Below are 62,790 nucleotides of genomic sequence, written 5' to 3'. Positions count from 1 at the left end.
GATAAAATTACATTAAAACGGCAAATGCAAGGTAGGTGTTGTTTTATTTTTGATTATATAGTAGTAATCGAACATTTTTGTTGATATATCAATTCAAAATGGCGGGTCTCTCCTTAGTTACGCCTGGTCAACTGTAGATTTGACGGCAACTGGTAGCCAATGAAAAAAATTGTTACATCCAAATTGCATTAGAATAAGGTGTATATAGAGGGGTGATTCTGAGTCTGAGACACTCAAGATCTTGTACCATATCATATAATATATATATATATAGAATGATTCCAATAGAACAGATTCATCTTAGAATATTTGCATTTGTATATATATGCAATCTATTTCTACTACTCGAAATATCCACAGGGAAACAAATTACTAGGAGGCAGATGTACTTATAATCTGCGCAAAGTAGTTACTCTTGGTTCAAAATCGTCGAAAACATATTCTGGAAGTAGGCCTAGAACCTACTATACCAAAGACTTTATATGATCACGAATTGAAATAAATAATAAAACATCAGACTGGATAGAGGCATATTTTTCTCATAGATCTCACTGACACTGAGTCACACGTACACCAAATAGCTGTTTCGTACTGTCAGGCTGCGGTCCTCAAGACTGTTTTCGGCCCATGTTTGTTCTTACTATACATAAATGAAATATCAGACCACCTCAAAAGTAATCGTCGCCTTTTTGTAGATGACACCATTATTTTAACAATATCATCACTTGAAATTCACATATACTAGAATATATAATATCACAAATAAAGCAAAATAACTGCAATATAATCAAAATATAGACCTCAAATTTCGTTATACTACACCCCCCCTTTTAGAATGCATGTGCCTTCTTTTATTTTTCGACGTATACATATATATCGGGAAAATCGTCGAAATGCATTCTATGTGGAGAAGGCGACGAACTTATGAAATATTTTGTTCCCAAATGTATTATTAGAACCAACAAGACAAGCAACAACCCATGATATAGAAACAGAACTATTTAAAATATGCAAATTGAAACTAGCTCAGATGTCAGATGAAGAAAAATTCAAATTTAATTGGACTGCTCAGTTCTACTAACACACAAACTTATGAGAAATACACAGCTTTAAGCTCTTAGTGAACAAACTAGCAATGCTGGTATTTCACTGTAGAAGACATTTGTTTAACACTTATCAAAGGTACCAGCTAGGCTTATAATTTGATACGCAAGACGCGCACACGGCCTTCATAATGCTCGATGTAAGATGTTGGCATTACTATATATATACATAAGGTCGAGAAAGTGACGGGTACTCCAACACATTTATTAAATCCAACATATTTTCCCACTAATTTTCGACTTAATTACTGTCACTTGACTGTGGGTGTTGCAGACTGTTTACCTTTACATATTGTTCAACCAGATTGTAAAATTGACAATACAATTGGGACATTTAAATTGACCAGTTGGTATTGTTAGAGTTGGGTCTTCCGTGATGCTGCGGTACCTGTATTAAAAGTTGTTATTCACGACACCTAACCAAGACTCTCAACATGTTTTTTTCCTGAAGTTTTTTTTTCACCTAGGATTATTCTATAAAAAATTTGAAAGGAAGAAAAGATTTTTGATTACTCATGCGTTTATATTTAGAGTCTACCTCGATGCTGTCCTACCACTTAACCTGTTTAATTGTTACTGTTGTAGTATGAAATGATATATAGGTTATCGAAAATTATAAATATGACATCAAGGCTTCAATATTTATCTTTGTTGAATAACATAATATGCATTCAGTTTAGATTATTGTATATGTTATGCATAATGCTAGAATATGACCACTTATATATATTTTAACTAGACGCACAGTTATTTGATGTTCTTATATTTGCTAAAAAAAAATGCTGATTTAATAAAAAAAAAAAAAAAAAAAAATATTAGAGAATCATAAACAAGTAAAGGAAATAGGTCCAATCCTGAAACAAAGTTGGAACCAAAGACTGAGTTGGACAAATAAAGGTATACTTGAGTATACAACCGGTTCAATTTCTTGCAAATGCAACTTTAAATGTGTCTGACGTTCCAATGAATGATATGAGTGTGAGAGAGATGGTGCCTAAGATATCATTAAGTGGAGGGCAAAGGTTTGTGCATTGTCAGTGTAAGAAAGGCAGTTGTAAGTCTGGTAGGTGTAAATGTAGAAGAATGGCAGATTAATGCAACCCAAATGTGTCACATGTCTCTACATGTCTCGCAGCAAAAAAGAAATAAAAAAAATCTTGTTTCTATAAAATGTATGAAAATGAAGTATTTGATGCATGCTGAAAATAATGCACCTTCTTTTGCATTTGATTATTGATCTTTATTATTTGATAAATTTCAATCGCGAATTTATATTCTGATTTATATTATTTTCAAATAATTTTGTACAGGTTAAAACAATTTTTAAGCAATATTTTGTACTACATGATATATTTTGGCATTGTACAAATCATAACATATACAATATTTTTGTAAATTTTATAACATTTACAAAATCTCAACTTGTACACGACAAATACATAATATGTATAAAGTAAAATCACATAAATACTGAACTCCGAGGAAAATTCAATCGGAAAGTCCTTAATCACATGTCAAAATCAAATGACAAATAAAATTGAGAATGGAAATGGGGAATGTGTCAAAGAGACAACAACCCGACCAAAATAAAAAAAAAAACACAACAGCAGAAGGTCACCAACAGGTCTTCAATGTAGCGAGAAATTCCCGCACCCGGAGGCGTCCTTCAGCTGGCCCCTAAACAAATATATACTAGTTCAGTGATAATGAACGCCATACTAATTTCCAAATTGTACACAAGAAACTAAAATTTAAATAATACAAGACTAACAAAGGCCAGAGGCTCCTGACTTGGGACAGGCGCAAAAATGCGGCGGGGTTAAACATGTTTGTGAGATCTCAACCCTCCCCACATCAAACGAATGGACAACAACTGTCATATTCCTGGATTGGTGCCAGCGTTTTCAAATGTTGAAAATGGTGGTTTGAACCTGGTTGTATAGCGCTAAAAAGTATAGTACCTGATCGTTAATATTAGAGAGGACAGGACCTATACCAGAATCACGGACTTCAACTTGCCACGATGAACACTTTGTGTACTACTAGTATAATAAAGCAGGGTTGATTATTTGGAAAACACACAAGTTTACCAATGACAGGTGATGATGGTGATTATGTTGTAGTCACAATCTTGCAAACTACAGTGTCTCTTTATCTGAATAGTTTCGTTATAAACACCAGCAGGGTATAGTTATAAAAGATACCAGGATTATAAATTAATACGCCAGACGCGCGTTTCGTCTACATAAGACTCATCAGTGACGCTCATATCAAAATATTTATAAAGCCAAACTAGTACAAAGTTGAAGAGCATTGAGGATCCAAAATTCCAAACAGCCAAATACGACTAATGTCATCTATGCCTGAAAATGCATCATACAAGGGCATAAACTCATATGAAGAGTTAATAATTATTTTGGCAATATTGACTGTTTATAACACTGTTGATCATATTTCATATCTATAATTTCATTCTGTGTAGTTCCTTAAAAAAGCAAGAAGAACTAAAAGAACTTAAAAGAGAAATTACTCCCTAGAGGCTGACTAAAACATTTCGTCATTTTAATTTTTTTACAAATATGTTTATATATCCTTGCCTGCTGATCACACTTTCTGTCTATGAAATATAATTTTCATGATGAAAAAACTTAATATAATGGGTTGGAATCATCCTTCAAGGGCAATAATTCCCATAATGAACCAAAAGTTTTTTTCACCCTGGTGCTAAATATTATTCGGCAGAAGGTAAAATAACAAAAATACACCAATCCGAAAAAAAATAAAAAAGGAAAGTCTATAATCAAATGGAAAATCAGAGGCTCAAACACATTAACAAGAACGGATAACAACTGTTAATACCAATATCTTTATTTGCATAACCATTGCAGATACATAGATACAGAGAGAGTGAAAAATATGTACATAAATGTGCACACAGTTACAAAACATATATGAAATACAGTGGTTTCAAATTAATATACATTTTAGCCAGGAGGACCCACATGTTTATTTATGCAATTCATAGCTTATATAATCTATTTAACTCTGACTTTTTGTTTAGTTTGCTCATCAGTTTTCCAAATTTTGATGTATTTACACGAGTCATATGACTTGGTACAGACTTTTCTATTGTAGGTCGCATTTGCGGAAAAGAGGTCGAGATTGCGGTTCCAATTGGAACTTATTCGTCGTCATCTGTGAAACATAATGTGAAACAGTCTACCAACCCATGATGGCCGGTGTCATTTATATTTTCAAAGGGATGACTTCAATCCATCACAACTTGACAGACTTATTCGTGCATTAACTTCGTTGTAAGCAGAAATAAAACTAGGGAATGGGAGATTTGGAATATCATTTTTGAACGAAACAAATATGTTGTCATTCACGAAATCTTGTTATCGTAGTAGAACATGTAAATATAAATATTTGCGTCTTTAAAGACCGATGTAGTATTCATTAATCCTTTCCCTTTCACAATTCTAATTTGTATCAACAACATGAGAGCCTTAAGGTAGCACAATACAAAGATTTTTTTACTTCCAATCACTAACCTTTGAAATGCTGTAACTTTCTTATAAAAGATGTATATGTAGATAGATAAAAGATTAATCTTTTAAATGGATGCAATATTTTTATTATGCAATCATAATGAAATCAATTATTATGTAATTAGTGGCAAAATCTGGGATAGTTCACTTGAATGAATTTAGCTCTATCATCTCTTTAACTATACAGAAAATTTTAACGAAATCTTAATCAACACATCATGGGCTTCAAAAGGGTGTCTCAGATTGTCTCTACAGGATTCCATTCTCTCATAAATCTCTAATTAGTGTAAACATCCGAACCACATAAAAGAAGATAATGTTTAATTAGGTGTAAAATTTGTTCTATACATTCTATCTGAAATCTGAGACACCCTTTTGTAGATAATGGCCATAGGAACAACATGTAATAAAATCAGCCCTCTAGGAATACCTATGCAGAAGCTAATTTCATTTGAAAGTGGAAAATTGGTGAAAAATATTTTAGACACAGTTAACATTATAATTGGTTACATTATTGTTGCATAATACTAACATTACATTTATTTGAAAGAATAATCTGTTAGCTATCCAAAACTACCACTTTTGTAAATTTTCAAGCATTATTAAGAAAGTTACATCATTTTAAAACTTGGAAGTTGAAGTTATAAAATCTTTGTATTGTGCAACCTTAAATCATTAAGAAGGAGTATCTATGTCTTATTTTTTCGTATTTATTCCATTACCTGGTAAAAACATCCATAGAGTCGAACATTAATTTGAAATTGTTTCCAATTGATGAGTTTAGGTTTAACATACCGGTATTCAGAGCCTCTGTAATTCAAATTTTGTAGAGAAATATGTCGATCAATATTTTATTATTATATGAGTAAGGAACTAGCAATTGATCGAATAAACTTGAAATCTTGACTATGGAAATCCTGAAATAGGAGTTTCTAATTAAAAAATACAAGTTGCAATTGGTTTGGTAGAGGCAAAAAGAGATAATTGGTAATGTGTTATGAAAGGATTCAGGACACTTTTAGAAATATTTGAAATTGGTATGAAATAGAGCTTATTAAAACAAAATTTATATGTTTCTAATTTATGAGGTCAGTTAAAAGAAATAAAGGAATATAAATGTCAAATAATTCATTGGCATTAGAAAATATAATAAGAAGAAAATACAAAGAAAAGAGTTCATAAGAGTAAGAGTAACATACATTATATAAGATACAAGATCAAGCTATAAGTACAAGTCAAGAATTTTAATTAATAGGTTATGTAGCACGTTTTGGAAGGTTGTTAGGTCGACGAACAGATGCGGGGCGAATTGCTACTGCATCCACGGTTATAACTATATTAACAGAATTTGTAGATAGTGCAGCATCATGAATATTCATGCAGTAAAACATTAAGGCACAAAAGAATGTTAAAATAACTAATCAAAAAGCTGGATTACGATGATTGACAATGACATACACAAAATTGAATTTAGAATTTAACAAATCTTAAATTACCTTTTATTATAAAGATCAGAATTTAGAGTTCAAACGAATATTACTTTATATAATTGAAGAAATATTAGTCCAGATGCTTTTCAAAAATAAATAAGTGTATTTTTCATATAATGAAATAACAAGTATTTTGGCACCAAATTACATTATTTGCAGAGAGGCTCAGTTTTTAACGGGGGGAAATGATGTCAGGTATTCATCGGGACCTATAAAAGAAACATAATTAGGTTCGCGCTAACATCATTTTCCTACCAGCAAAACTGAGTTCTCGTTGTTTATTCTTATAATAAGGTAAGCTAGTTTTATTTATTTAAAATTTAGATATACGCATTTAAGATTAAAATGAAATAGGAAATAATGCATAAATAATAATAAAAGAAAATATTTTAATATAAATTCGAGAAATATGATATATCAATTTGATTCTTAATTTAACAGCATAAATTATATAAAATATTAACAATTTGATTGTATTCGGATATAACATTATAATACGTTTTTAATACCATGCGATTATTAACTCCACAAACAATAAATAGGATGATCATAAGTAAGTAAAAAAACAGAGGTTTCATACGTACTGCATAGATGCATATAAATAGCATAGTTAATTGACATAGAATTAACAAGTTAATTTCAGCAATTTATATTACGAAACAGAAATACTTGTACTTTGTTGAATGATCATATTATTTATTGTTATTGTGTATAATTAATGTATACATTTACTTTTCTACATTGGCTAGAGGTAAAGGGGGAGGGTTGAGATCTCTCACACATGTTTAACCCCGCCGCTTTTTTGCGCCTGTCCCAAGTCAGGAGCCTCTGGCCTTTGTTAGTCTTGTATTATTTTAATTTCAGTTTCTTGTGTACTATTTGGAATTTAGTATGGCGTTCATTATCACTGAACTAGTATATATTTGTTTAGGGGCCAGCTAAAGAACGCCTCAGGGTACGGGAATTTCTTGCTACATTGAAGACCTGTTGGTGACCTACTGCTGTTGTTTTTTCTACAGTCGGGTTGTTGTCTCTTTGACACATTCCCCATTTCCATTCTCAATTCTATTTTTATTGTAAATTATTTTGATCAAAAAGAAAAGAAAAGAAAGTATAATCAAAAACATCATTTTCCTACCAGTATTTCTGAGTTCTCGTTGTTTATTCTTTTAAAAAGGGTCGTTAAGCAAATTCCAACCTAGCACTACCGAGCTGTTCCCCAGAACAACAAAAGGTATGCTGCAGCATTAGTGGTATTTGTCAATTACAGTCTGAATGGGTGTTTGGACGAAGGGCATTAAGTTCCATCGTTGTTGGGATTGGTCAAATGGATAGGTTGGAGAGTTGTTGGGACTTAATGTACATAAGTTTTTTAGAATGAACACTATCCATTGAGTTATAAAAAACATATCGTTATTTTGTTGGATTTGAGGTTTCTTATGACTTTAATGAAGAAGGTTATTACCAAAGTTGATGGCATCAGTCGAGACCTTTAATTTGTCGGAAAAAAGGGTTTGAGGAAAGATCTAATATCTTCCTATCAGGAACTAAATAACACTTTGCTTTCCTGGTATTTTTTTTTTTAGCTATAAAAAAATTTTCTACATAAAAACAGTTGCCAATGAATTAATATTCCACCTCAGATGTGGTGACTTTAACATCTTAACTTTTCATGAAGACCCTGACAATAAAATTGACATTGAAATCAGGGAATGTGGTAAAACGACAACAAACAAATCAACGGAAAAAACAACCCAAGGTCACCAATGGATCAAAACACAGCAAAAAATCGAGCTCATGGAGGCGGGTTTTCAGCTGTTCCCTAAACAAAATGTGTACTAGTTAAAATAAAATGGATTTAACATTTAAATCGAGTTTTTTGCCACGATGATGTCAGGGATGTTCGACTTGTTAGTTTTGATTATTCCCTGGGTATTGTTTGTCTCATTTTTTCTAACGATGAATAGTTACAAAAATTAAAATCACAAAAGTACTAAAGTCAGAGGAAAATCAATTCGGAAAGTCCATAATCACATGGCAAAATCAAATAACAAAACGTATCAAAAACGAATGGAAAAGTACTGTCATATTCCTGACTTGGTACAGGCATTTTCAAATGGGGTAATTATTATGGTTAATGATCATCCAATATACATGTATAAGGATATCAACAACGGCAAATCGCTTTAACTTTTCTGTAAATGTAAAGGTTCTGTAAATGTTCAATATTAATGATTGAAAAAAAAAGTTTCAACTAAAGTTCACATAAAACTCCAACATGTCCTAGTTTGAATACAAATTGCTTTGTTAACGTCATTAGCTGTCGCACAAAATGGCCGCTGGTGGTAACATCAAAGACTTGTTTATACCGTTAATAATTGCATTCCAAAACATACGTTCACCGACACCTTCTGTAAATATGAGATGTGGAGTTGTGTTAAGAAGAGTTCTAAGTCCACTTGTCATGTGTTTTGAGTCAATTTGGCGATACATTATTAAAACGAGTGCATTCATGCCTTGGTGACGTCTTTTTTCTAGGGCTAAGTTCACTTCCCATTGACACCATTCACTTTTGGCGAAATCATTGGACATAACAACGATAATTTTCCAACTTTTGTTCATAAATTTCTCAATATTATTTATTATTGGTTCTCCAACTTCGAAATCTCGATGGTGAAAACAAATTTTCAATCCATTATCTTCCAATCTTTTTATCAAGTCACCATGAACCCATTGTCGATCGGAATCGCAATAAACGACAAAAGCGTCAAAATCGAAATCGTCGCTGGACGTTAGTTTTAAATAACCCTTTTTAATGCGGTGATGAACACGGACATAATAAAGTAAATTTTTCAAGTTGATGTGACATCTATACAATATTAGCGCTGAGAAAAATACAAATATCAAAACTGAGCAAACAGCAATTATAATAATGGATGTAAAATAACTAATTTCGCATTCTGCATCAGTTGGTCTATAACTCGAAAGTGATGAATGCCTTAAATTTTCCGGATATGCACAGGAGTAATATGTAGGCCAATTTGACATCTTTTTAGTAATGTTGGTTGATCGCAACCTATCTAAAAACCATCTTTGATCACATGTACACCAAAAAGGATTGTTGGAAATTTCAAATTTTTCGAGTTTATTTAACAACATGGTTGGAAATGACGTCCTGTTTATAATGTGAATTTGATTTCCATCCAAATGCAATATTCGTAAATTCGTCATATTTTTAAATGTTGATGGATCCCATCTTGCTATTTTATTGCCAATAAGAAATAACTTTTGCAAATAAGGCATACTTTGAAATAGTCCTTCAGGTATCGTTGCAATTCCCGTAGTTGCAATATTTAATGTTCTTACCTGTTTCAACGGATAAAACATCGCAAGAGTATGTTGCGGTTTATGAGGCAAGTAATTGTTACTCAAATCCAATTTTTCCAAATTGTATGTGTTAACAAAAAGGCCCTGGAAATAATTCAAATCGTTGACGTGATCAAAGCGAAAACCGTTATGGCTTAGTTCTAAACTGCGGAGGGAAGAACTGTTAAAAGTCTTTTGACGAATATTTTTCATTCGTGGAATATGAGTAATAGATAATCTAATCAGATCGGGCAAGAGAGAAAAACTATTTTTCTTCAGCTCTTTCATTCTATTTCCGTCGAGAATTAAACTTTGAAGACTAATTAAACATTTAAATGATGATGACAAAAGAAGTCTTATTGCATTGTCTACAAGTATTAGTTTTTTTAACTCCGGAGCTAAACTTTGGTTTCCTGAATCATCACAAAAATTTGGTATTTCGAAGATATTATTACCGGTCAAGTCAATTGATTCCACCTTGATCAACTCGTCTACCTTGAAATATGCTACAGAGCACTCTACGCAAAAAAACTTTTTCAATCCAATAATTGGTTTGAATATTGAAGCATTTAGTACCTCAAAATGATTTTGATTTAGGGATAATACTGACAACTTAGCTCCACTTAAATTATTGAGCAAATTACCCGGTAGTGAAGTCCAACTGTTACTCTCTAAAATCAGTTCGTTGAAGAATGATACGTTCACACTTCCCAATGATGATTTAAAATTCAAAACATCTAACTGACTTTCAAATGAAACTTCTAATGTCTGCAAGTATCTAAGATCTGAAAAGGCATCGTTTGATATCGCCTGAATAGAATTATTCATCTTAAATGCTAATCGAATGATTTTGTTCGATGAAATATTTCGAAACGTTTGTCTGTTGATATATGGTAAGTAACTTAATCTGATTTCCAAAGCCAATACAGATTCCTTTAAACTAGGAATATAATGTAATTTTCTGCATTTTGCGACACTATTTTGTTTATAGTACTGGCACACGTTGTCACCCTTTCGACAATTGTCATAGCTTTCTGTACGAAAGATAAATACATTACATATTACACACAAGAACATAACAGCAAATCTCCTCATATCCATTACTGACTTGTACAAACACAAAACTGTTGTGCAACGATCACTTTGAAATTCATATCACAGTTATAGTGCTTATATTTCCTTATTGAAATGCATGCTTTTAAGTATCTGTAATTGATTATAATTAACAATATATGTTTGATTCCGGTCACATTTATTGTTTAAATGTTCAATAAAATAAATGAGGTCAAAAGGATATCAAGAGCAATAACACCGATTGTTCGCCTTGTTTATTGTGTTTTCCACTTTATTTCAAAGGCATGTTTATTATCAATATACTATTATTATTCTTCTTCTCCATAGTATTGTCAAAAGATCAGTTTTGTCTAACCTGTTGCTGAATATTCTTTCTACCGGTTAATTGCGATCTGAATATCCTTTTACTAACCTAAACAACCTTTTCTTTTATTGATAGAAACACTCAGCTAGAATGCCGTGACATCAGTCAAACATGATGCTTTAAACGTTTAAAATAGTAACTGCATCATTATAAAATCATACAAATATCCATGAGAGGTTGTGCATTGTATTAGTATTCGTTTATTAATTCCTGTAAACATATTCGGCAACTATCATATTCCATTAATTCTAATGTTGAATTGGTATCGACACTACCACTCGACTTCAGCAATAAAAATATGTCCACCATAAAAGATACATGTTAGCGAAAGATAGGGACAATTAAAACTTATTATTCGAAAATAAACTCACAACCCCCTGACTAAAAAAGAAAAAGACTTACAGACAAACAACAGTAATCAAAACACAACATAGAAATCTAAAAACTGAGGAACACAATGCCACTCAAAAACTGGGCTGATAAAAAGGGGAAGCATATCCTGCTCTACATGTGGCACCCGTCGTATTGCTAATTTTAGTACAAACCGGGTGATCAGTCTAATTCAGACGGTCAAATTCGGAGGGAAAATGGGGACGGGATTGTTGTTACAATTGATTGTCATCTGTAAAACAGATATTCCATAATGGTCAATCAACTCATGATGGCGTCAGTAAAATTTACGAAGGAATGATTTCAGCTTCACCACTGCTTTGTATCAATCACTTGAGTTAAGTTTTTTCTACTTATGTTTTTGTCTGTTCATTTGTTGTACTGTTACACTGATGTCCAATTTTTGTGGAGGGTTGGCGTGTTCGAACATGATAAACCCTGCAACTTTCTTAAATAAAACCAGTGTCCTCATCTTAACATTTTCAATAAGTTCTAGACGAAACTAGTTAACTCGTATTGTCATCCACAATGCTTTTCAATATAAATATGATAGCTAACACTTTAAATTCATTACTTTAAGCAGAGACATATAATATTATATGTCTCTGCTTTAAGTATTTTGGTAATAGTGAACAAAATAATAAAACATGCATGATTCCCAGAAGAACAATTGATCAATATGCTACAGTTTCTCATTCACAGCAAATTTGTTGAATTTGGAGGTAGACTTTTCCAACAAATTGTAGGTATGGGAATGCCTTGTCGACCTTTTCTTGGAGTAACCGAGTTTGTTCAGAAACTTGTCAAAAAAATAAAAAAATAAAGAAGCTGATGATTTAGTTTCATATTACGATGATGATCAAATAAACAATTCAAAATTTTCTGATCGATTCGGATCCATTAATTTATCCTCCAGAACTAGAAATTAAAGATACAACAGGCACGGCATCAGCTGTGTCTTTTTTCGATTTATACCTCTAATTTGACATAAGCGGTCATCCAAAAACCAGAATCTATACAAGATGAGTTAGATTTTAAAATTATACATTTTCCCTACATTAGCAGCAAAAAATTAACTTCATCTGCTTATAGGATACACATTTCCCAACTCATTTAAAATTCAAGAGCTTGTAGCTGCTACTCAGACTTCATGAAACGTCATCAGTATCTGAGCAAAAAGTTGATGAGCCAAAGTTGTGCCAGAAAACGTCTGATCCTTTTTCTAAAAATGTTCATTGGAAGATACCAAGATCTTGTTGATAAATATTCCATATCAACTTCACAAATAAAACAAGCTGTTTTGAAGTTTAGATTCTACATCCTTCCATAGTGCTGCAGTCACTTTTGAATTATTGACTTTCTTTTTTGCTTATATTCTTCGTCTACATGCCATTTTGTGATTCTTAATTGAAACAGTTCTTTGTTGTATAAGCAATACAGATTATTTTACAATATTCACAGCTGTGCCTCAAATTTTTGACAATTTTACATTTTATATCTGTTTGTTTCGCTTACATATATGTTGTCAATATAATGGAATTCAATATCAATGCCACTGTCATACATAGCGAGAGATTTAGCTAGCTATAAAACCAGGTTTACTCCACCATTTTCGACACAAGGAAATGCCTGTACCAAGTCAGGAATATGACAGTTGTTTTCCATTTGGTAGATGTGTTTGAGCTCTTGATTTTGCCATTTTATAGAGGACTTTCTGTTTTGAATTTTTACTTTCAATTTCAGTATTTTTGTTATTTTACTTTTCATTTTGTGCATTTGAAGCTGGTATAAAAAGGGATATGGGAAAGGGTTTACACAATCTTAATAAAACATGTTTGAAGAGAACACTGATTGTCTAATTTATTATATGTTTTAGCTATGTTTTACAGTTTAGCATATACAATGATGAAAAAGAGGTCCCTATTGCTACTATTATTCTTAAACCAAATGTGCAACACAGTATGTGTGTTTGTCATTTTCAAATAAATAAATTATTTTAATCACCCATACATATAATATATCAAAATTACACTACTATATGTGTAATATAAATATATAAATAATTTAAGAGTTATTTTTACAAAACAGTTACAGTAACAGCTAGAAATTGATCTTCAAAATAAGAAATAATTTGGTGCATATCACATTATAAGAAGTCCAATCCGTTTACACTTGGATATAATAATAAATATTTAAGCAATGTTCTCCATCATAAAACTCTGAATATAATTGCACCCTGAGCATATCTATAGAGAATAATACATGGCAAAATCCGTATCATATGTCGTATCATCCCGAGACATCAATATCAGCCCGAGGGCCTTTAGGCCCGAGGGATGATATTGGTCGAGGGTGATACGGCATGTGATACGGATTTTGCCATGTATTATACGCTTTATCATATATTTCAACAGAAGAGTATTATAGTATATGAACTGTTTACTGATCCATAGCACTGGGTTGCCTTCAGTTCTGCTTTTGTCTTGTTTCAAAGCTTTAAAATAACTGCTCAATTATTTATACGAAGCACCTAGGTTACCTTGTACAATCTGTTGTTTTGAAAATATTTTGTTTATTATTGTATATATTTAAGTGTTTTGTAATTTTTATAGTTGCATTGAGTGTGCCAAAAAATATGTTGTAAAAACTTGATGTTCGTGACGTCACATACAATATGAAAACCTGATGTACGTACGTGACGTTACATACCAAACAATGACGTCATTCAAAAAAATTACCTATTTTTCGAAAAAAAATTCTTAAGCAAAAAAAAAACCTAAAAAACTGACTTTGGTTAAAAAAAAAAAAAAAAAAAAAAAGGTATGCGATACGGGTTTTACCATGCGATACGGGGTATGCGATACGGGTTTAGTCATGCGATACGGGGTATGCGATACAGGATAGGTGATACAGACTGGAAAAAAGAACCTTTATTAGATATACAAAATAGCTGTATTTTGTACTAAATATATGATAAAAATAAATATCACAACACCAGCATACTCTAACCTCATGACTAGGACTCAATATAGACAGAATATAATATGTTTCATACATATTCATATTCTATAATTTAATCACAAGCATCAGGCTATATCCTTCAATTTGTTGATATGAATATGTTATCTTCAATTAATATAATTATGATAAAGTAATATTTGTTTGCTGTTTTGTTGAATGAAGTTAAAAATGAAAGCAAACATATTTATCTATCCAATCAAATGAACCAGTGAGTTCTCAATTGTAGTACTGTGGATTCATTTATTTTTCGTGGTTACCAATTTTCGTGGTTTGAGGAAAACTTACATATTCGTGGATATTTAATTTCCTGGTTTTGGCAAAGTCTACACTCATTCCTTTTCAAAATTTGTATTTCGTTGAACATTTGAATTCGTGGTTCTCCTGTCCCCACAAAATCCACAAAATTGGTATCCAACGAATATTAATGAATCCACAGTATTGTGTTATAAAAAAAACAATTAATAGTAAATGTTGATAGATTATTTGAATATATATTTTCTCACATAAACTGTTCCCCAAACAAAAGTAATTTTAAAGTGAATAGTTTAATTGATTTATCAGAAAAGAGTCATTTATTAAGATTACTACAAAATCTTAAAAATTGTTGTCCTCTACATATTTCCTAGAAAAGCCCATTGTGAAAATGAGACAGTACAAATTCTACAGAGTTATCATTCATTAGAGTAAAAGAAGTCTACAACACTATACTACTGGAATATTGTTATCTAAATGTTAATGAATCATTAAGCTAGTGCTCCCATGGGATCCCAGGCTGGTAGAACAACTGGTGTTTGTTTGAGTACGTCTAGCATATCTGATGTTAGATATTTCTTATCTACCACAACTTCATAGACAAACTCAGAGAACCAGTTATCTGACATTGCTATGTAACCTGAAAAGATAAACAAGAATATTATAAACAAACAAAATTAAAAGTTTTGTAACTTTATATATAATAAAAAAAAAGACAGAAATGGTCAAAATAACACTCACTAGACATAAAAGGTAAAATAGAATTTTTTTTCAAAAGACGATACAATAAAACAGAGAAAATGATGGCCCAAAAGACATAGAGAAGAGCTGTTGATAAAAGAATAAAACTGTCCAGTTCACATACAATATCATAAAGGTTTGACTTTGAAGCAGTATACAAATTATTGTAATTGTAAGATGTTATGCATGTTAAAATATTGCATTTTTTAAAGTCAAATGTAGAGGTGTTCATTCAAATATATATAGGAATATGTAGCACTTAACTATCCAAGCATATCTATTGTCATCATGAAAACATTTAAATTTGGTACACCCATTATAAATTCTTGCCTCTAACAGCTTAAGTGCCAGTCTGCCTAAGAATCAGGCAGTGGTGAAAACATGACCAAAAAAACCCACCCAATTTGACATTGATTTCAGTTCATAAAATGTAGTTATGCACAAAAATAACATTTATTTCTGTTATCTGTTCTGGTAATAGAAGATACAATTTGGTTGAAATGCACTAGAAATTAACAAATAAGGGGAGATAACTCTGTAATTTGCTATAATTTGCTATCGTTCTAACCAATTTTCTAACCAAGTTATTTGATATTACCAGACACACATAAACGAAAGACTAATTATTTTTAATTCAGGACGTTGGTTAGTAACAAATAGCATGATTAGCTCAGTGGTTTTTTTCTGATCATGTTTTTGATTTTTACCTAAATTGCCTGATTTTTACAAAGACTGGTACTTAATTGATGACTTATATGATTCTGACTATTATTGACAGATTATTTCTTAGGGTGAACAAGTATTTTTCATTTATTGTAATTCAAAGAAATGTGGCTACAAAGCATTATGATTATAAAAACAAGAAAATGTTCCTAGTTCACAGATGCCTCATCCGCATTATCATTTTCTATAGGCAGTGGACCGTGAAAAATGGGGTATAAATTCTATTTTGGCATTAAAAATAGAAAAATAAGATCATAGGGAACATGTTTACTAAGTTTTAAGTTGATTGGACTTCAACTTTACTAAAAACTACCTTGACCAAAAACTTTAACCTGAAGCAGGACAGATGGTAGAATGGATGAACGAACGAATGAACAGACGCACAGACCAGAAAACATAATGCCCATGAATGGGGCATAAAAATATGACAACACACTGTACCTTTGTCTCCATCAGTATCACCCCAGGAGTTTTCTACTCTCCACCTGGTAGCTTTACTATCAGAACCCTGCAAAACATAAAGATGACTTAGATTCTAAATTATTTAAAATATTCACTTATTGACCTCAGACTTTAAACCCTTTGTTCTTATATGACAAATTTATATTGGATATTTAGAATAACATTTGCCAGAAGTAGGTCCTACATTTTGTGTTTTAGAGGAAAATTATTTCCAAATTTTGTTACTTTACTTCAAGATTTTTTGCACTCAAAATTCTGAATATTTAAATAAATTCATGAATTTATAAAAATGGTAATACTAAAATAAACATTACCAATGTCTATACTGTGAAAGTACTTTGATTCGTGGGTATCAATTTGTGTGGTTTCGAGCAAAATTAACATGTTCGTGGGTTTTTAAATTCATGGATTTTAGTTTTCTATAAAAAAAAAAATAAAAATTAAAGCATTTAGAAACGAATGTTACGATAGTCTGAATTAGAAAAATTGTAAAGTAAACATATATTGACCTGTGTAAATCGTAGTGATAATACTTATTAACCAATGATAAAGTGATCGACAAATTAAAGACTATCAAAGGTGTTAATTAGGTCATAAACATGTCACCTAGAGAAAACAGTAACATAAACAAATGCTATAAATATATCATGAATTGTCAAATAATTCTTATCAAAATCAAGCCCAGCATATATAGAATAATAGGAGGATATAAAATAAACACTTTATCATACTAGCATTTCAATCAATACCTTAAATCTGCCTTCCATGATCAAAAATATTTTTTAAGAGGATTAAAAGATCAAAAGTTTTACAGTTTAGGTTATTAAAATTTAATGGGTATACATGTAATTCTGGATGAGGATGTAGTTCTGTGACTGCTATTAAAGTTTTTTTTCAAATTTGGCATTATTCAATATATTCTCAAGGTTATATCAGTAGTCAAACCTACTGATGGGGATCTTTCAATGTCTTGATTTGGACAATGGTTGTTTTATTTCGTTGGACACTTAAATTCGTGGATTAAGTTATCAACGAAAACCACGAAAATTGGTACCCCACAAATAAAAGTACTTTCACAGTAATCATACTAAATCTTTTGGGATCAAATTTTCCTAATTTTCTTGCTATTTGGAATTAAAAGTTCTTGACACACACGCCTGGGCCAATTGCATAGTTTTTGAGCAAACACATGAACACCTTATAACTGAAAATGTTTACTAGCTGTAACAGATTTTCAAAGCAAGGTGACTCAAGAAAAAGTATTGCTTTCATCTATCTGCTTTGCATTTTATCAAATGTTTATATTTCAAATGTTAGTTATAGAAAGTTCTTAATTTAGCTAGAAAATGTATCAAACCTCTTCAACTTGTGCAGCTGTAAGGGTCATTGCATGAGTCATCAAAGATTCTCCATAGATCAGTCTGTCTGCTTTAGACATGCCTAGCATGTTGGTACCAAACACTAGGTCTAAATCTAATCTGAAATAAAAAGTTAATTCATTTTTTTTCTTCATAATTGTAGTATAATTTAAGTAATATGTATTCTCTACTTAATTGTATCACATTTTCTTCAAGAATAAGACCACTTATTCAAGGCCTTATGTTTACATGTTAATCATTCTACTTCAAGCATTTATAACTAGTTTTTCAAGGTACTGAAATTAAACTTACACATCTAAATCTAGTAAGCCTGCTTGTCTATAAAAGCATTTGCCTACATCACATCCAAACCACACTGCCTGTAAATAACAATAAAAGAAAATTTAGTTGTAAAATTTACTTTTGAAACTATTACCATGATAACTGTTGAAACATTTATCAAAATTTAAAAACTGATTAACAAAATGCAAATGTAATTCAGCATATATGTACGTAAAATATGCAATTTTGACAACTGTTGTACTTTTCTTGTGCAAATATGTTTTTCGTGTGTCTTCTGATTGTTTGTATCCTCTTTTCTATCTTATTAATGTAAAGGAGTAGGTCCGGTAAGGACCGATATTGGCCTCATATTTTGGTTTCATCTGACGAAAGATTTTGACCACTTTTTAAATACTTAAGTGTCTATTTAATTTGATTCAATTAATTTATGTGAAAGATTTAAACATAAAAACGATCCGATTCAAGCTCAAATATGAAAAATCTACAAAATATGCGAAAAAATGTCACTTTTCAGATAGTTTTTGTCAAAAATGAAAGTGGCTGCATCCGTGTTCATCCCTAATCTTTATATATGTTATGTATTATCATCCAATACAACTTCCATTTTAATATTTTGGACGAACACGAATGCGGCCACTTTCGTTTTACACGGAAACCGTCTAAAACTTACCTAAAATGGTGGAATTGTGAAGATTTCAGTAATTTAGCATGAATTGATGGTGCTAGTACCCAATATATGTGCATTGTATTGTCATAAACAGCCCATATTTATGTAGCAGAACCATTCTACTATCCAATAAATAACTAAAAGTTTACATTTTAACAATTTTGTAAAACTGCTATATTTTGGGGCCAAAAAGAGGTCTTACTGAACCTACTCCTTTCATATCTTCTTTTATCTTATTCACATTCAAATATACCTAACGCCACATATATCAGTCTACTAAATCAATAAGTATTTTTTTCCACTTTATTTCATATTTCATGTATAATTGTAGAAATGTTATAACATATTTCATCATATACATTTAATTTTTAATCCAAACATAAGAAGAACAATAAAAAATCTTAAGGTGCATAAAAATCCTGCATTAACATGATTAAAAAGTTAATACAGTAATAAACTCCAAAGATCAGGGGTTGAAGTCATAAAACTTTGCTCAGTGATCGGAGCAAAAAATTCATGCTCAAAACATGAAATCCAGCATTTTGATTGGTTGAATTTCGAGTACGAGTACAAAAAACTGACTCGAAAGTTTTGTGACCGCAAGGCCTGAATGTACATGATGTATGGGCATAAGCACAAAATTATACAAACAACCTTGATAAATGTTTTATACATTTAAAAAAAAATCAAGACTTTTATTGATATGTACTATCATGATCAGTCTGAGGAGCATGAATTAAGGCCACGTTTTTTTTTATTTGATGGTTTACAGATCCGCCGACCCGATTTTGCCGATTTTCAAAATAAAAATAAAATTTTCTTTTCACGTTTTTTATTCCCGCCATTATGCATTATCCCTGAAAAATAATTAAAATTTTCTTCTAGTATGAAATGAAATGCATTAATCATTAACAAAGTTGATAACACTTTCTGTTGTGCAAAAAATAAAACTTACGTTTCTAAAAATAGACAAATCAATTATAACTGACCTTGAAATGTCTATTGCGCAAATAATTTTGTGTTTAAAACCAATTACAAAATAAGTTTGTTTCCCTTATTTGTCATCAGTCCGTAAGATGCATCATCTCAGGAAAATAGACTAGTCGAAATGTGGACAGGTGGAATACATCAATTAAAGTACTGAATATTAACAAATCATTTGAAATTTTCTTGTTTCATAGATAACAAAAAATATCGATCATTGGGATAAAAACCGGATTGAATGACAACTGATTAACCCGATATTGTCGTTTTTCCAGTGGACGAGTCTATTACATTTTTCGACACGTGTGTTGAAACTTATTTTTGTACAACGTTTTTTTCTTTTTTTTCTTTATCAGTTTTTGTGCTTGAAGATCATTTTTCACCAAGTTTTCAGGAATTGATTGAGAGCTACGCGAATCTGTTTTTCTTGTTTGTGAAATGACGATTTAATTTCGTCTTTGTCCGTGCAACCCCCCCCTTTTAACAGGAAATTATTAAAGATGTCATGCGATGTTCATGATCACTGATCAATAATATTTTATATAACTTAATGTTAAGAAATGATGACAAAACAGCAGATAAGACAAACATTTTGTTAGTAAGGTGAAATATATATTTATTTTGCATATTTTTTCTGTTTTGAAAGATATTTTTTTTCTTTTTTTTTCCGACTGACCGACCCGACTTTTTTATGCGAAAAATCCGTAAACCAACAAATTAAAAAACCATGGCCTAAGGAACAAAAAAAGCTAAACATACAAAAATGAGTGAAAATGCTGACTCTGCCTTTTACCTGGTATTTGCATCTGTATTATTTGCGTCTAAAACCCAAATTTAGAATCTGCTTAAATTCTGAGGAATTATCTTTTATAAGCTTTTGAAGTCTTACATGACAAGAAAAATGTGTATTATGGGGGGAAATATTTTACCCTGTAATGAATTATAGGGAAAAAAGTATAGAGTCTGAATATATGACAAAAAATCCTAAAACTCACCTAAATGCATCTATAATCTATGCATAAATTAGCATGGCAATATTTTATCAATGTCCATACACAGTACCAAAGCAAAGTTAATATAGTTTGATTGCTTATTTAACAAATAAATTACCTCATCATCTTTGAGAGAAGATATTGTGACCTTCTTCAAAACTTCAATTGGTTGATTGATATAAAGAACTGGTCGTCCACCAGTCATATTTCCTAGGTAGTCTACGGTATACAGTTTGCCGTAGGAATGGTTTGGGCGAGGATCGTTTACTATACACACCTGTCAACAAATTATAATGTTAATTCAAAAAGGATATACATTTCAATATTATTTCACCTACTATTTACACAGACAAAAGTTGCTCCATTGAGTTTCAAATGAATCTCAATTGAAATTCACATGAAAAATTTCATCTCAAATCAGCTTATACAGAATTAAAATAACATGACAAAAATTGATATTTTGCATGAATTTGATTAAGTCTTTCCACTTTTTTTTTTCCCCGCCAAATTTTGTTGTTGCAAAAAATATTTGTTTCGCAATATGTTGCTTAGATATTTTTTTATGTTATATTGTACAGTGTATGCGCTTTTAAATTTCACCCTGCTAAGCCAAAACAATTTACTTTGTAAGAGTTATCTCCCTATTCATGTTTATCATCTCCTTCATAACAAAAAAAGATATCGATAAAATTCTTTTTACAAATCGTTCGTTTCATCTTCAGAATGGCCAATTATCTCCCGTTCTGCATACAAATGTATATAGAAACTATATATTTTTGGAATCAGTGTGAAAGAACCTATCATATGAGACCGGAAGTGATATTCATTTCACCAGAAGTAGCATATTATCTCCCTTATATCACTCAAAAAGATAATAATACCCTTATTTATCACATCAGTATGAAGAAACTATCTTCTTATTAAATTTCTTTGATGTGGAAAGACTTTCAATTGTTCTCTGATCAATTGGTTTTTAATTATTCTATTTATTGTATTTGAATGACTTTATTTTGACAAGTCATGTGAGTTTCATAAGAACAATATTATGTGATTTTTGTGCATAATTCATATCAGTTTCACACAAGATTCATGTAAAACTAACATGAACTGTACACACACAGCTGAATTGACAATGCATATTAGAATAAATTCATTACAATAAAATCTGTACCTTATCCTCCATATTATAGATTGGTTTGATGTATTGTCGGTAGAAATCTACTGGTTTGATTGGTCCAATTTTGACATAATTCTTTTCTAGGTCATAGAATTCCCAAGTGAAGGTCTCTGATGGTGTCCCTAAACATGTAGCTGCTATCCTGTATATCTGAAAACATATATAACTTTATATCCTCCGGCCTAACCCCCTACAGATTTTATTCACCCTCTATGGTTCGTAGGGGGTCAGTAGTTAACTGTTTAACGAATTTATTGCATGCTGAACTTTTTCTGCTGCATTTTGTTGAGAAATAAACAATGAGACACAACAACATTAATAGATGACGTCACCATTAACGTGTCATGAACCCAATATGAAATTTACTAACCCCCTAAGGTCTCATAGAGGGTCACCACATGACGGTGCCAAACCAATTACGACGTGATATTTTACCAGCGGTGCGATATAACTTTATATCTTATCATGTAGCAAAGCAAAAAATATTAGTTCATTTTTGTTCTTATTCAATGTCAACGGATTACTATTAGGGATTTCAATCACTTAACTTATTATAGATGTTAGGCCAGAACTTCATTATTAGTTATATGGTAACATTGGTTTGTTACTGACCCCATACGAACCCATAGAGGGTTAGTAAAATCCATAGGGGGTGAGGCCGGAGGCCGAGTCCCCTATGAATTTTATTCACCCTCTATGGATCCGTAGGGGTCAGTAGTTAACCGTATAACGAATTTATCGTATGCTGGACTTTTTCTGCGGCGTTTTGTTGAAAATTAAACAATGAAACACAACAACATCAATAGATGACGTCGCCATAAACGCGTCACGAACCCCATATGAAACTTACTAACCCCATACGGTCTCATAGGGGGTCACCATGTGACGGCGTTTAACCAATCACAACGTGATAATTCATCTGTGGTCCGATAATATACATTATATTCAAGATTAAACATGTTATTTAAAAACAATCTGTTGTCATTTTTGTGTGTTTTCTGAATCAGCTGTCTTATACCTTTTCCATTATTTTGGGAGCTTTTTTTATACCTTACTTGTTTAATAATTGTGTTTTTTTCTCATTTATCATCTCTTTCTTACCTGTTCAATCATTCCATGTTTTTTTATATATCAGCTCTCTCATTCTGTTTTTTGTGATTTTCTTTCATCTGTTGTCATTTTTAGTGGGTTTTTTTTCTGTATCAGCTATCTTATACTTATTCCATTATTTTGGGATTTTGTCTATACCTTATTTGTCCAATAATTGCAGCGTTTTTTCTCATTACGGTGGATTTATTCATTTTTGATGGTATCGATTTTCGTCAGTTTGGGGGAAAAAATCATTTTTGTTGATTTTTGATTTTGTGGTTTATCCATTTTCTGTATACCAATCCTATAGTAAGTTTGTAATCCTTTGGACACTTGAATTCTTGGTTAACCTGTACTCACGTGCATGAAATCTACGAAAATTGGTATCCAACTTATAACAATGAATTGACAGTATCATCTCTGTCTTACCTGTTCCATCATCCTGGTTTTTTCTGCTTGTACCTTAGCTTCTGATGCCCCATCTTTAACCATAGTTTGAAGACAGTTACAGAACTCTCTCATCTATAAATAATACAAAGAAATACTTGCATTTCATAAAAAAAAAGATAAATAAATTAACTGTTGACACATAGATGTGTCTTGCCAGTATATATGTTATTTTGATAGTAAAATTCAAAAGTTGCAATTAAAGTAGCAACATGTTATTTATAAATTATGCAAAATATTCCAAAGAATGAACCATTACTGCAGGTATAGGGCCAAATAATTTCTGTAAAAATTAGATATATATAAGCCAACCCTTATACAATTGCATACCAAATATCATTGACTCATCATAAATCAATGAATTCGTGGTTCACCTATATCTATGAAACCCGTGAAAATTGTTATCTGACGAATAATAATAAATCGGCAGTATTTAATTGAACACAACTTACTTTATTATTGATGAGCCTATTGAACTTGACCGACGCTTCAGCACTTTGAGCATCAGGACAGCAGGTTTTACAGAGTTATCTCCCTGTAGTGTTAGGTACCATCTTTATTGAATACAACTTACTTTATTATTGATGAGCCTATTGAACTTGACAGAAGCTTCAGCACTTTGAGCATCAGGACAGCAGGTTTTAGGTACGATACCATACTTCTCTATTAGATTGATCATCATATCCCACTGGCCTCCATCTTCAGCAGGGTTAAATAATAGGTGGTGAACCAATCGGCCATCAGCTGTCTCACCTTTACGTGCACATTGTACGTAACACTGAAGATTGTAGTTAGCTCTCTCAACCTTTCACAAAAAACACTGATGTTTAGTAATTAACAATATTCAAATAAAAATTGCAAATTCTTTCTTTAATTTCAAATATTACAAATGTATTACAAATGTATTATGTCTGTTGAAAGAATAAAATAAAATAACAAGTATTATCAATGATTTTATATACTGATAAACAGGTGTCCAAATTTTTAGACATGTACCCCATTGTGTATTGGGCAACTAAGCCCACTATGCATTTGTGGTGCAAGAACTTTAAAGTTTTATCCTTATATAAACTACATGCCTGATATGCATTCAAATGTTACATGACACAAACCTAAGTAATCTCTAAGCATGATAAATATCAAATTGGAAGTTCTACAACTATCATTCTGACACTAACATGACTAAACTTATGAATAACAACTTCACGGAAGACAGCAGGTTTTTTTTTAAAATGGACTCAATCCAAGCCCCTTAATTCAAATCTCTTGATACTTAATTCAGACATTTAAAATGTTCAGAATACACATATAAATAAAAAGGTTTTGTCTTTCAAAATCAGGACAAATTCTTTCAATAAATTGAACATGACTTTATGTATCTTTACATTTTTGGCTCAGTATTTTTCAGATTGTAGTTATTTAAATGTATTTGCAATATAAGAAAATCTATTAAGGGAAATACATCTACAAGTTTTACAACATAAATTACCTTGTCCCAGAAGAAGAGGTAATTCTGACTAAACTCAAGATTTTCAACTTTAAACTGGCTCATGCATTTGCTTCTTATAACATTTAAACAAGCAAATATCCAACATCTCCCTGAGCTCTTCTGGTTTGTCATTGGCTTACCCTCAGATACCTGCAAAAGAGATATAATTGTGGAACAAGCAATTTAAAGAAGGTCAAGGTTCATACACAAAAGTTTTCTTTTTATAATCCTATTATTAATTAAATGCAATTCAAATGAAATTTTAGTTTAATTCCAACAGAACTAAATTGTTTTACCACTGTATTCCATTTGGTATATCATTTAGCTAGCAAAATGCAATAACCTTGGCTTAAATAAATGGGGAATGGGTCCATGAGATGATGTCCTACTTGCATATACTTTTATAAAGGGACATAACTCAAGAACCTTAAAAGTGACGCTACCAATATTCAAACTAGGTCTGAGTTTAAACATGTTAAAGGTAAGCATTGTGTATAAGTTTCATAACATTTGATTGAGGCAATTAAAGTTAGAGAACTAATGAAAAATTCAGCAGTTTTCCATTCGAAAAGGGCATAACTCTTGAATGGTTATGTGAGTTATGCGTGTTGAAGACTGTACTTTAACCTAAAATGAATTACTTTTACAAATTGTGACTTTGATTAAGTGTTGTCTCATCATGCTCATTGGCACTCATACCACATCTTCTAATATATCTATTTAGATACTTTTATACATACCTTACAGTTGAATACATGAGGGGTGGTATGTATAACATCTGGATTTTTACACACATCCCATAAATCTTGTTTAGAACATACATTCCTGGCAAGTCTATTTTTCGGATCAGACAGAAATGACTGCTTGTACTGCTTTACATCCTCATTTTGAATACCTGAAGATTAGCAAATTACACAATGAATTGAGAGCTATTAAAAGCATTCATAAAACAATGTTAGAAAAATATAATTTAAAACTAATCTGATAAATTACATGTACATGATGTACAGTACACAGAATAAAAGATGTTTTTGTTAATAACCAGTCAATGCAGTACTTGTAAGGGAAGTGTTGCATGGTTGTAAAGCGGATTGATAGTGTAACCATTCCAAATCACTAGCTTTCATCCAGTTGCCCATTATATTATTCTCTTTTTTATATTTATTACTTTTATACATTTAAGTTATCAAGAATTTATCAATCTATTTATTTAACCCTATCCACATCCAGATATAAAACTGACTTGGCTTAAATCCATTGTCCAGTGGCAAATAGTTAATGTTTGGTTTTGAATCAACATGATCAAAGACCGCTATATATCATGTATAACATTGTATAAAGATGGAGGAAATAATGAATAATACATTTCAAAGTACATGTAGTACATGTTGAATTTACATATTTCTCATGTTTGTTTCATCTATGAATTTAGATGAATGTTATTCACTTTCCATGTGTAGCCAATGTCAAACAACAGATTAGTTCAAATAATTATGTCTTTTGGCATGGCTTTTTTTTTTTTTTTTCTGGGACACCTTCCTCAAATAAAGTCAAAATAGAAAAATACCCACATTAGACAATTATTTTTACAAGGACAATTCAATCCCCACCCAACAGCACTTGGCAACACAAAGGGAGTGCTAGGACACCGGAAAGTCTGTTATAATGGCGGTTAGAGCTTATTCAAATATTTGTGCTTCTCACTGAAATCGCTGTAACTTGTAAGGGTATTTTTTTGTTATGTTTATGCTATATTCAGTACAGCAGTATACAATACAATCCAATACAATAAAAGGAGTATAGGTCCCTCATTTACACTTTTGCTGTTTTGTTAGTCCAAATAATTATGACGTCTTGAAAGCCTATTATAATTTTTTTCTTTGACGCCTTACGCCAAAGAAAAAAATTATAATAGCCTTTCAAGACCATGAAGACGTCATAATTATTTGGATTACTGTTTTGTGTATATAATTTTTAGCATTTTTGCTGAATTTGCTCTGAACAGCATATTTCAGTTCGAAAACTTTATTTTATTGAAACGAAATGATCGAATCAATGTTTTTTTTATATGTATTATTTTAATTTCGAGTGTATTACCTGGTAAGCTACTCATTTTGCACTTTTTGCAATATGTCCTGTCACTTAGTAGACGCTTCTGCCACTCTGGTACTTGGACAGACTGTAATTTTCAGTCGCCCAAACACCACAAAGCAAAAAGAGAACGAAACGCAAATGTCTTACTAACAATTAAAAGAATATTAAATGTATGAAAACGATAATCAGATTTGAAATGCTTGTAATAATTTTCTTAAAGAATGGGTTCACAGTCCTAGAACTTTTACAAAGAGGTACGTTTCTTTTCGTGTCTAATTTTGGTAATCAACAATACCTCTATTTTCATTTTGAGATCTGGACAATTTTACAGTTTGCTATTTCAACAGCTTCAGGCTTTGATACCATTGACTTGCGAAAAAAACCTTTCCAAGAACAATGGACCCACATGTAAGAATCAAATGGCCAATGCTTTACCACACAGTTTCCCTAAAGAGTAAAGTTAAACAGCTGAACCATGTGGTTTCTCAACAGCCACACTTGTACAAAGAAAAAACGTACTGTGGATCACATGTTTGTTCTAAGATCCCTTATTGAAAAACATACAAAAAAAGGGAGTAAACCTTTGTATGCATGCTTTATTGATTTTAAAAAAGCTTTTGATTCAGTTTGGCTTCAGGGGCTTTTCTATAAGCTGAGACAAATTGGTGTAAGTGATAAATTTTATCATATATTGAAAAACATGTATTAATACATCTATTAAACAATATCTACCAAGTATTAAACAACGAGTGATTGATCAGTGCACACAGGATCAATCATCAAAAATTCATGATTCATCAAAACTAAAATTTTACCAACAATTTCATAATTCAAAGCAGCGTAGTTCTTATGTTGATGTTCTAAGTAATAGATTAGAAAGGTCATCTCTGTGTAAAATTAGATTGAGTGCACACAATCTTGCTATTGAAAAGGGGCGATATCTAGGTTTAGCCACCGACGAACGAGTTTGTAATGTATGTAAATCAGGTGAGGTAGAAGATGAAAATCACTTTTTACTGAAATGTGAATTTTTTTCAAACTATAGATTTAACTTTAAAAATAAGATATTAAATATACTTCCTACATGTTGTAGTGAAAATCAGCTAAATATTAATAGTTGTATTAATAGTAATTCTTTAAAAGTCCTGAAAGTGACTAGTTCTTATATACATAAATGTATGATGTATAGAAACGAGATTTTAGCGTCTCATTTATAACATATTTAAATACTAGTAAATGTATGCTGTATTCATTGTTGTAATGCACTGTAATATGGGCCTTTGCCAATTATTGTAATTGTGTTTGTGCCAATAAAATATTTATATTTGTATTTGTATTGTATACCAATACTAAATTATGTGTCAAATCAGGTCATAATTTGACTGATTTTTTTCAATCTGATGTTGGGGTAAGACAGGGAGACAATTTAAGCCCAAATTTGTTCAAAATCTTTATTAATGAAATAAAGAATGATTTTGATATCTCTAGTGATCCAGTATTCTTGAATAAGAGTCCATTGAGTTGTTTGTTATATGCTGATGATATGGTATTGCTATCTTCAAGTGAAAAGGGACTGCAGACCTCTCTTAATAAGCTGTCATCTTATTGCTTGCAGTGGAACCTGAAAATAAACTATGAAAAAACTAAATGTGTGATATTTAACACATCTGGTCGCTTATTAAGTTCAAAATTTACCATCAATAATATCACTTTAGAAAATGTTAAACATTATAGATATTTGGGAGTTGTATTCTCAGCATCTGGTGCATTTACAGAGGCAAAGTCTGAACTTTACAAAAAGGGATTAAAGGCCTTTTTTAAACTAAGAAAATCATTTAGTGACTCACTTCCAAAAATTCCAACATTCATTCATATATATTTGACCATACAATTCAGCCAATTTTACTATATGGATCAGAAATATGGGGTGCTGGCAGTCCCTCGAAACTCAAGGATTCATCTTCTTTTTATAAACTATGTAATGATTTTATACTTGAAAAAATGAATGTAAAAAGTTGTAAATATATACTTGGTGTGAACAGAAAGAGCACAAATAATGCGGTTATGGCAGAAGTGGGACATTTACCAATACAATTGTCTATTTTAATAAGCATCCTTAAATATTGGATAACTTTAGAAAAATCTGAAGACATTTTACTTAAAGAAGCTCTGGCACTATCTAAAAGCCTACATGAAAAAGGTCACACTTCATGGTATAGTTATATTGTTAAAGTTTTGGAGCTTCTGGATCTCACTCCCAACAGTTTACTACATAAGACTAAATATTGTATTAAAAAAATAGTCATGGGAAAACTTAAAGGATTATATATAAAAGAATGGAAAAATAACATATTTAATGATGTAAGAAGTATTAATAACCAAAAAATAACCTTCGCACATTTCGTTTATTCAAAACGAATTTTAATTTTGAACCTTATTTAAACCTGCTAAACCCTCAACAAAGGCAGGCATTAACAAAACTAAGAATTGGGGACCATCAACTTTCAATTGAAACAGGGAGACACAAAAACATCCCAGCTCATGAGCGTATTTGTAAACTCTGTGAGGAGGAGGTGGAAGATGAGATCCACTTTCTCCTACAATGCAAAAAATTAGAAACATACAGAATGACATTTATTAAAGACATTTGTATTTCTTATCCTAATTTAAAGAAATGTAATGATGAAAATATGTTTATATGGCTAATGGGTTGTGATAATCTAGAAGTTCTAAAACACTTATGTAATTTAATAATCAGTCTCTGGACTGAGAGGGATAAACTGATAAAAATGTAAATACTTTGTTATGCCAATTCGCTGACCCAGTGAATCATTCATAGACCAAATTAAAATTTTATGGCACTAATGGCATCCATATAAAACAGCTTAAAATCATTTTTACATGCTCAATATATGCATATATAAATATCTGTGGTTTTAATTTTACTTTTGGGCTCATTTTCTTTATTCTATATTTTGTCATTTGCATATCATTAAGAATTAATAATAATCATTGTAACAAATTGCTTGTAATTATACTGCTCTTTTAGGGCGTCTTTGATTGACAATAAAAATATTGTATTGTATTGTATTGTATTGTATGAGCTTTAGTTTAGACTGTTGGACAGTGTAAATGAGCCTATTGGCATCACTTTTTTTCTGAATGTTTTTTTTTATTGTTTAAATTTGTTTTCTGGTATAACATTTATTAACGGCCAACTTTAATTATTTGAGAGATTTTCATCCATTAGGGATCGAGTCCATCCACAGGGGCTTGTTTAGTGGGTCAGACAAGGTTTTACTGTCAATGGCGATCGCTATCCTGTTTTTTTTTATATAGGACAGTGATCGCCATTGAACAGTAAAACCTCATCTGACCCACTAAACAAGCCCCTGTGGTCCATCTGAAATCGTCCTGAATCTTGATGTCATGTTGTGTACACACCAATTTATCTATATTATGTGTAAATTCTAAAAGAAGTTATGTTACATCCATTCATAAATAATTCAATTACTTTATCTAGCTGCAATCTAGCTGCAAACTTCCCTTATATTCTAGTCTTTCCTGTAATCTTACTGCAAACATATTTGTTTCTGCAAACTTGCCGCAAGCTTGCAGCAAAAAGCTGCAATGTTTGCAGGAGGTTTGCAGAGTTCTAGCTGCAAACATATGCAAACATTATTCATAGGGTTCCTGCAAGCTTTTTGTTTGCAACAGACCTGCAGCATGAAGCAGATCTGCTGCAAACATTTCAGTTCTGTAAGGGACGTCCAACGATGGTGAAGTTTACAGTTAAGTCCTTACCTGGTTAGTAAGATATAATGTTTTAGATAAAATGTAGAATATAATAAAGTCAACTTTGTACTAGTGTTAAAATCCCAAAAGTGCACTCCTCCAAACCCTAGAGCTTATGTATTTTTATCCCCAAAATGACGTCATAGGCCCAGCCAGGCTACCAGGACATCTGAAGTGGCCCGGGGAGGGGGGGGGACAAAATGGCCGGAACTACAACAATTATACATAAAACGGAGATTGAATAAAAGAAAAGAAAGTTAACCAAACCCCTGAAATATTTAAAGACTAACAGTAAAAGGCCTACCGTCACATATGACAGTGTCTGTGCGTACCCACATGCACATAGCCAAATTTGACATTGTGGGCTACGTGTAGTCTGTCAAATATTCATATATTGTCGGATTACCTATAAATGTGAAATAATTGGGAATTATCACTTAAAGTGAGAAAAAAAGATTATTCACAGAGATTTTAGGATTTGAGATGTAAAAATTTCTACTTTGAAAGAAAGGTTCAAATCTGATTTCATTTTTACTACGTCCCTATAAACATGATAAATACCCTTTTGTAGAAAACATCCTAGTTAGTTTTTAAATATTTTCTCTAAATATTAACTATAGTCATGATAAAGAAACTGAAGAAGGCCAATGGCTGAAACGTCTTAATAATTGGTTTAATACTACAATAATCATGATTATATAAACATGATAAAGTATGTTCCTAAATTGAATTTTAAAACAAGGACAAATAATTATCAAACGGATCTCATGAGTTTTAGACGTGATTATGGAATTTTATATGTTTATTGTATTACCTTAAATTATGTATACACTCAAACTTTATTTTAAGTCGTTTTAGATATATATATTGTAAAAGTTTTGTTTTTGTTTCGATTTTTTTAAAGAAAATAAGTTTCACTGGAGATTTTTATTAATATATATTTATTCGAATTCAGTATATTTTATTCTTTTAATGTGCATTTACATTTAATTTGGATTTTTGTAACAAATACCTTAAATACAAATTAAAACATCAGATTTGCCATTATATTTACTGAATTCACAAAGTCAGGAAATAACAGACAGTTCATTATTACATTGTTATAAAATAGGTTGCGGGTAGGCATCTACAAAAGTCAATTTTGCTATGCGTACCTGCATGCAGTTACACACAGACAATGCCTTTAATACTAGCTTATGCAGAATTTACTGGATTTTAGTCTTTTCTAGTACATGTACAGGTGACATAGTAATCAGATCTGCCAACTTTTCTGATTAATTGGGGATTACCCCCATGAGACATGTGAGAGGTGTTGAATTTTTGTAATTCATTATTATATTATACATGCAATAAACTAAGCACCTGATAATGGGCATTAAATATAGCTAAAGGGGTATTTCAGCACAGATACATGAATGATGTAACAAACTAATTTTATTCAGTATAAAATCAAGTTCAAAAGGATCATCACTGATGTATATATATACATTTTTAAATAGTTTATTTTTATTTTTTTATTTTCCCCCATTCATGCCATTTTACATTCAATGCATGCATTGGCATGTTGGTTTTATCCTGGGTTTTTTATATTAATTTTAAAGTTATTAATATTGAACATGTTGAAATTCATGAAATTAAGGGTTCCAATCTTACCACACCAGTATAAGCTTTGTGTAAAATTTAATATGCTGATTTTTTTCCTTCAAAATTCATCAATTAGCATGTTTAGTAAGTTTCAATTTTTGATCCTTTCAAGGTCATGAAGGTGAAAATTAAAAAATGTGCTTCAGAACATTTTATTAAACACATTTTTTGAAATTATTTGAAATTATTTGTTTTGAAATGTAAATAGAACTTCACTAAGAACTTAATCTTAATCCTATCTTCACAATTAAGCGAAGGTTCATGTATGTATAATCCAGACGGAGGGAGGGGGGATACATGCATGTTTCAGAATTTCTTTATTCTTGTATAATCTTTAGTGACACCTTAAACCATACAATGTCATCATTCCAGATCACTAATTGCTAATAATATTCTTATGTCATGTATGACAATAAAATAAATACTTACATGTTATTGATAAATATTTCTGCCCAAGGGTACTTGACCTGGACACTGATGACAATAGGTTATCTTCCTGTTGATATTAAAGTAATCTCAGTTTTAGTTCCCATCAATATATTAATATAGATCATGGATCATGTATATATAAGCAGTCAAGAATAAGAATTGTCAGTCATTCACAGATTTTGTTCATATTTGACTTGTTTAGTGGACTAAAGAGTACTTTATATTATTGGAGGATCATGGTTTTTGGTGTAAGTGGAGTTTTAAAATTATTTTTCACAATTCTTATTGGAAACTTTTGCTGAATGCATTTCACAATTACATGTAACAGGCTATTATTTAAACTTTGAATTATTTTTGGAATTTGCACATAATTTCTTGTGCTTGAAATTTTTTAATAAAATCCATGTTTATTCTATATTTTAATGTTCTGTGCTGAACACAACACTTTCAATTACAAAGTAAAAAGTACATTTTCAATAGAATGTACTGTGCCGCCCACAACACTAACTATACAAAATACATTGTACATGGTTGTATTGGAAAGTGGTCATGGTGTTATGCACCGCTCAAAACATTATGTCAAACATGTCAAAGACAAATGTATAATATCCCATCAAAGTATCATATTTTACATGAATTTTAAGAAAATCAATTACAAACTGACAAAAATATGTTTGAGGTTAAATTTTAGTTTGCCTGGACTATAATATATAATGAAAATCAGTTATTACACATTTATTAAATAACAAAATTAACTACATTAGTTACAGTTTATGTAGCGCCCAGGTGGTCGTGTGGTCTAACGGGACGACTGCAGTGCAGGCGATTTGGTGTCACGATATCACAATAGCATTGGTTCGAGAGATAAGGGAGAGAATCTTGTAATTTAATTGAAATTTGAAATTCAGGTACATTTAACAATGTTTAATTAGGTGTAAAAAAGGTAAGATTTATTTATTACTATTTTGATAGTTATTTTTACATTGGTTTTCAGATGAGTGATGAAGCAACAGTTTGCCTGAAGGAAAAGGATATTCAGAAGTTACGAGAGTCAGAAGGGGGTGTAGAGTTTGAAGTGGATGAATACCAAAATGGTAACTCATAAATATATAATATAGTTCTTAATAAATATCTTACATGATACTAAATACTAATGTTAAGCTTAATATTTAGCGCTTTGATATAAAATGATATAGATATAGCCTACAATTCTTGTTAACATCATTAATTAGATATTATATAAGCAATAATACAAAAAATGCAGTTTCATATTGTCTTTTTTGTTCAAACATACTTACTTTTTTAAACTTCAAACTCACTACAGTACATAATGTACATATAGTTGAAAATTTCACAGAGCAACCCACTTAAAATTCTGGAAATACTTAACATAAGATAAGAAGAATTGTTTAACTTAAAAAAATGTGTATTTAAAAAAAGCAAAAACTTTTTGTTCTCATTTGCTCTTCATTACATTGATGATTGCATTGCACTAATGCAGACATGACAGAACATTACAGAAAGGAAAATACAAACCATAATGCAAATCAAATCATATCCTTAAGTCAAATTTATGAATTTTGAAATTTGAAATCAGATTTTGGTGAATCACTTAATGTACATGAAGTGTTATATTATACTGTGAATCTGACATTATTTGTAGCACAAAGGGTGTATGGAGATGTACTGATTTTCAGGTAGCCTGCATATTGCTAACATAAAATATCAGCTGCTAAACACAGTAAAGAAGCTTTTTGTCAAGTGACCGTAACAAAATAGCTTTAAAAGGCTTCATATTGTACCAAGCAGCTGATATTTTACGATATCAGTATGCACAGAAAAATGGATATTCAATTTATTTGGTTGTATTTGCCCATTTTGCTTTATAGAAACTAATGATTTCATTAAATCATTGGAAAAATTCTTATTACAATTTAAAAACTCATTTGTAAAAACTATTATCAGTAAAGTTTAACCTTCAAAAGTATGCATTGACATTCTCACTACAGCTGATGAGGAAGAAGAAGAAGCATTCCCACCAGAGGACATTCTGAACAATGTCTACATACCTGATGAGGAGGATGAAGATGACGATGATGAGTTATCTCCCTTTCAAAAGTTGGCAAAGAAAATGGAGGATATATCTGGTGATGGTGGAGTGAAAAAGAGAGTTTTACACCCAGGAGGAGGAAGTATAGTCCCTGAAGGAGCAATTGTTAGGGGTAAGAAATATTGAAATCCTAATTTTAGACTTTTTAATTATTTACATAATTGCAAATTCAACAATTTTCCATTAGAAACAGAAAGGGTAAGTAACCCCATCAACAAGTATTCACTGTACAGTATTCAACAATAAGGAAAAGTCATAACACAAAATCTGACTGGATAGATGAAATATGAAATAATTTAAAAGAGAAAATTAACGGCTTGATGTAGGCTAAAGCCTAAAAATTAAAATGGCAGACAGCAACAAATGAGAGGACATTGGTGTAACAGCATACCATTCAACACTTGTTTACATTATAAAAATAAGTTTGAAAATGCTTGAATTGTCAAATTGTTACTAACCATGCCAAGTACTTTGACTTTTGGAAGAAATAATTGGCTTTTCATTAATTGGATGTACTTTTAAACAATTTTGTTTTATCATGTTTATTTTGGCTTGAATAAAGATTTTCACAATATAATTAGTGAATTTCTAGGGATAAACATGCTCACAAGATTTTATGTTTCCGTTTTTTATGTCCCATTTATGGGCATTATGTGTTCTGGTCTGTTGGTCTGTCTGTTCATCAGTCTGTCCATTCCATAACATCGTAATTATTATAAAAAATCATATATTATGTATGTATATGTTATCTGTTTGATTTACTTATTAATAAGCAGAGTTATTTGCCCCCTCCCATCTTTAGTGGTGGGCTGGGCATTTGTATCTAATCAACAATTTTGAATAATCAGAAATAAAACATTATAACCAATATATTCTAATTTTATTCCAGTTCATTACAATGCCTTCCTGGAGTATGCAGATGAACCATATGATTCCACTAGGTTGAGGAATGCACCAGAAAGATACAAACTTGGACAAAGTAAGATATTTGTTTGCGCTTATGTACATATTATTTTTGTGACTACATCCTTCATTAATTTTTGCGATAGATAATTCAGCTGATCTGTAAAGATTCATCTCCATGCCTTACTGTGTGACAACCCTTGATAAAAACTGGAGACAATAGGTAACACCCGGCCATGGAAAACTTTATTTTTGTAGAGCCTATGTGGTGGAGTGATCTAGCGTGTAGGTCATAGAGGTCATAGTGCGTATATGTACCATTGCTTAGTTAAGATTGTAATTGATTTAAAAGATTAAACAGGAATGTTTTTCCTATTCTAATGCTTATAAAACAGAAAGAATTAATGCCATTAAGCTTTAAAAAGGTATAATAAAATGAATTTCCAGAGAAACTTTATGGTCTTTTAAAACACATAACACCATGTCAAAACAAATAAAAAAAACTTCAAGGTGAAGGTTACTCCATTATTTGTTAGCCCCAAATTCATATAAATACACATGAAAATGGGATATCAACAACGGATTTAAAGGTAAATAGTAGCCAACAGCAAATAGAAAAAAATGAAAAATTGATTATGAATTACAGTCGATTCCACTTAATTGCATACCGCTTTATAGCATAATTCGGTTAATTGCATACTTTTCTCCTGCACAAAACCATTTCCCATTCACCTAATGTTAAATTGTCCGGTTATATGCATAGCCTTACAAGTGGCATTTCGGTTTATTGCATAGAAAATAATCGCCAGCTAGATATGCTCAGTTAAAACTGACGAGATTTTTGACCGGAAACGGCAATTTGGTAAGTATATTTTTCTTGAATGCATCATAATTTTCATTATTATTTCACATTTACTTGTGTGTTATTCAAATAAAGTTTTAAAACCGTATCTTTCGTGTTTATATGATTATAGAAAAGGCCTCGATGTGTATACAGGTAAAGTTTCCCATATTCTATTTTAAGCCTTGAGATCATAAAAATGTCAATCAGCTGATTGTTGTAAAAACACAACCATTCTATGATCTTCTATCTCAAAAGGTGTTAATTATTGATTGGATTTCAAACATTGTTCATAGATTATATTTTGGGTGAATTTTTAAAACATTAACGCCTGCTAATTATCGATCATTATCCAATGTGTAATTTCGTAATTCAGCTTGGGTGATCTACATTTATGTTAAATATTACAGGGCATTTATATATGGTTGAAGAATTTTATACATCAATCTTTCCTTTTTAATATTTTTCTAAAAGAAAATTAACTTCTGATTATTATATTTTCTCACTTTCAACACTCGTGTCCAGCAAATAACCCGTGCATGGCCCCATCACCTGTTAACTGCTTTGCATAAACGAAACTAGCGGTGTTAAAGTAACAGTGTCACATCACTGTGTAATTGGTAAATACTGAATATCAAAGGCAGTTCATTACACAATTATTGTTTACAATGATTATAAACTGTGTAGTATTGTTAAACAGTTTGTTTTAAACAAAGCGTAACAATTGAATTTGTACATCCGGGTCATAGAAACAAATCTATTTTTAGAACAATTTCCTTATCGTATCTCAGGTAAAGGAAAAGTCGGTACATAAATAAACAAAAAACAAAATGTGTTTATAAACTTTATTGAAAGAATACACAATGAAATAAAATGTATGACAGTAGACAAATAACTTTTATTAGAATAAATAAGCATTCATTATGTTGTAAGTGGACTATGGACGTACATCTTTCTTCTTTGCTGATCTGCACTATCGATGTCATTTGACTCCGTAATTTGTCATTTCGGATATAAGCACACTCCGCTTTATTGCATAATTTCGTCTGACAAATAGGCTATGCAAATAACCGGAATGTACTGTATAAGTATTAAGCATACATATATTTTCCAGAGGTTATTCAGGAAATATTGTATGCAAGCCATGATAGATTTATTGGAAATTTTAATCTTTATCTTACAGGGGATACAAGAGAGCAGCCAAGCACACACTACACTATTATTCGCCTCAGTTTGTGAAAATTATCATATTTGTCCCATTAATATTACAATAGAAAATAATGCAGTATAAAACACCTATCCCTGACTAATTGAATTTTAACAATCATGCAATAAGATTATTTAAGTTTATATATAAACTGCATTTACTTAATCTCTCTCTCTCTCTGACTTTCTCTGACTTTCCTATATACAACACTATAACATGTATGAATACATTTCACTGTATAATGATTTTAAGGACAAACATAAATTTGCTCATTGTATATAACTTAATTTTTTTCTCTTAACTAAAACATAGATAATATGAAACATTATTTATTAATCATTTAATAAATTTATATATATATATATAACTTTTTGTAATTATGACTAACATATTTAATAATCACCAGTGTTAAACTTACCAAAATCTTGATTATTTTTTCATAGTGTTAGGAATTTTAAAATCAGGCCATAATATTGGATAAAATTGTTGGTTTGGTATTTTTCTAGAAATTGCTCAAATATATTAATATTCATATTTTGATAAGCTCACTTACTGACTGGGTAACTCCCTTTTTCCTCTTGGGAAGTCATCCATAGAAGAAAATTTCAAATAATCTAAAATTTCACTGACAGAAATCTCAGTCTAAGGTTTTTCAACAGAAAACAGAATACACAGATCAGACTTAATTGGCAGGGTACTTACACATCACAACAACAAAAAAATAAAGATCTGAGAGTACTCACAGTTACTGACATCTAGTCAATATCAACTAATGAAATAATCATGGCAATGATGCTTGTCAGACTAAAATATCAACCGGTACACATCCAACATCTAATAGATTAAGTATAAAGATGTTAATTTTATTGTTATTTTCTCAGTGTATTGAAGACCATTCTGCTATTTTCTGCTCTTTTGTTGGGTTGCCTCTTTGACACATTCCCTTTTTCCATTCTTAATTTAAAAACAGTCAGAGAAAAACATGACCTTATGCAATGCCAATGTACAGGTACAGATTGTAGAGCCTTGGATGAATTATATCTTGATTTAACTATGAACCTAAATAAACTTTAGGTGAATTATTTGTTAGTTAAGATGAAATATTATTGTATTATAGATCAGCTACTTCCTGGATTAGAGATCTGCATTAGAACCATGAAGAAGGGAGAATTAGCTCAACTACTGGTTTCACCAGACTATGCATATGGTAAACTTGGTGTAGAACCCAGAATTCCTGGAAATTCAACAGGTAATGTGATATAGACAGGAGTTCTCAATTTTTTTATCTTTGGTGGTCCTGAAAATATTTACTGGTCCTCACTACTATGTCTAATGTGAAATACCAAAATTGTGTCTGTCATTTGCAAAAAATTATGGTCAAATTGAGCTAGTGAGGAGACATACTTTTCTCATTCCAATCAAAAATGTGAAAATGACAATAAAATTAAAGAAGTGATATTGAGCTTTAGAAAAAGTAAATTACATTGTGCAGTAAACCATACATCAGTCATCAGAAATGCTCCAGAACAATGACATTCTCTTACCCTTGTGTGGCAAGCTGTGTCTGACTCAATTTATGGTTGACAAGGATTCACAGTTTTCTTGTTTAATGTAGGTACTGCAGCTTATAATCTTCACTAATAAAAAAACAACCACTTGACATGACCAAAGTAGCAGAACAAACAAAAAGTGGCATTAAATGAAAAAATGACAAACACAAATTCCTATATAATTTTGAATGAGGCACAATTCACCAACACTGCAGAAAATGTAGTTGATTGTAAAATACCATAGCAACACAATGAAGTTGGCAAAATTATTTATTTTAATACAATCACAAAACATGTAAATTTTGAAACTGTAACTAATTTACAAGGCTTATTTTGCTACTTATTCAAAAGGTTATATATGATGTTTCATTTCTTGTGAATGACAACACTGACATGTTATTTATCCATTATTTACCTGTATTGTATGTACACATTTGTTGTTATTTTTAGTAATGTTTAAGTTGGAGCTGATGAATTTTGTTGAGCATGCAGGTATAGAGGATTATGACATGATGACAAAGGTAGGATAGTCTTTAAAAGAGGGACGAAAGATACCAAACAGTCAAACTCATAAATCTAAAACAAACTGACAACGCCATGGCTAAAAATGAAAAAGACAAACAGACAAACAAAAGTACACATGACACAACATAGATAACTAAAGAATAAACAACACAAACCCCACCAAAAACTAGGGGTGATCTCAGGTGCTCTGGAAGAGTGAGCAGATCCTGCTCCACATGTGACACCTGTCGTGTTGCTTATGTAGAAGATGTAACATGTTGTGGGTTGAGAAAATATTTATCTTTATCTTTATTTTAATTGAGCTGGATCCTATATAATTTCATCTGTTTTAATACAGTGTATAAAGAAAACATATCTAATAAAAAATAGTTAAATATAGAACTATGATAAGTTGGTTTGCACTGATAAGGTACATGTGAACCTTTTGTACAATTGGATACTTGATTTTGAGGCATTTTAACCAAACTTCTAAGTTAAATTTATCTTTAGAATCTAAGGATATGCAACTTAAATAGTATCCTTGACAATATACCACTGAAATAAAAATTCTATGTTTTTTTGTTGCAGGAAGAGAGGGATAAGATAGAATTCTCAGACATTCTAAAGTTTGTTGAGGTTGAAAGACAGGTAAGGAAATGTGGCACTTTAGCAGAACACACTTATATACATAAGTTTTTTCATGGGTTTCATTGAATATTTCATGAGGATATAAGAAAATGATTTTGTTTAAACTTTAAAAACAATAACTGCATTAATTGATATATCATTATTTAAAAATCTCTTTAATAAAGTAGTTTTGGTTTTAAAGTTAAATGTATCTACCTAAATTAAAATATACATGCTTATTTTTTTTAGGTTTTATTATTTTGTTTAGTTGTTTACTGTAACATAAATCTTAAATCTACTGTTTGTAATATTTATGTTGGGGCTTTTTGTAAGTAATGATGTAAAATCTTCAATTCTCTATTCTTTAATATTTCTTTATTCTCGATTTAGAATATCAATATTTTTCAAAGGTTTTCAGTCATTGGCTCATACTTTTCATGATCCAGCTAAATTTAAGGTAAAATTTCTCTATTATCTATTTAAATTTTAAATTTTCTTTATTCTGTACACTTTGGTCTTTTTATCTCTGATTTGTAAAAGCCTGTGCAAACTTTTTCTAATGCATTTATATTTGTTAAAAGGAAATTTGAATGAAAGCTATAGCATGTTCAGTTAGATTATAAAATCTCTGCACCTACAAAAGAAATGTTTTAAAGTTTTATAATATTTTGTGTATGGTAATTACATTTTTATTCAAAACAATAGGATTACTGTGGATTCATTATTATTTGTTGGATACCAATTTTCGTGGTTTAGTTGATATAGGTGAACCTCGAAAATAAATGTTCAATGAATGACAAATGTTTTATAGGCTTGTGTAAAGACTTCGGCAAAACCAGGAAATTAAATGTCCACACATATGCAAGTTTTCATTCATCCACGAAAATTAGTGCCCAAGAAAAGAAATGACTCCACAGTAGTATGAATATCAGCCAATTATTTACTTCAATCAAATTTTCATTTCAGCTTGGATTACAAGTGTATAAAGAACGGGCATTCCATAAGGCCTTTGGCCATTATAAAAAGGTACAGTATTTTTTCATTTATTATTTACAGTGAAAGTGTTGTTTCAGATATATTTGAAATTTAATTCTGTATAAGATTGAGAATTGAAAAGGGGAATGTGTCAAAGAAACAACCCAACCAAAGAGCAGAAAACAGTTGAAGGCCACCAATGGGTCTTCAATATAGCAGGAAAATCCTGCACCCTGAGGTATACATAATTATTAAAAGGATTGACAGTTCAGCGAGGAGCTATGTGTGTTGGTTTCCTCTGATATAAGCATGCTCTACAAGTTTGGAAGGGAGAAGTCTTAAGAAACTCAGTCTTTTGACATTATTGAATTCTTTCCTCACATAACGGACTCATGTTAAAATAGATATTTTGAAATGGACAATCCAAAATCATTGAATTGAATAATCTCCACTTTGCCCAAGCAATTTCATTTCGAAATACTTCATTTAAAAACTTATTACAAATCCATGTATGCCTGATGAGTCCGGTACACTAATCAGGAGTTGTTTTCATGAAGAGGTAATAATTACACCGGTTGCCTTGTGACAACCCCTGTTCTCAAGGTCATTAAATAATTGGTTCTTACTTTTAATGTAATAACAATAGCATTGTGACATAAGAAATGTACTGGAAAGTGCATGAATTCAAAAGTCCTCTACATGTGAGTAAAGTTTTGCTAATTCCTTATATCTTGACATTGCCATATTGTTATAGGTTCTCTGCATGATTTTCTTGTATAAATGACAAAATCAGAACATTTTTCTCTTTATTTTTAGGCAGCAATAATGCTAGAATCAAGGCACGTTAAAGATGAAGAGGAGGAGAAAGTTCACAGGGGGAAGCTGTTTACTCTGTACTCTAACATGGCTGTGTGTGCATCAAAACAAAATAAATTTAATCTGGTGATGACCTACTGCAACAAGGGAAGAGAAATAGAGCCAAACAATGTCAAACTTCTCTTCCTTCAAGGAAAGGTAAGTAAAGGTAGCATGTAAAGTCAAGCATCTCTGAATACTGTGAATTTATTTATTTTCGTGGGTACCAATTTTCGTGGATTAAGAAAAACTTGCATATTCGTGGATATTTAATTTTGTGGTTTTGCTCAAGTCTGCATACAAACCTATAGAAAAATTATCATTCCTTGAATATTTAGATTTGTGGTTTTACTGTGCCCACGAAATCCACAAAAATTGGTATCCAACGAATAATAATGAATCCACAGTATCTAGACAAGAACTTTACCCAAATAAAGGTGCAACATTTTGACAAAAAGAACAATTTATTTCTCATTTGGCATTTAAAATAACTAAGCTTCAGTGTGAACCATCAATATATATTATTATAGTTTGATCTGAAGGGAGCAGTGAACTATTTAACTATGAAATATTATGGTAGGAATGCCTTTTACTGTCAGACATCAAACAGTAATTTTCTGCTGCTGTTATTGGTTAAAATTTTACCTTGATTTGTCAAAATATTCTTATCTGATTTGTCAGAAATTTTAAATAATTATTGTTACCTTTGATTTTAGAAATGAATTAACATGATTTGTCAAAATAAGTTGGTTTTGTTATTGTCTGAAAGAAAGTGTTCATTTTATCTTCATGCACCAAAAATGATCTACCTTTAACATCATTTGGCAAGAATTTTTACTGTTATTCATCATGAAGGTCATGGCCCTCAAAGATGTAAATAAAAAAAGGGGGGGGGGGGGGGGAGAGAGAACAAGAAAGATATAAAAATATGGTTAGTTATCCCTAAAATGTGTTTGTCCATTTTATTGTTTTGTTGGGCAACTGTTGCTTTCTCGTGTACCAATAATCCTACTTTACTGAAATTGCTTTCAGGCACATCGAAGGAGCTCCCACTTTGAAGTAGCACGAGACATGTTGAAGAGGGCCCAGAGGATGAACCCAAATAACACAGAAATAAACAAAGAGCTCCAGGAATTGGACAAGTAATAAACATAACAGGATGAATAAGTCCATTGTTATTGCATACATGAGTTTTTTTCAGAAATACAAGATGAATACATGATTTCGATGAGGATTGCGTTTTTTTAAGACCTCTATTATCCATGAAATATAATTTTTATTTAGTATAAATGATTCTTAAAAAGTTCTTGGGAAAACACAAATAGAAAAAATAGCACAAATATTATTTGTCTTAAATATGTAAAAAATTTTGTATATGCAGATATGAAAAAAGCTGTGATAGAAGTATGCATGAAAATAAGTTGTAATGATAGTAGTTGATTAAAATTGAGTTAGATAGATTTGAATTGCTTGTTTAAAATAGAAGATTTATACATTTTTTGTAGAGACATTAAAAAGTTTAGTTTGGTAGAAAAGGACATGTATCAAAAGATGTTCTCGAAACCTACAGGACAGTCAGCTGAAGGTAAGTTACTTAGGTAAGATACACAGAAACTATCTAAAGTACACAGAAACTGTCTAAAGTATACAAAACTGTCTAAAGTACACAGAAACTATCTAAAGTACACAGAAACTGTCTAAAGTATACAAAACTGTCTAAAGACTGTCTAAAGTACACAGAAACTATCTAAAGTACACAGAAACTGTCTAAAGACTGTCTAAAGTACACAGAAACTATCTAAAGTACACAGAAACTGTCTAAAGTACACATAAACTGTCTAAACTCTACATAAACTGTCTAAAGTACACAGAAACTGTCTAAAGTACACACAAACTGTCTAAAGTACACACAAACTGTATAAAGACTGTCTAAAGTACACAGAAACTATCTAAAGTACACAGAAACTGTCTAAAGTACACAGAAACTGTCTAAAGTATACAGAAACTGTCTAAAGTACACAGAAACTGTCTAAAGTATACAGAAACTGTCTAAAGTACACAGAAACTGTCTAAAGTATACAGAAACTGTCTAGTGTATACAGTCAACCATAAGAAAATACAATAAATTCATATCACAGTCATTTTCTACCATTTCTCATCTGTGAGTTGCATTGATAGTCATTGATCAAAAATGCACCTAAGCATCAAACCATTACACATCTGACAGTGTAACCATTATGGTTCAAACTCCTTTATATATGTCTAGTATAAATATATATTTTAGAATAATCACTTGGAAGTTCTATATATATTTTTCCCTATTGCAGATATTTCCAAATTGTCAAGCATTAACATGAACTTGAAATTACTTTGAAACATGTCATGCTTGTGCATGCACCATTACGTAATTGAGTACTGACAGGAAAAGCAATCAATCAACATATCAAATAAAACAGTTCAGCCATCTTAAATTATAACACTGATATAGAATTGAAGTGAATTATACATTCAGTTTTGTCTAAGAAATTGATTCATCTTCATTTGTTGTATTCTATTAACTCTTTAGAGCCTTTGGTTTAATGTTAAAGACTCTTTTGGTTTCCTCTAAAAATGTCAATTTACAATATCTAGTATTGTTTGTTGCTGATTCATTGAATTCTGCCAACATCAGGTTTTATTTTCAGAAGATTTTCGCAACATCACACATTTTCTTAGGTTGCCACTGTAACATATATTTTCATGCCCCATCTACTATTGTAGAAGGGCATTATGTTTTCTGGTCTTTGCATCTGTCCGTTCGTCCGTTTGTTTGTTCGTCTGTCCTGCTTCAGGTTAAAGTTTTTGGTCAAGGCTTTGAAACTTAGTATACATGTTCCTTATGATATGATCATTCTAATTTTAATGCCAAATTAAAGTTCTGACCTTAATTTCACCGTCCACTGAACATATAAAATGATAGTACGAGTGGGGCATCTGTGTACTGGGGACACATTCTTATTTCACTCTTTTTCTTTTTAAAGAAGATTATATTTTAGACATGATTTATCAATATAAAGAACATTTTGAAATATTATACAATTTTAGAAAAAGAGAAAGAGAACTTGAAAGCAAAGAAAAAGTTAGAAAAAAATTTGAATGTTACAGATGATTTTCAGAAGATGGTTGAAGAAAAACTACTGTAAGTTTCATTTTAAATATTATTAGTGCATCACTTTATAATATGCTATTAGATTTACATCTGGAGAAAAAGTTTATTAGATATTGTGTGTCTTAAAAGAATTATTTATCATAATTTGCACACATGTAGTAAGAGTAACACATTCATTATACCCATTGTTTATCTGTCAGTATGACTATCCTTCTGTCTGTGCATAATGTCCCATGCAATTTTCATTGCCTTTTTCTCAGAAAATAGAAAATAATTTCCTATAAGTTGTTATAACGCATTATGCCAGCATGTTCTTTGCCACTGGATATTAAACAACCATCCAACACCATTGTCTGTTTAACTGAGATATAACATTATGCTAATGAAAACATTTATTAACAAGATAGTGTGATATGGTTTCACTTTACTACATATCAGAGCTTCCTAAATTGTGAATGTTTGGATCATAGTACAGATTATTTCAGTAAATTAAAAAGCATTCAAAGAAGTAACACTATTATCTTGTTCGTGTAAGTATGGAATACAGTTTCTTTGCTTTTTGTGTGTGTGTTTTTAGCTCCCCTGGTCCAAAGGGCCAAGTGACCTTTTCTCATCACTTTTGTGTCTGTTGTCCGTCATCATGGTCGTCCAACATCGTCTGTTATCTTTTACAAAAATCTTCTCCTTTGAAACTACTGTGCCATATTAAACCAAACTTGGCTACAATCATCATTGGGATATCAAGTTTAAAAATGTGTCCAAGATGGCCACCATGGCTAAAACTAGAACAAAGGGGTAAAATTCAGTTTTTGGCTTATATCTTCAAAACGAAAGCATTCAGAGCAAATCTGACATGGAATAAAATTGTTTATCAGGTCAAGATCTACATGCCCTGAAATTTTGAGATGAATTGATCAACCAGTTGTTAGGTTGCTGTCCCTGAATTGGTAATTTTAAGGAAATTTTGCCGTTTCTGGTTATTATCTTGAATATTGTTATAGATAGAGATAAACTGTAACAGCAATAATGTACAGCAAAGTAAGACCTAAAAATAAGTCAACCTGACCAAAATAGTTAATTCACCCCCTAAGGAGTTATTGCCCTTTATGGTAATTTTTTAACAATTTTCATAAATTTTTTTACTAACTTTTCCATTGTAAATACTGGGTCATGTTCATTATAGATAGATATAATTGTTAGCAGCAAAAATGATCAGTAAAGTAAGATCTTCAAACACATCACTATCACCAAAACACCACATTGTCATGAATCCATTTGTGTCTTTGTTTAATAATCACATAGACCAAGGTGATGGACACAGGCTCTTTAGAGCCTCTAGTTTGTTGTTGTTTCTGCTGCGCATGCATTGACTTTGTGTCATGAATATATAGCTTGTATCCTTTGTTTTTCTATAAGAATACAAAATTTTACTTTTTTACTTTTTGCAACTTCTCTAGTATGCATTTTTTTCGTAGTGAGTTCATTAAAGATGATCTACAAGATGACATGCCATTCCCAGCCTTGAACTTGTCTGTTGGGGAGATAGCATGTATTATGGAGAAATGTGAGAATCTTGGATTAAACTGTAAACAGATTGGTTCCGTAAGTATAAACTTATTGGTACTATAAGTTAGTATTCAAAAAAGAAATTAAAATTGGAAAGATGATGCAATTTTAAAATTCTGTCAAATATAATATTGTTGTTTTACGTGTGCTTAGCTCAATAAAATTAAGAATGGAAATGGGGAATGTGTCATAAAGACCAGAATAGGACCAAGCAGCCAAATTCAGCCCAATGCCACCACATGTCTTTGACACTTCGAGGAAAATTCCATACCATGTAACAGTGCTTAGCTGACCCCTAAACAAAAATATGTACTAGTTTAGTGTAAATGGACGTCACACTAAACTCCAAGACATAAATGAACTAAAATTAAAAATAAACATGTTTTCATTTGTAAATTAATGGAATAAGAATAAATGAGACCAAATGACATTTAAATTAACAACAACAGGTCAGTGATCATGTTGATGGCCTTCAACAATGAGCAAAACCTAAACTGCATAGTAAGCATTCATTCTATCTACTGCACCTTTTGTTATTCATTTCCAATCATCGAAAAATATCTATAAAATCATTCTGTTCAAGTTTCTACTAGAAATACTGTTTGAGAGAGAGAATATACAGTAGGACATGGGTGCTTTAGAAACAATAGTAAATTCCCTGCTGCATATCTAGATATGGCTTTAATCATGTGATGTATTTATTATAGGGTCAACATTATAGACTCAAGATAACAAAGATGAAGAAAGAGGGAACAGCATAAACTAGTCAAGTCATTACACATGTCCAAATGTTAATGTCCATTAGTATTATATACAATGTGAATGTAGAGGACTGTTATGTGTAATCTAGTTTGAGTTACTTCAAAAAGGGAAAAACCCAATAGTGAATTTACCTTGCAGTATTAATCAAACTGTAGTAGAAGTGTAGTGTACAAATGATTGAAAAAAGGTTGCGTAATATGTGATGGAGTAAAATGAAGAAAACAAAAACAGAATAATGATACATCATCATTAAAGGCTGTTCCATAAAATATCATGTCCCCCAAGGGGATGGCACTTTTTTTTAATCACCACCACCCACAGAAATAAAAGTAGATTAGAACAAGACTTCCTTTGCATTTTGCTATTTCAAATACAACCACCCAAATTAAATTTTAAGAAATTGCCTTCCCTGAGGGGACGTATTTCCTGGAACAGCCTTTAGAAAAATTGACTATTATCATTATGAACAAATATTGTAAAACTATGCAATGTATATTTAAAGCAATAGTTAAATGAAAAAAAAACCACAGAAACAGAATAGAGAACTATTGACACACCGGACGCTCAAATAATTTCACCTGAGATTTAACGGTTGTTTAATGTTCTCTGACAGAAATACAGTCTTTTTTGTATTTTATATGATTTTCGTTGTCATGGTTTTTATAATTGATAATTCTCTTTTAGTCACAGTTTATGAAAGTTATGATTAACAGATAACTGAATTTTGTATTTTTAGAAATTCAAGGATGCAATGTACAGTTTTGTACTTGTGTTTTATAAACTAATTTCTAAAATGTTTAAGCAAGTATAAGCTTTCTTCTGTCAATTTTAGTTCTAAATTTGTAAGACATGGTTTTCATACTTTAGAATAAATTTTATTTCAAATGATTTGCATCGTTTTCCAAGTTTTAAGTACCAAACATTCAATTTTCATCAAGCCGTCCACTTTTATGTAAATATGTATATTGTATATAGAATCATTATTGAAATGAAAAACTTATAAAAATGAAAGTAGTTTCTAGTTTCAGAGAAACTTTATTAAGTTGGATATTTTACTAGGCAAGTTAAATTTCCTAATCCTATTTTTATTATTGTACATGTATGTTCATAGAATTTTTTCCAACAACATGAAAGTTAATTGGTATAAATGTCTTTTATGTTTTGATTTTACAATTTTAAAAAGAAAATGTAAGAAGTTTTTATAAATATGAACTAAACTTTTTTTTCTTAAAATAACTGAGCAAAAAATTGCTTCAGGCTGTTGTATTTTATACTAAAAAATCAGACCTTTAGTTTAAGGATTGACAATAAACACCATTCTAAGCATGATTGCACAGTTCAGATCTGTCACTAGAAGATTGATTGTGTTTGCAAACTACAACCTGTGAACTTTTCATTTTTAATGATTTTGCTTCATTTATTTCAAATCTATTAAAACAAAGTTCTCTTTTTGAAAATCTAAATATATATTTTTCATTACTAATATTAAAAAAATAATGTCCATTAAATGTACCAAATTACAGTGTCACTTATATTTTACTTTAAACACCAATTGAAGAGAGCCATTATTGTCATGATACCCCCATTTGCTGTGTTCCTAACATTACTGTTGTAATTCACATGTTATATAATGCACCAATGTATTACTTCTATAGTGTAGCCTTCCTTTATAAACCACATATGTTTAATTAAGCACCACTGTATGATACAAATAGCAGAAATAGTGTTTAAAAGTTTTGTAAATATACAAGTACTGGAAGGTTTCTATACCATTTGAGGTATTTTCAAATATCTAATTTTAAGATGAACTTTAGAATCATTTGATTCACTGGTGCTTTGTGAATATTTCTAAATAATTATGATATAGTATTTCTTTGATTAATGAACATTAAATTTATATCACAAGTTATACCAGTTTCTTATTTTTTTGTGTACAACCATTTTCTTTCAAACTTTACAGTACTGAGAATGTTTATGACATCTACTAGCTTTTTTAGTGTATATTGTCAAATATGAGCAAAAGTAGCTGCTTGTAAATCAGGGATGTTTCTATTTTTTTGTTTTTTTGTTTTTTTTGTCTTAACCTTTTATAGTTTTTTCTATAAATGATAAAACCAGATTCCCATGTTTGTTTTTATTTTTGCCTGATTGTGATATCTCCTAAATTGATGTTTATGCCCCATTTATAATGCCTCATAGATGAGCATTATGTTTTTTTGTCTGTGCTTCTGTTCTTTCATCTGTTTGTCCATCCGTCCATTTTTAGCTCACCTGGCCCGAAGAGCCAAGTGAGCTTTTCTCATCACTTGGCATCCGGCTTCCTGTGTCCGTCGTCCGTCGTTGTTAACTTTTACAAAAATCTTCTCCTCTGAAACTGCTGGGCCAAATTTAACCAAACATTGCCAAAATCATTATTGGGGTATCTAGTTTAAAAATTGTGTCTGGTGACCCGCCCAAACCAACCAAGATGGCCGCCATGGCTAAAAATGAACATATGGGGTAAAATGCAGTTTTTGGCTTATAACCCAAAATTGAAGCATTTAGAGCAAATCTGACATGTGGTAAAATTATTCATTAGGTGAAGATCTATCTGCCCTGAAATTTTCAGATGAATCGGACAACATGTTGTTGGGTTTCTGCTCCTGAATTGGTAATTTTAAGGAAATTTTGCTGTTTTGGTTATTATCTTGAATAATATTATAGATAGAGATAAACTGTTAACAGCAATAATGTTCAGCAAAATAAGATTTACAAATAAGTCAACTTGACTGAAATGGTCAGTTGACCCCTTTAGGAGTTTTTACCCTTTATAGTCAATTTTCAACCAATTTTCGTAAATCTTAGTAATCTTTTACAAAAATCTTCTCCTCTGAAACAACTTGGCCAAATTAAACCAAACTTGGCCACAACTATCATTGGGGTATCCAGTTTAAAAAAATGTGTGGCGTGACCCGGCCAACCAACCAAGATGGCCACCACAGCTAAAAATAGAACATAGGAGTAAAATGCAGTTTTTGGCTTATTTCTCAAAAACCAAAGCATTTAGAGCAATTTAGATGCAGTTAAATTGTTTATTATGTCAAGATCTATCTGCCCTGAAATTTTCAGATGAATCTGACAACCCGTTGTTGGGTTGCTGCCCCTGAACTGTTTTTGGTTAGTATCTTGAATATTATTATAGATAGAGATAAACTTTAAAATACAATAAATGTTGGCAAAGTAAGATCTATAAATAAGTCAACATGACAGACATTGTCAGTTGACCCCTTTAGGAGTTATTGCCCTTTATAGTCATGTTTTAACCATTTTTTTGTAAACCTTAGTAATCTTTTACAAAAATCTTCTCCTCTGAAACTACTGGGCCAAGTTAATTATAGATAGAGATAATTGTAAGCAGCAAGAATGTTTAGTAAATTAAGATTTACAAACACATCACCATCACCAAAACACAATTTTGTCATGAATCCATTTGCGTCCTTTGTTTAATATCCACATAGACCAAGGTGAGCGACGGGCCTCTAGTTTCATTCCTCTGTCCCACTTCAGATTAAATTTTTTGGTGGAGGTAGTTTTTGATGAAGATGAAGTTGAAGTCCAATGAACTTCAAACTAGGTACACATGTTCCCTTTGATATGATCTTTTTACCTTTATTGCCAAATTAGAGATTTTACCACATTTTCATGTTCCACTGAACATAAAAAATGATAGTGTGAAAGGGGATCCATGTACTATGAACACTTTCTTGCTTGTTTACAATTTAATGGGTATTTTTGATTCTTGAAACAACAAGAATTGTTTATAATGTAAATGATTGTCACAGCAGGGGCATTAACTAACTGATTAAAAGCTGTAAATTTTAGAAGGATCTTTCATACATGTATCTTTGCCTTATGTAATGATGTTTCCATCTTTCATATAGCCATCCTCTTTAATCAACAGGTTAGCTGTATTTGGTGTATGGAATCATCGTAAGGTGCATATGTTTGTCTCATAGGTATCATATGTCCTTGAACTAATTTTTATGGTTCATTGGTTAATGTTAAGTTTTAATGGGTAAGTTTGCTTCTTTGATACTATATATGCAATAGGTCAACTAAATTTAAAGAATGTAATGATTGTAAGGTATACATTAATGTCTGACATTGGCCTTATTTTCATGGTTTATTCATCAATGTTAAGTTTTTCCTGGTTTAATTTGATTCTTCTGTGTGCAACCATATTTAAAGCATATGGGATTAATGGAATGATGGAAAGATGAACATATATTTCCAGTTTAGTTTACCTGACCTCGACCTCATTTTCTCGGATCATGTTAAGTTTAATTTATGTGATAGCTGTAGTATAACTTTTTATTGAGGACTATCAATTGGCACTCACACCACATCTTCCTATATCTATTATGAAAGAAGGTGATACATTCCAGTGTATCTTCTAGTGTACTTATTTCATATTAATTTCAAATTTTATTTTCATTTTTATGGCCCGCTACGATAGTAAAGGGGCATTATGTTTTTCTGGTCTGAACGTCCGTTTGTCCCTCAGTCTGTTTGTTTGTCTGTACGTCGGTTTGTCCCGCTTCAGGTTAAAGTTTTTGGTCAAGGTATTTTTTTATGAAGTTGAAGTCCAATCAACTTGAAACTTAGTAATTTGTAGCGTGATTAAACGTTTTAATGGATCCAAACCTTCTCCGTCTATTGAAGGAGAACTACTAGTGGTAGGTGTGCAGATGCATAAACATCTACACATCTTATTTCTAGAGAGATTATTTGGCTTTCTCCCACTTAGTGATGGTCTTTTGACTACGTTGCGTACAAGATTGTCATTATTTCTATGTTATTTTTTTTTCTATGCCGGTAAAGGTTCCCTTGGGAATATGGTCAACAGCAAATATGCATGAAAGATCAATAATATGTGTAATTTGTATGCTAATATATATTATTGCTCAGTTGCAGATTAACAAAATAGTACACTGATTAAAGAGGGGGTCATCCTTGAAAAATCATTAGCATCAGGTAACTGAATTGATGGTTACCAGTTCCACCTTTATTTAATGTCCATGTTAACCTACGGGAAAAACTTATAATTAAGTTTATATTATGTTTACGATTATATTATATACAGAAGTCCATATAATTTCTCAGACTAAAAGAAATAATAGAAGTTAGGTATTTACTTATACATCTGTTAAGAAAATAGAGGCTGAGGCACATCCTTGATTATAAAGAATTGTTTGACAATCAGAATCTCCACAGGAACCAACTGATTTTTTTATGCCGTCTTATTCCTGTATTCATAACAAACTAATTTCATACAGGAGTCTCACAGGACGAAGTAAAACAAGCTATCATTGTCCGTTGATTTCACACTTTGCTTATATACAGGTAAGCGATTTCCTTTTACTAAATAATTAAGTTTCGTGATTATGTAAAACGCATTTATCCCATCAAATTCTACATAAAGAAACCACTCTTAAATCTGCTTCACATTTTGACCTACATTCTTATTTATATGTAGGTAGGTTACAAACAAAACTTTACGACAAAAGGGATGATTTGAGCGTGCCAATTATGATTATTTCTATGTAGCAACATTCCAACAGCACGCCTGCACATGGAGTTCACGATTAAGTGATAGTCTTTTTAAAACACCGTTAATTTTGACCGGAAGGGCATTCAGGTAACACCTAATGAACAAAGACCGCGAACAGGTCTTAACTGACTGCAAGCCAAGTGTCCGAACAGTATGTAATTTCCACAGTGGATAGTCTGAAAATTGAACGAAAGACCGAATTTTACATAATAATTTATATTTGATCTATTTAGAACATTTCCAGTCATGTTATTGTTGCTGCAGACCAAATGCATCCAATAGTAATATGATCTTGAAAATAAGGTCAATATCATATATAACTTCAAAATATATAGATATACGTATGTTAGAAGGATCGCAACTGTCTTTTCCTCCTTTAAAAAGCAATCTGATACTAAAACTATTTTGGATTCGAGCGTCACTGATGAGTATTTTGTAGACGAAACGCGCGTCTGGCGTATTTACGAAATTTAGCCCTGGTAGTAATGATGAGTATTTTTATACTAGTATTCTAAAACTTAAAAGTCATTTGTCAAACCAAGGATTTGTCTGGTAAGGCTATCCAAATCCTTGATAAAACTTATAACTGACAATAATGGGGAAAAAATTTCAATATTGCTCTGTTTTCCAGCACGTTATTAGTTAAAGGAAGTTCCACTTGTATTTTTGTCCATGTGATGAGTTAAGCCTTTTTCAACTGATTGTTATAGTTCGTTCTTATGTTGTAATGTTATACTAGTATACCACTGTCCCAGGTTAGGAAGGAGGATTGGGACCCCGCTAACACGTTTAACCCCGCCACATTATTTATATATGTGCCTGTCCCAAGTCACGAGTCTGTAAATTCAGTGGTTGTCGTTTGTTTATGTGTTACATATTTGTTTTTCGTTATTTTTGTTACATGAAGAAGGCCGTTAGTTTTCTTGTTTTCTTGTTTTACATTGTCTTATCGGAACCTTTTATAGGTGACTATGCGATATGGCTTTGCTCATTGTTTAAGGCCGTACAGTGACCTATAGTTGTTAATGTATGTGTCATTTTGGTCTTTTGTGGATAGTTGTCTCATTGGCAATCATACCACATCTTTTTTATATTGAAAATATCAGCTACATTTACTTTTTTTTCAATTTATACAGTATCAATGGTATTACAGTTCTAAATTAATTATTTCAAACAGTAGTAAAACTTAATTTTTGAGACAATCTAAGTTTGTTCGTCCATATTTATGTAGCAGAAGCATTCTACTTTCCAGTTATTAGCTAACAGATTACATTTTCACGATTTGGTAAGACTGATATATTTTGGGGCCAAAAAGGGGTCAAACTGAACCTACTCCTTTAAAAAAAAAAATGATTGGAATATATCATTTAATCTACAGAGGTGTAAAGCTAGTACCTGTTGTCAATTAATTCTTGTGTTTATAACATTAAAATGAGAGAGACGAAAACAGGGACATGAACTAAGTGTCAATCACTTAGATGTTATCAACTCTTTTCTAATGGGAATCGAATCGAAAAATAAAATACTGTTAAAATACTTCAGGTTTCTTGGCGGATTCTATATATAAAATATATTGTTTAAATGAACTCATCATAGATACCAGTTAAATATATATATATACACGGTTTGCGCTGTATTAATATCAATTGAATTAGATTTTTTAAATTATACAAGTTCAATACTGTCTGCACGAAAGACCGGGCATTTGATATTGACATTAGTCGATTTGTCTTTTTGCAGTAACTCTTTATCATGTTTACATAGGTGGTAGATCTTTATAAACAAATTAATTTGTGTTTTTGTATGCAGAGTGACTTTAAGAATGGCAGACACAGAAGACATCGTAAATAAGGACAACCTTGAAAATTACGTATCAGTTCTTCTTGGTTTGCGATGTATTGTTTATGGCTTACAAGATTTCGTAACGGAGAAACTTCGATTTAAGCAGATGGAAATTAAACAGAAATGTACACTGGGACGTTGTCAATCGAACTGTAGTAGAAAGTTTGGTAAATCTTTCGTCAAATGGTGCGATACTTGTAAACACTGGAAATTAGAGTTGCATCGCCTGAACAGATACTCGACACACTGGGATAACATTAAATGGAATAAAATAGACAGCATTGACTTTCCACATGCGCAGTCGTTGGAAGAAATGGGTAAAGTTTTTGTTAAAGACTTGTATATGTTTCAACACGGTGTGTTTAAGGACTTTAGCGCTTTACTGTCTCTAATTAGGAATGCGAACTTTTTCAACATTAAAAACCAAACAATAGACGAAATCTTGCGAATTCGCAATTTGGATTGTGCTCATAACATTTCTGTTGAACTACATGAACAAGATAAGAATAAAGACCTGGACGTTTTCGTACGGTTTTTGAAGACACCAGAAATAAATTGCACAGAAAGTGGAAAAAATTCATTGCAACAGATCGAGAATCTTCGGCAATGTCAAGGATTACATGAGAACATTGGCCAAACACAAGAAGGACGTCTTGCACTAATTGGCATTAAGAAAGAAATTTATAATGGTAGCATTGGTCGAAATAGTATACATTTCGAAGGAAATCTGGAGAAAAGTTTACAACAAATAACAGATCTTCTAAATAAGAGAAGAAAATATTTTCTTCATCTTCGCCCGTCACCAAATACAAAGAAGCTGCTGTTGATACCAGTGTATATTTTCATATGGTTATCTTATTGGTATGTTTCCAATCCATCAACAAAAGAGAGTCCTACAGGTATGTAGCAAGAGTTGATAATTCAAATGGCTAGGTGCGTCTTTAGAAATTAGATTTTCACCAAATAAAAGATATTTGAGATTTACAAACATACATTTCTATTTCTATAAAAGGTGATTAAGTATAGAAAATGTGAAATTAAGTGTTCAGGATTTTAAACATGAGGATTGATTATTATTCCCGTGAAAGAAAACATATTTGATTCATAATTTTTTATCAACATGACTTTTGTTATGTGTATACGTCTTGAAATTCACTACTCCCTACTCGAATGCAAGCAATCATATACTGGACATTATATCATATTCATAGTATAACATATATAAAATTGAGAATGAAAATGGGAAATGTGTCAAAGAGACAACAACCCGACCATTCAGCAGTTGGTCTTCAATGTAGCGAGAAACTCCTGCACCCGGAGGCGTTCTTCGGCTGGTCCCTAAACAAATATGCATAATAGTTCAGTAATAATGGACGTCATACTTAACTCCGAATTATACACAAGAAACATAAATTAAAAGTCATACCATTCTAACAAAAGCCAGAGGCTCTTGACTTGGGACAGGTGCAAAATTGCGGCGGGGTTACACATGTTTTTAGAGATCTCAACCCTCCCCTATATACCTCTAGCCAGTTTCGAAAAACAAAAGCACATTAATACGCAAAGTAAAACTCAATTAAAGAGAAATCCGAGTCCGATGTCAGATTATGAAACAAAGGAAAATAAACGAAATGACAATAATACATAAATAACAACAGACTACTAGCAGTTACTGACATGCTGCCAGCTCCAACATTAATTTAACTGATTGAAAGATTATGTCGTCGTCATATGAACATCAGGCACACTCCCTCATGTTCACATATATGTATGGTTTAGACACTGTTTAGACACAATTGTCAGATCAATTAAATTGCCGTGGAATCTTTAACAATACTATCAGAAAGGCCATACTTTGGTTCTTGATAAGGTACCTTGTTTCGGGTTCAGCTATCATCAACAGTTTGTGCGTTCTTTTTGCATTGAAATCAAATTTGATCAATTTGATTAATATAATTGATTAATGTGTTTCTCTCGGTTTTAGTTTGTAACCCAGATTTGTTTTTCTCTCAGTCGATTTATGACTTTTAAACACCGGTTAACTACTGTTGTCTTTATTTAGTATCAGATGTCTCTAATTTCAATTTCAGGGTGTTTAAGCATGCAATTTAAAGACAATTGGAATATTGATAGTTTACTTGACTTTAACTTTTACGTTGAAAATCTGCACAACCAGAGTACAGTCAGCAGGAATTGGTTATTTGGTAAGATTAATGAAGAACTTGCGACATCTGAAAAAGGTGTTATTCTTACAGCAGAAATGGGTTATGGAAAATCATCAATTATTTCTAATATAGTTTGTGCCGACCAGACCTCTGACTGGTATGGTTTACGAAGGAAAGTTTTGGCATATCACTTCTGCAGATATGACTCAATTCGATCCAAAAATGTTGCGTACTTTATTCGTAATATTGCTAGTGCAATTGTCAAACATTATCCTGAGTTAGGAAATTTAATTTTGTCTGACGATATTGCAAGTGACATTCTTTATGGATTACGATGTTCCGAAGACCCAATACAATGTCTGGAAAATGCGATCCTCAATCCGTTGCAAAATAAATGGAAGAACTACCAGTTCCTAATTGTAATTGATGCCTTAGATGAATGCGATAGTGCAGACAAAAATAATATTTTACAGTTGCTTTTCAAAAAAATAGACAATTTTCCTCCAAATGTCCAGTTCATATTCACGTCGAGAAATATTGATCAGGTTTTGAGTAAATTCAAAGTTTTAAATGGTATGGAGTTAAGCAGTTTTAGGAACGAAAATAGAAATGACATTACAGAATACATTCGAAAAAATAGTCATCTTACAAATGCCCAACTTAATGACCTAACGAATGTTTCTCGAGGAAATTTCCTCCATGTTAAACTATATTTGGAATCTTGTAAAAAATCAAGAAATTGCTACTTTCGAAATATACCATCTTCTTTGGAAAAAATCTATCAGATGAATTTGGAAAGAGCGTTTGATAATGAACCTAGATTATTTGAGGAATTAATGCCAATATTTGAGGTTTTGTGTACAATGACTAAGCAAATGACAGAGGATCAAATTTTTGAAGTTGCAAACATTTCACCAGCAATCAGAAGAAAGACAGAACGCGTGATTGGAAATGAACTTGGACATTTTCTCATTTTTAGTGATGGAAACCTGTCCTTTTTACACAAGTCTCTTGCGGATTTTCTTACGTGTAAGTCGAGAAAACACTTAAGATTTTTTGTTAATAAGGAAAATGGACACAAATTATTTGGTGCATATTTTTTAAGATCACCTAATATTTCTGAATCTGACAAAATTGACGTTGTACATCATGTAGCAATGTCTGGAAATGACGAGTGGAAGAATGTGTTGATACACGGTTATGCCAAACTAATGTTTAATGACACAAAACCAAATTTTGCTTTTTATTTACACCAGGCTGTAAGGGATTTCAATTCATATACAACCATAAATCTCTTGTTGAAAATGACAAATATGAAGTATATAAATGATATAGACAAACGAAATATGTCAGCGGCTTTTATAGCTGCATCACATGGAAACGAGCATGCACTACAGTGCTTGTTAGATTATGGAGCTGATCCATATTTCAAAGTATCTATGTCTTATACTAATATCCACCGATTTGGAATAGATTTAGTACTAAAATGCAAAAACATTTATTTTTGTGGATATAATATACTACATATTGCCAGTCAAAATGGGCATATTCAAACTGTGGAAATGTTGGTAGAACGTTATAATGACAAAATACTATCAACAAGAAATTCTATGAATCTAACTGCTTTTGAATTAGCAGCCGAAAATGGACACACTGTTGTAACAACTTATTTGTTGAACAAAAAGACATCGTTCGCCAATCTACTCGCATTACATCATTCAGCTGAAAACGGGCATTCTAGTATAGTAAAATTGTTGCTCGAAAATGGAGTGAAAGATACTTGCCTGCTTTGTAAAGATTCTATCTATTGGATCCCAGATACGCATGGTAGAATGCAGCAAGATTTTGATGTTGGAAATGTTGTTATGTATGCGAATTCGACTACGGAAGAAAATTACAAATTTTATGATGATTGGTATTTGATAACATGTGATACAGCTTTAAATGCGGCAGTAAGGAATGGGCATTTAAAAATTGTAGATATATTATTAAATGAGAAAACGAATACGCTGACATGTAATGCTTTTGATGGAAAAAATCCGTTAATGACTGCAGTGCAGTATAATCAAAGTACTATTTTAAGTCATTTGCTGAAATACAAAGCTGATGTGACTGCAAAATGTAGAAATAATTTGTACTTCAATAAACGTGACCTGCTTATTCTGGGAAAACCAGAAAGAAACAACTTAAAACGCATACGCTGTACAAATGGTATGTCAATTATCCATTTATTAGCAGTGCACTGGAATCGGGATATGTTTAATATGTTAAATTTGATAAAATCTGTTAACCTCAAAGATAGAGACAATAACTATTCAACACCTTTACATTATGCATTTTGTCATGGTAATATTGAGTTCATAGCAATTGCGATGAAACTTAATTCCAATTTGAATGTACGCTCCAGGAATGGTTCTACACCGTACCATTCCGCTGCAATATGTAAATCATCAACCTTGCATGTCCTAAGGACAAAATATAAACGTATTATACCTGACATCAAAGACAGCAACGGTCTAAGCATTCTTCAGTATGGCTCACTCATAACATACAATCATGACGGCATTAAACTTAAAAATGGAACTTTTTCTATTCTTTTCCAAACAGTTTTTGATTCTGAACATAAAATAAATAATACAGATGTTTTCGGGAGAAACTTTTTGCATTACGCAGCAACAAACGGGAACTACTATTCGTTCGTGTCCTTGTTCGAGTCATCAATATCGTACAATTTAAACATTCTTTTACTTCAGAGAGACATATTTGGACAAACACCAGTAGATAATCTGTTTTCTTCATTGTCAAAAAGAGAGATCAAGGAACCACTCAAACTGCCATCAAAAAAACGAGCTTCAATGTTGTACAACACAGGTCACCAACAGAAAATTTTGACATCTGGTGAAACTTTCATTTTCTTTGTGGTAAATCGACTATATACAGAGAGACTTTTTCAACATTTTAATATAACTAATTACATAATACTATCAATGCACAAAAGAAGACTATATCCGTTATTATTTTTAAAATCATACGCATTAGTCGAATTTCAGAAAGCTGTTGTAAACATTCCAGAAATAGTCGACTTATTAGCTGGATTTGAAGCTCCATTTATTGATGACATTATATTTAGTGGTAAAAATGTTATAAAGTGTAACGGACAAGTAAGTCCATTGCATAAAATTATACAAAATGACCGAGGAAAATTCTGGATGTATTTTACTAAATTAAACCTCAATAGACTCTTAGAGGAACATGCTGCCAAGACACTTGATAATTGTGTAGATAATGAAGGATTTAATGTGCTGCAAAGGGCTGCAATGGGAGGTAATATAATAACTGTTAAGTATTTGATAGAAAAAGGGATGGATGTAGCAGTATTGTCTAGAAAAGGTGATAATTTGTTAAAGTTAGCCATTGTAAGTTCTCCAGTCTACGAATATGGTAAAGTGCCTAACTACTATCATAATAGTACTCGTATATCATTGTACCAGTATATTTCGGAGATAGGTAATGAAACACAAGATTATTTACAAGAGGAACATGAGAATGGCACTGTAAATTTTTCAGAAACATTAGCATATATTTTAAAAGTTTTGTTTGAATTGCCAAACACAGACATAAAGATGCTGAAGAACCAGTTGTGCCGATCAGAAAAAGCCAAGTTGGGATTAATGCATCTTGCGGCATCAAAAGGATTTCTTCAATTTCTGGAGATATGTAAGCAACTTTTTGGGGTCAAAATTTTGAATTGTCGAGACTCTAATGATATAACACTTTATTATTTGGCACAAATATATAATCATGATCATGTTATAGAATGGATGGATAGTCTTGAGGTACACAATTATCGACCATCAGCTGAAATTGAAAGTTTTTTACTTTATAATATTGTTGCCAACTACAACACACGAAAGGGGTTCCATTGGTCATGTAGATTACATTATAGTTATAGATATATGCACATGTTTAGACTTGTGTATAAAAGATGTTCAACAATTGATGAACATTATGTTTTACTAAAAAATCCAGATTTTTCAGAAATATACGAAAAACATCGAAGACTTACATTTATGAACTCAAAACTAAACCTAATAGACGATTTAACGAATTTAGAATCATGTTTAGTAAAGTTTAATCAACCATGTTCTTATAAAATATTAAAATTGACAATAGGTATGAAGAGAGATAAAGTAATAGTAAGATACCTCAAAAGACACCTAACGAAAATAATGGCCTTTGGGCTAAACGATAGAATACCGATTTTGCAGATTTTATTTAAAAGCCGGAGTGTAAGACCAGAGTCACTGTCATTCTTAGGATTATTTGAGGACAAATACAAATATTTAGAATTGCTGTCCGTTAGAAGTGAAATACACTTGTTATGGATAGAAAGTTATGTGAAAATGTTACAAAGGAATGGTGGGGATTTAAAAAGAAAATCTCGAGCATTCTATGAAGAATTTAACCAAAACGCTTTTTCAAATGTTTTGAAAATATTTGACACATTCAATAAAAATCTATAAGAATTAAGCAACATTACTATGAACAAGGAAACAATACCGAATAACTAGTGACCAACTCTTAGTTGTTATGCCACTGACGTACGACAATTGTTTTTGCCACGCTATTATTGTTCATGGCCTACTATTTTTAAACTATCTTGTTTGTTGAAAGCTAATTCTAGATCTCTAACAATTAAGCTCTGTAACTATTTAAAGAGTGCATGGAAAGCTAGATCTGATATTATTGGTTAGCTACATTATGTGTGTTATTATTGTATTGTTCTCTGTTACCAGTCTTTTGTCACATTATGTATATATTATGTATTGCCATAGCATGTTCTATATGCTTTTGCAAATAAAATTCATTCATTCATTCAATTCTATTTTAAAATTGATACCATTTAGAATAGCACCTTTTTATTTAAAAGGACACATTTTTGTCTTGTCTAATTATGTTGAACTAATTAACATTCTTATATCGTTTGTATTAGAATCAATGTTTCAGGATATTCGTTATCAATATTTTCTCCACAATAAGTGTTGAGCTCCGACGTATTTTTATTGGATGATTCACAAGCCCTTCATCCACTAAGAATTGATGATTATTCCTGATTTTGATAGGATTTTGATAGGATGAC

At 31.4% G+C, this 62,790-nt stretch overlaps 3 protein-coding genes across 4 annotated transcripts; 1 reads left to right on the top strand and 2 right to left on the bottom strand.

Annotated features, from left to right (window-relative positions):
- Positions 1 to 8,244: 8,244 nt before the first annotated feature.
- Positions 8,245 to 10,654, bottom strand: LOC134728197 (toll-like receptor 13). The gene has a single exon (XM_063592704.1). It carries the CDS (start codon positions 10,609 to 10,611, stop codon positions 8,461 to 8,463), a length of 2,151 nt encoding a protein of 716 aa, XP_063448774.1. The 5' UTR covers positions 10,612 to 10,654; the 3' UTR covers positions 8,245 to 8,460.
- A 3,667-nt stretch (positions 10,655 to 14,321) lies between these two features.
- On the bottom strand, positions 14,322 to 27,267 carry LOC134728196 (bleomycin hydrolase-like). The gene is made up of 11 exons (XM_063592703.1): positions 27,141 to 27,267; positions 25,784 to 25,938; positions 25,044 to 25,193; positions 24,129 to 24,359; positions 23,537 to 23,629; positions 22,013 to 22,168; positions 20,960 to 21,118; positions 18,208 to 18,275; positions 17,895 to 18,015; positions 16,517 to 16,583; positions 14,322 to 15,251 (listed from the first exon to the last, which is right to left on the bottom strand). Exons 1-11 carry the CDS (start codon positions 27,154 to 27,156, stop codon positions 15,103 to 15,105), a joined length of 1,365 nt encoding a protein of 454 aa, XP_063448773.1. The 5' UTR covers positions 27,157 to 27,267; the 3' UTR covers positions 14,322 to 15,102.
- Positions 27,268 to 27,405: 138 nt separating this feature from the next.
- Positions 27,406 to 50,172, top strand: LOC134728195 (inactive peptidyl-prolyl cis-trans isomerase FKBP6-like). 2 transcript variants are annotated; one of them, XM_063592701.1, is made up of 14 exons: positions 27,406 to 27,545; positions 34,000 to 34,099; positions 35,015 to 35,227; positions 36,005 to 36,094; positions 39,184 to 39,315; positions 40,067 to 40,137; positions 40,709 to 40,768; positions 41,714 to 41,773; positions 42,539 to 42,736; positions 43,610 to 43,719; positions 44,083 to 44,162; positions 45,662 to 45,755; positions 47,201 to 47,327; positions 47,999 to 50,172. In XM_063592701.1, exons 1-14 carry the CDS (start codon positions 27,534 to 27,536, stop codon positions 48,050 to 48,052), a joined length of 1,401 nt encoding a protein of 466 aa, XP_063448771.1. In that variant the 5' UTR covers positions 27,406 to 27,533; the 3' UTR covers positions 48,053 to 50,172. The 2 variants fall into 2 exon arrangements, with proteins under 2 accessions (XP_063448771.1, XP_063448772.1); XM_063592702.1 differs by lacking the exon at positions 27,406 to 27,545 and adding an exon at positions 33,054 to 33,253.
- The last annotated feature ends 12,618 nt before the right edge of the window (positions 50,173 to 62,790 follow it).

Source organism: Mytilus trossulus, chromosome 8, assembly GCF_036588685.1.
Source record: "Mytilus trossulus isolate FHL-02 chromosome 8, PNRI_Mtr1.1.1.hap1, whole genome shotgun sequence".
NCBI classification, from domain to species: domain Eukaryota; kingdom Metazoa; phylum Mollusca; class Bivalvia; order Mytilida; family Mytilidae; genus Mytilus; species Mytilus trossulus.
The sequence above is the reverse complement of the archived record's forward strand: the minus strand, read 5'-3'. Positions and strand labels throughout refer to the sequence as shown.

What these genes read in the sequence shown, in the direction of transcription:
- LOC134728197 (XM_063592704.1), bottom strand. Translation starts at nt 10,611, where the DNA reads ATGGATATGAGGAGATTTGCTGTTATGTTCTTGTGTGTAATATGTAAT.
- LOC134728196 (XM_063592703.1), bottom strand. An exon ending in TCTATAATATGGAGGATAAG is followed by an intron (nt 21,119 to 22,012) that starts GTACAGATTTTA and finishes ATTTGTTGACAG; the next exon opens with GTGTGTATAGTAAACGATCC. An exon ending in TGATACTGATGGAGACAAAG is followed by an intron (nt 15,252 to 16,516) that starts GTACAGTGTGTT and finishes TTATCTTTTCAG; the next exon opens with GTTACATAGCAATGTCAGAT.
- LOC134728195 (XM_063592701.1), top strand. An exon ending in AAGATACAAACTTGGACAAA is followed by an intron (nt 36,095 to 39,183) that starts GTAAGATATTTG and finishes ATTGTATTATAG; the next exon opens with ATCAGCTACTTCCTGGATTA. An exon ending in ATTATGACATGATGACAAAG is followed by an intron (nt 40,138 to 40,708) that starts GTAGGATAGTCT and finishes TTTTTGTTGCAG; the next exon opens with GAAGAGAGGGATAAGATAGA.